Source organism: Camellia sinensis, chromosome 11 (genome assembly GCF_055761805.1).
Source record: "Camellia sinensis isolate YWXY chromosome 11, ASM5576180v1, whole genome shotgun sequence".
Taxonomy (NCBI): domain Eukaryota; kingdom Viridiplantae; phylum Streptophyta; class Magnoliopsida; order Ericales; family Theaceae; genus Camellia; species Camellia sinensis.
Window position 1 is genome coordinate 135,009,314 of NC_138971.1, and position 72,089 is coordinate 135,081,402.

The 72,089-nt window shown below is 36.4% G+C and overlaps 1 protein-coding gene and 3 long non-coding RNA genes across 4 annotated transcripts; 3 read left to right on the forward strand and 1 right to left on the reverse strand.

Annotated features, from left to right (window-relative positions):
• The first annotated feature begins 28,604 nt into the window (after window positions 1-28,604).
• Window positions 28,605-30,802, forward strand: LOC145802377 (uncharacterized). The gene is made up of 2 exons (XR_014344575.1): window positions 28,605-29,229; window positions 29,627-30,802. It is a non-coding gene; the product is annotated as an uncharacterized LOC145802377 (long non-coding RNA).
• Window positions 30,803-32,186: 1,384 nt separating this feature from the next.
• LOC145802378 (uncharacterized) lies at window positions 32,187-42,551 on the forward strand. Its single transcript, XR_014344576.1, has 2 exons — window positions 32,187-32,516; window positions 42,274-42,551. It is a non-coding gene; the product is annotated as an uncharacterized LOC145802378 (long non-coding RNA).
• A 3,428-nt stretch (window positions 42,552-45,979) lies between these two features.
• LOC145802646 (disease resistance RPP13-like protein 4) lies at window positions 45,980-47,788 on the forward strand. Its single transcript, XM_082895404.1, has one exon. It carries the CDS (start codon window positions 45,980-45,982, stop codon window positions 47,786-47,788), a length of 1,809 nt encoding a protein of 602 aa, XP_082751530.1.
• A 17,355-nt stretch (window positions 47,789-65,143) lies between these two features.
• On the reverse strand, window positions 65,144-66,418 carry LOC145803256 (uncharacterized). Its single transcript, XR_014345376.1, has 3 exons — window positions 66,401-66,418; window positions 65,325-65,381; window positions 65,144-65,245 (listed from the first exon to the last, which is right to left on the reverse strand). It is a non-coding gene; the product is annotated as an uncharacterized LOC145803256 (long non-coding RNA).
• Between the last annotated feature and the right edge of the window lie 5,671 nt (window positions 66,419-72,089).

A 72,089-nucleotide genomic window follows, 5' to 3' on the forward strand; every position in this document is an offset into this window, starting at 1 on the left:
CTCTCGGCAAGACTCCGGCACAAACAGACGGTCTCGGTACCTCACACTCAGGTCGAGATACACAGTCAAACCTTTCTCAACCTTCCCACTGGAGATCTTCTCCCGGAGGGATTCTACTTCAAGGTCACTCCTCTGTGCCTCTAACACTCGATTCACAAGCGTAGGTTGTGCTACCACAGAAAACAAGGCTGCAGACTCAACAGATTCACCCAGAAGCAAGTCAAATTCGCCAGGTGCACCCAACATCTCCCACTCTCGGATGGCTATACAAGCTACATCACTAATGGATTTCCTACTAAGGGCATCGGCCATAACATTGGCCTTTCCCGGATGATAATGTAACTTGAAGTCGTAATCCTCAATAAACTCTATCCACCTTCTCTGCCTCAAGTTCAAGTCTTTCTGCGTAAACAGATACTTCAGACTCTTATGATCCGAGAACACCTCGAATCTCTCACCATAAAGGTAGTGCCTCCAAATCTTCAAGGCAAAAATCACAGCTGCTAACTCTAGGTCGTATGTAGGGTAATTCCTCTTATGTATTTTCAACTGCCGTGAGCCATAGGCTACCACTTTCCCTTCTTGCATCAACACACAACCCAAACCCTCTCGTGAAGCATCATAATAAACTGTATAATCCAAACCTCTCTCCAGAACAATCAAAACTGGAGCGGTGGTGAGTCTAACCTTAAGTTCTTGGAACGACTTTTCACAAGTCTCACTCCATACAAATTTGACCCCTTTCCACGTCAATCTAGTCAAAGGCAAAGCTAGCCTGGAGAAATCTTTCACAAACCGATGGTAATAACCGGCCAATCTCAGAAAACTGCGGATCTCAAAAACACTCTTAGAATGTGCCCAATCTTGCACTACCTCTATCTTGGATGTATCAACAGACACCCCTTCCCTGGAGACTACATGGCCTAAGAATTTAACCTCTTTTAGCCAGAATTCACACTTCCCAAGCTTAGCATACAGCTTATGGGCTCTAAGCAACTCAAGCACCACTCTCAAGTGATCCCCGTGCTCCTCCTCAAAAGGTGAGTAAATCAGAATGTTGTCCACGAAGAAGACCACAAAGCGATCTAGGAATTCCCAGAATATCCGGTTCATCAAGTCCATAAATATTGCCGGTGCATTGGTAAGCCTAAAAGGCATCACCAGAAACTCATAATGGCCATACCGCGTACGGAATGCCGTCTTTGGGATATCCTTCTCCCTGACCCTCAACTGATGGTAACCCGATCTCAAGTCTATCTTAGAGAAACAATGGGACCCTTTCAACTGGTCAAACAAGTCATCTATACGAGTCATAGGGTACTTGTTCTTAACCGTAGCCCGATTCAATTTCCAGTAATCAATACAAAGTCTTAAAGTCCCATCTTTCTTTTTAGCAAAGAGGGCTGGTGCTCCCCACGGCGAAGTACTAGGGAGAATAAAGCCCTTATCTAGCAACTCCTGGAGTTAAATCTTCAACTCACTCAACTCGGCTGGGGCAAAACGGTACGGTGCCATGGAAATCGGTGTCGTGCCAGACACTAAGTCAATAGAGAACTCGATCTCTCGATGAGGTGGCAAACTAACAAGGTCCTCGAGAAAAATGTCCGAGTACTTACAAACCACTCTGGGTAACTCAATCTGGATCTCACCATACTCACTACTCATAAAGCTAGCGAGAAGACCACTAAGCTCACCCCGCCCTCGCGGATCATACACTGGTGGCAAAACATTACCAACCCGATGCCCCAAGAAATGAAAACAATCCCCGCTCAAGGTATGTACAGTGACCCTCTGGCGGTAGCAATTAATAACAGTCCGATATGACGATAACCAGTCCATACCCAAAATCACATCAAAACCCGACATAGCCATAACTATAAAAGAAAATGGAAGCCGGCGGTCAGCGACCTCTATATCACAGCCCCGAAACCCTTGTTTAAAAATCAACTCACCCCCAACATGTGATACAACACAAATAGGAGAAGCTAACTGTGCCAACTCTAACCCTAAAACAGATGCAAATGCAACACATATAAAGGAATGGGATGCACCCGTATCAATCAACACATTAGTAATCGAGTTGCAAAATAAAAAGGTACCTCTCACAACAGATGAAGCCGGTACAAGATCCTGCGCAGTAACAGCATACATGCGCCCTGAAAGTCTCTGGTCTACCTGTTCACCCCTCGGAGCATAAGACTGCTGCACAAATTGGGACGATGAGGCCCCCTGATTGGCCCTCGAGGCCTGAACTGACTAAGCTGGCTGATGGCTCCGAGTCTGCCTCAAACCAGATGCACCAGATGTGCCACTCAACTGTGGGCAAAACCTCTTCAGGTGCCCCGCCTAACCACACTGGTAATAAGAGAGCGGCTGGCCTCTACCCTAACTCTGGCTCTGAGGTCAAGCCGAAGATGAAGCTGCTCTCTGCCCTCCTCGCCTCTAAGGGCAAGCTGGATACTTGTGGCCCAGCTGACCACATTTGTAACAAGTAAAGTCTCCCTGACTGCCTCTCCCAGAACCTAAACTCGGCACTGGAAAGGTAGATCTCGCAAAAGCACCCTGGGACTGCTGAGGGTTAGAACCCCTCTGCCTCCTACCATTCCCTTGGCCATCCTGACTCCTCTTGGAGCCCCTCATCCTGTCCTCCTCCTCGTGCATAATAATCTCAAGATGCGCCACAGCATCCACAAGGCGTCCATACTCTCGAGTCATGGACCCAGCAACCTTAAGCTTGAGCCCGTGTCTCAAATTTTTTTCAAACTCAAGACAACGGCGTTCCTCATACGCCACTAGCTCAGGTGCAAACCTAGATAAACTGGTAAATGTGGCCTCAAACTCGGCCACTGGTGTACTCAGCTGCTTGAGCTGGAAAAACTGATCCCTTAACTTCTCCCTGACAGCGGGAGACAAAAACTTCTCCTGAAAGGCACCAACAAACGCCTCCTAAGTCCCTTCAATACGACCTCGCACGAACTTCCACCACTGACCCACGTCTCCCTTCAACTAGAATGACACCAAGGTCATCTTCAATGCCCCGTCTTCGATGCCAAGCATCTCAAACGTCTTCGTCATCTACTCAAGCCACTCATCAGCCTTTAGTGGCTCTTTAGGATCCCCCACAAACTCATCCGGATTCGACCGGAAGAACTCTCTCTTCAAAAAGGATGGCCCTGCCTCAATTACATGGGCCTGGACTTGATTCTCAGCTCTAAGAATGTCTATGGATTCCCTCAATGCTCCTGCCATCTCGCGGGCTAAGGCGCTCATGGCCTGCTGACCTACTGGCTCGGCCACATTGGCCTGACCAACACCCTCCTACTGCGCCGGAATCTCATCCGGTATAAGCATCTCCTGCCTCCTAGACCTACCACGCCTACCACCACGTCCTCGTCTTGACATCCTAATAAAGATAACAAAGACATTAGTACATTCACAAATGTGCCGAAACTATTTCACTCGCGTCCTAATGCATTGGACAACAGTAATTCATTCCACGTAAGCACATAATCACTTAAGCACTTACGAATTTCATTTCCGGATAATGACAGTCCCGTGGCGTTGCTAGAGTTCCAGTTAGAAACTGCATTGATCAGGTGCTTTTCCAACAGGACTCCTAGAAACCCAAGGATCCAATCAACATCCTAGAAACTAAATCTCATACACATATAGTCACATAAACATGTTATCACATAAGTACATAACATTACATCTAAGTCTCTAACAAGTGAGACAAACCCACTGTGGTACTAACCACTTCCCACGTACCCGAAGTATTCAAACCCAGTACGCTCTAATTCCAAGTTGTAACGCCCTCAAAATTATACATATAAACCTAACATTCATGACATTCATAGACAAGAGAATAAAGCATATTTCCATTCATCAGAGCGTTCTTACAAAAAGTAATACATGTTGACAACAAAAGTAAATGCCCTATAAGCTTACAACTTTCCAAGTCAACACTTGGTTACAACAAAAGAAGAGTACTAACTCTCTATACAAATAAGCCCTTGGCTTGAATTTACATATATTACCAAAATAGTAAAACAACCAAAAAAGTCTTCAACTCCCAAAACCTACCAAGCTACGTCCTTGGAGGTGACATATCACCTGAACCTGAAAATGATGTCCTATATAGGGTGAGCCAATTGCCCAGTAGAGATACACTAAACCAATTATGAGAAATAACTAAGACATTAGCATTCGATAAATGGTTAACACTTATAAACCAACTTACGATACTTTTCAATTCAACAACGTATACATCCATTTTTCATTCCACTTTCCCTCACTTATACAGTTTCGATTCATAATCATGGCTCAGAACCTGGCCAAACAATTAAATAAGACTACAACTCATATTTAAAACACTTCCTTCATCCACAATTTAAATGAGATTGCAACTCACATTAAACACTTCCATACTTCAATTATCTACGTTATGCAAACGTAATTAAGATTTTGGGAGTTTCACGCTAGACACTCCGGCCAACTTAGTTATCAATGGAGTCCATCCCTTATCTCCTCCCAAACCATGGAGTTCATCCCCTATCTCCTCCCACACAACATACATATACAATGTATTTAAACACTTATCATATATAATGATCAATCAATACACATATTAGATGTATTATTCCAACCGTCATATTCAATGACATATTCCAGGTGATTAGTTTCAGTTTTCCCTGATCAACATACAGTGTCTACAACAATCAAGACTATCCTCACCGATAGCCCAAAGCAGTTATCTCTAAACTGATAATAAATTCATCAAACAGATAAATTATCAATATTTCCATGGGTGAGTGATTAATTAATCCAACTACACCATTTCATCTCATAATTTCTCTATTTCATTATTTCCGATCCAATTTCACATTTCCATAATTAATTTCATTAATTATACCAAAGACCCAATTTAATCTAACTTAGGCATTTTCCCCCATTTTGTCAATATTGACTCAAAGGTCCAAATATCATCAATAACCAATGATAATTCCATTTTTTTTCATAGTTTCACATACACGTGGATTTTAACATTTGAAAACCCCCTTTTTATAACTTTAAATCAAACCCTAACTTTTCCCAAAATTACCCAACAACACCATCTAATCAAAATGACTAAAATTTATGTCAAAACCCATAAGAAGGAGTAGGTTATCCCTACCTCAAAAGAGAAGACCCAAAGGAGATCATGAGAAACTCGAATGTGCTCTAAATCCAATGATTTTCGGATCCAAATGAAGATCAAGCCAAGCTCCACACTTTATATAAAGGAACTAAGGTAGAAGATCACTAGAAGTAAATGATTTCGTAGAGAGAAGCTGTATTCTAGAGAGAGGAGCTCTCAAATGAGGGTTTTGAAAAGTTAGAGAGAGAGTGTGGGTCGAAAAAGTGATTTAAAATGACACAGTCGCGATCTGATATACGTATAGTCCGCTCGAGCAGAGAATAGAATGCTCGAGCGTAAGACACAAAAAGCTAAACCCGCTCGAGCGCAAATATACCCGCTCCAGCGCCAAGGCACAACAGCAAAGCACCACCCGCTCGAGCGTAAACAGACCTGCTCGAGCATAGAATACACTCCTCCAGTACTTTTATAAACTTCGAACACCCGCTCGAGCACAAGATACCCGCTCAAGCGTAAGGAACGCCGCTCGAGCGTGAAAAACACCTTTGCAGTACTTTTGTAGACGCACAAAATGCTAAAATGATGCAAACTTCGCTCGAGCGGATCATCAAAAATCTGGGCAACAAGATTAGAGACCAAAACTCAACCAACCTGTTCAAAGCACGCCCAAGACATTCCTTAACTCAAATTCAAAGAGTTAAAGGACGAAAATAAAACATATACAGCAACCGACGTCTACGGAACCGAGTCTGGAATACAATAATCAATAGAGGGAAAACCGGGATCGCTAAACCCCCCCCCCCCAAAAAAAATGAGCCTAAATATTTTACCAAAAATTCAATTAAATACTCACTGATTTGATGTGGATTACATACTCACAAGAGTGTTTCATAGATTTTTTTAATAGAATATTTTCATATTGGCAGTAGTTCCTTTCAAAGCAATTGTCCCAATCAAATGCACTTAACAACCACCACCACAAAAGTTTCCACCGCCACATATAACAACGACGACTACCAAGTTGGAGATCCTGCACTCCCTAACATGATTGGCTGAGATCCTATTTTCATGAAAGAAGCCATGGCGAAAATTCATTCAGAAGTATTGGAGAGGCCAAAAACTCATGTACTATCGATGATTTGACAAAATTGTCAAAGCTGAGAAAATTGAGTATATATATGCGTATGAAAGAATTCCCAACAAGAATATGAAACAGTTGAGGTTTCTAGGAAGTGTACATTTGAAGTGGTGTGAACACATCATTGTATCTGGTTTTAATTTTTTGAATTTAATGTTTTGAAAATTAAATTTTTTATTTTTAGTGAATATTTTAAAAATTTTAAGTAATTTTCTTTTTTTTAAATGCACCTTATTTAAATGTATCAAAAATTAAAATATTTATAAAAAAAATATTTTAAAAAATTAATAAATGCATAAGAATACGAAAATGTATTGGTGTTTAGTGAATTTTTTAAATATTTTTTTACAAATATTATACTTTTTATGTGTATTTATGTTTGGTGTATCTAGAAATTTTAAAAATTTTCTTATAATATTAAAAAATTAGTGAAAACGAAAAAATATAGAAATCAAAAAATTTAATTTCCTGAAAAATAAAACCAAACAAGCTGATTAAATATATTTTTTAGTTTTTCTAGAATACCCTTCCCACTTAATAATTGTCACCACTTCCCACGGAAGGGTCCACCATCTGGACTGGAGGGTCCAGTCTGACCCATTAGGCTCACTTTTGGGTCCTTTTTCGATAATCCGAACCGTTCATATTTTAGGGTTTGTTGAGTATATTATTCCCGTAAAAAAATCAAATCGATCGGATAACAGATAATATCTATTCGGATCACTTTTTTATGGATTGTTCATTTTCTGACCGTCCATCTTTTTCAGACAAAAGTTATCCGAATACATAGTATCTGTTATCCAATCGATGTGATTTTTTACAGGAATAATGTATTCAACAAACCTTAAAATCTGAACGGTTCTGATTATCAAAAAGGGACCCAAAAGTGAACCCAATAGGCCGAACTGGACCAAACTATTCCAAATCTAGACTAGAGACAGTCCGGACCCTATCTAATAATTGTTAAAATGATTTGTTCCTCTTTATTAAAGGGTTCAAAACTATTGATCAATTTTCCTCAACCATCATGCTATATAAAAATTTAAATATAAAATTTCAAATTTAGATTGAAAGAAATTAAAAAAAATACGATTTAATTTATATATATATAAGCATTGTACTATCAGTCGTCTCTCTAAACATGACATTTCTTCAACCAACCAGTTCAGGATCATCCATTTCCTTTCCTGAATCTGTCAAGGTGCCAAATTCATATAGAAAAATCAATTTTAAGTTTGAAATCAAATGTTCTTAGGACTAATTTCGTTTAATAAAGATTAGTTTCATTAAATTTAACTTGGGGAGAATTTTTTTTAATCGTTTCATACACTTAAATTTTTAGTTAATGGTCAAATTTTTTGACATAACATATTAATACGACATGAATTAGATACGGATTAAAAATGACACAACATGATAATACAAAATAATAACACATTAAGTTAGTGTCGAAATAATTCTGACACGATAGAAGTACGACTCAACACGATATGATGCCTACATGCATTTAAAGCAAGTATATATATATAGGACTCACCCAAGGTTTTAAATAACGGTGGCGGTCACCATAACGGTAGTGGTACTGCTAATGCGGTTGCAGAATATAACAGTCGTAGCGTAACGATGGCGCAACTGGAGCCATGAATTTTTTAATTCTTTGCACAACTTTAGAAAAACATACCGATATGCATGTTTTTATTTTAGAATAACATTTAGTGAGCTTCGAAATTATTTTTAGTATTTTTGTTTAGTTTTAAAACATGATTGAATATATATGCTAATTTTTATATTAGTTTTAAGTTGTTATGAATTTTTTCTATTGTTGAGTTTATTTAATTTTCTTTGCTTTATTAATTATAAAAAATGGATAATTTTTTTGATTTGTTAAGAAAAAAAAAATGAAGTAAATTTAAAATTAAAAATAATAGTCTGATAAACAGAAGTTTAAAATACAAAATATCAACATAATAATGTAAAAGTACATAACAGAAAATCTAAATTTTGTTAAATAAATTTGACATAAGAGAAAGATATAAGTTCATATTCAAATATAATTAGGTAAAAAAGTAATGAAAACGAAATAAAAATAGAAAATAGCAATATATACAAATTTTAAAAAAAAAGAAAAAAAGAAGAAGAAATGTAACGGTGTTGTAGCAGTAATGTAATGGCCGCTACGGCCTTTACGTAACTGTTGCGGCCATTACGATCGTGAATTTCTATCACACTGCTATAGCGGCCATAACATGTAGCGGTAACCACCACAATCATTGCGTAACGACATTATGTAACGATTGTGACCATATTTAAAACCTTAATCCACCATTTTAATGATGGGACTTACGTGTAGGTCCTAATATGTAGACTTATTGTCCAATAGATCCTATGATAATTAATGGCATTTTTCATCAAACATTATTAAAAAAACATCACTAATTGTTAATTTTTAGCGACAGTTTAAAAATTTTGTGGCAAAAAATGTCACTAATTATAAATTTTAGCAACAATTTAAAAAAATTGTCACAAAAAAAAAAGTTACTAATTTTCAACTTTCAACGACAGTGTAAAAAATTCATCACAGACGAAAATTGTACTTGCTTCCTCTCTTCTTCCTTCTTCCTTCTTCCGGTCCTCTTATATTTGATTTGCCCATCTTCAATGTAGTTTACTCTTTTTGATCTTCCTTGATCTTCTACTTCCCTGCATCTTTATCCCATTATTCTAGGAACTAATTCGCCAAACTCTTTGCTTTTAACTTGATCTCCAATCCCTAATTCTTGGCAACCACCAACCGATCTTTAAATTCAAAAATTCTCCTTGTGATCTCTATCCTTCTTCAAAGAAATCATGCTATGTGCCATCTTACCATGTCACGTCAGCAACTTGTGATCTCTATCATTCTTCAATAAACAATGCCACGTACCACGTCAACAACCTCCCAAACTATTCCCAAAATATCAATTAGACCCCTAAATAAAATGAAGTTTAAGAGTCTAATTAATATTTTATAGACAGTTGACGACGGGGTGAAATTTATCCAAAATTAAATGGTTTATGTGTAAAATTCATATAATCGAAAGAATGGATGTTGAATCGATTTTTGAGTGATAATTTTGGGGCAAAGTGAAACTTCCTCTACATTGTTAAAATGAGGGTTGGTATCGTATGCCCGGGGGGTACTCGAGTGCGCTAAGTAGTTCGGACCCTTGATTTCTATGATCTAGTCTCACGAGTGCAATGTGAAACATAGATAAGAGTCTAGATCTGGTAACTTTTGTAGAAAATCTATTTTATTGCAAAACCTTTGCCAAAAATGGGCTGCATCACCAGATCTCAGAGTCGCTACCTAATCTTTTGAAAAAATTAGGAAACCCGTGACTCGTGCCAAGGCCACTGTATGTCATAACCAAAGATGTCTCGGTTCGGAACCTTAGGTATAAAAGGGGGAATGTCATTAATTGAACACCCCTGCTTACCTAATCAAAGTTTGGTCTCTACTAAACCATGATATGAATTTTATAAACCTTATATGTTCATATTCTAAATATTAATAATCCCAAAAATTACTATGTGAAACAAACAAGTATAGACTATGTCATTCATTTTGGAACAATTTGATTTCATATATTTTGAGAGAATTTTGAGATATGTACAAAACACAGATAATTGAGTTTGCAAACATAAAAATCAATTTTATTCCAATTGAACAACACAACCTTCATCCATTGACATTCAGTTAAACAAGTAGCTACATGGTTGGATGTAAAACATAATAAGAAAATTCTATACAAGCGGGATACTAAAGCTATAAAGAAAGTTAATAAAATATGCATGATATTATATACAAAATATTAATAAAAATAAAATTCAAAAACTATTCAGAATTTCATAATACTGACCTCGCAGTTGCGTTCGGAATAGTCCGTTTAGATAGGATTAACCTTCGCTGTACTTCTGGAGGCCCACTGAAAAATTCTCCCAAAATCTAGGCCACAACACAATTGTCTGAAAATTCTCCAAATTGTAATTTTCAAAACTCGGGGAATATTTTGTTGACACAGGAAATGTTTTGTCTGCTGACGTAACCATTGCATCATGCTGATGTCATCATCCACCACAAAAATAAAACAAAAGAAACCACAATGTTGCTAGAAGTGTTTTAACCTATGATCTAAGCCCCAACACTAAACATCTTAACCGCTAAGCCAAGCAAATCTTTTCGCTATGCTTTCCCTCAAGTAATATCTAAACACTAAAAATCAGACACCTCCAACAAGGGGTGCAACTCGGGCAGGTTGGCTCGGTTGGAGGGTTGCCCAAGCCCAGCCCGAATTGTGTTATAGCAATTCTGATTTTGACCCGACTCTTGTGGTATCCCAGACTTGGGTTTAATGTATTCATATTGTTGTTTATCTCTTTCTTCCCTTCTATCTTTTTGAAATTGGTTTTTGGGTTGTGGTTGCATTTGGGCAGATTGGTCACTTGTTTTTTAAACCTTGTGTTGCCCAGAATTTTGGTCCTTCACTCGAGCGGCACTTCTTGCGCTCAAGTGGACTTTGCAAACATCCAGTACTTTTGCAGGTCTGCAAAATTACTGGGAGAGTGATTTCTACGCTCAAGCGACGTTCCTTGCGCTCGAGCGGATGAGAGCTCAAGTGGCCTTTCTTGCGCTCGAGCGTTGGTCTGTTGTCTGCAAAACTACTGGATGTGTGTTTTCTACGCTTGAGCGTCAGTTCTTGCGCTCCAGCGGTGAGTGTCTTGTCGATTGTGTCTTGGGACTCGAGCGGCCTTTCCTGTACTCAAGCGGAACAACTTATTGTGTCTAACGCTCGAGCGTCAACTCTTCCGCTTGAATGGACTGTGCATATATCAGATCACGAAAATGACTTTTTACATCACTTTTTCAGATCTTTTCTCCCTAAAACCTAAAGTTGAGAGCCTCTCTCTCTAAAACACACTCTCTCTCTCTCTGCATTTTCACCTAGTTTTAGTGATTTCTTCACCCTAATCCATTTGATAAAAAGGTAGACCATCTCAAGATCTCCATTTTGATCCGAATAGAGTTGGATTTCAGCATCTTTGAAGTTTCGCTCTTGCTTAGCTCGTTTCTCTCTTTGAGGTAGGGATTTTCTACACTTTCATATGGTTTTTAGCTTCGTTATTTGTCATTGTGTGACAATGGCGGGATTTGGGAGTAGTTTGAACAACCCTAAGGTTTGGGTGTGAAATAAAAAGAGAGGTTTTTGGTGAATGTGAAATAAGTGTATATGTAGTTTGAATATGAGGTTATATTGTGTCAAAATTATTGATTTTGGTACTTGGGTTGATATTTGAAAAAGGGAGAGTTTTTTCCTAATTGGATTAAATTGTTATTTTGTAGAAATAATTGAAATTGATAATGGTAATGTGAAATTGGATGATTATTGATGAAAATGGTGGAGTTGGACACGTGTTGTCTCTCACCTATGGAAATTTGAATAATTTATCTATTGAGAAGATTGTATATCTATTTAGAAATATCTGTATTGGGTTATCGGTAGAGGATAGCTATGATTGTTGTAGAAATTGCATGAGCATTAGGTAAATTGAAACTAATATGTTGTTGGTTGTCATTGAAAATGACTACGATTTATATAGATTGTATGTGTATGATTGTTTGTGAGGAGAAATGGAATGTACTCCATTGTTTAGAAGGAGATAAGGGATGGACTCTATTGAAATTAATATAGCGATCCCGGTTTTGACCTATCATTTGTTGTATTTCGAACTCGGGTCTAATGTTTTCATATTGTTGTTTACGTCTTTTCTCCCTTGTATCACTTGAAATTAGCCTTTGGGTTGTTGTGATTGAGTTTGGAACAAGTTGATTGCATGTTTTTCGCAAACTTAGTTGCCCAAAATTTTGATCCTCCGCTCGAGCGGGCCTTCTTGCACTAGAGCGGAAGTTGCAAACTCGGGTCTATTTGGTAACGTTTACGTTTTCAGTTTATATTTACAAAAATTTTATAAACTGGTTTTTGTTTATTTTTTGTTTATTTTTAGAAAAACATAAACTACAAACACGTTTGGTAATTGACAAAATGTTTTAAAAATTTTAAAAATATAAAAAAGAGTGAGAAATGGCAAGTGGTGGCAAGTGGCGGCGGAAAACGGTGGTGGAAAGTGGTGACGGTGGGTGGTGGGTAGCGGGTGGTGGCGGGTGGGTGGTAGTGGTGGGTGGACGGTGGCGGGTAGTGGGTGGTAGCGAGTGGGTGGTGGTGGCAGGTGGGTGGCGGATGGCGAGTAGTGGTGGGTGGTGACGGGTGGGTGGTGGTGGCGGGTAAGTGACGGGTGGTGGTGATGGGTGGGTGGGTGGGTGACGGTGGCAGGTGGTGAGTGGTAGCGAGTGGGTGGTGGTGGTGGTGGCGGCGGTGGTGGCGGGTGCTGGGTGGTGGTGGCAGGTGGGTGGCGGATGGCGGGTGGTGGTGGCAGGTGAGTGGCAGATGACGGGTGGTGATGGTGGTGCTGGGTGGGTGGGTGACGGTGGCGGGTGGTGGGTGGTAGCGAGTGGGTGGTGGTGGCGGTGGATGGTGGGTGGTGGGTGATGGTAGTGGTGGGTGGTGAGTGGTGGTGGCGGGTGGGTGGCAGGTGGCTAGTGGCTAATGGTAGTGGGTGGCTGGTGGTGGGTGGTGAGTGGTGGTGGCGGGCGGTGGATGGTAGTGGCGGGTGGTGGGTAGTAGCGGGTGGATGACAAGTGGGTGGTGGATAGTGGTGGTGGTGGTGATGGTGATGGTGATGGCAAGGGGTGGGTGGTGGTGCGGGATAGTGGGTGGTGGTGGCAGGTGGATGGTGAGTGGTGCTGGTGGGGGGTTGGTGGTGGTGGCGGAAGACGGTGGTGGAAAATGGTGGTGGGTGGTGGCTAATATTGGGTGGTAAAAAAAAAACTCAAAACTCAAAACGAAAACACATTTTTTGAGTTTACATTTTTTGGCCAAATTTATAAACTGAGACCATTGATTTATAAATCAAAAATTTATCAAACAAGTTTTTATTTGAGTTTTTATTTTTTATAAATATAAACAGAAAACTAAAAACTTAAGTGTTCTCAAACGGCACATCAGCATTTGACGTGTCTGCAAAAGTACTGAAGGAGTGTTTTTCACGCTCAAGCGGCGTTTCCTACGCTCGACCAGCTTTCTTTGTGCTCGAGCGAGCCCTTTTGGCGCTCGAGCATCAAACTCTCCGTTCGAGCGGACTGTATGTATATCAGATCGTGAAAAACACTTTTACATCACTTATTCAGATCTATTCTTCTTAAAACCCTAAAGTGAGACCCTCTCTCTCTCAAATACCCTCTCTTTCTAGATTTTCACCTAGATCTAGTGATCTATCCAACCTTGTGCCTTCATTAAAAAGGAAGAGCTCCTCAAGATCATCATTTTGAACCGATTGAAGTTGGATTTCAACATCTTTGAGGCTTCTCTCTTGCTTAGCTCGTCTTCTCTCTTTGAAGTAGGGATATTCTACACATTGTTATGATCTTTAACCTAGTTATTCATCGTTATGTGTGAATGGTGAACTTTGAGAGTATTTTGAACACAAACCTAGGGTTTTGGTGAGATGTAAAAGAGGGGTTGCCTATGTAGTGTTATATAATTGACTGTGGGGTTTGATTATGAGAGTTTATTGTGTTAGAAATTGTTGACTTTGGCCTTTGAGCAATATTTGGAAAGATGGGGAAATTGCCCTAAATATGTTGAATTAATTATTTTGTATAAATAATGAAATTGGTATGAAAAATGTAAAATTGAGAGGATGTGTGAATGAATGGTGTAGTGGGATTTGTTAAATCACTCACCCATGGAAATTTTGATGAATTACCTACTACAATGATTGTTTATCTGTTTAGAAATATCTGTCTTGGGCTATCGGTGGAGAATAGCTATGATTGTTGTAGAAATTGCATGAGAAATAGGTGAACTGAAATTAATCATCTAATTATGTCATTGAATATGACGGTATGTTAGATACATTGAATATGTGAAATTGATTGTCATTGAATATTACGGTGTCTTAAATACATTGTATATGTATATTGTTTAGGAGAAGAAATGGGATGTACTCCATGTTTTGGGAGGAGACAGGGGATGGACTCCATTGAAATTAAGCTAACCGGAGTGTCCACGGTGAAAATCCCGAAATCATTTGTATACATGGGTGCCAATCCTGCAGACGAAATTTCCATAAAATGGCAATATTGAAGTGTCTATGTGATTGTTGTGATGATTGGAAGCCCTCAGTTGTAAATCTTAATTGGGTCATTCGGGGAGCTATAGTCTTGGTCGGGAATTTAATGGAAATGAATTAAATTGAAAGGAATAGAAGGAAAAGAATTGAGATACGGATATCAAGATTGTTTACCTAGTGGAGAATGTATGTTGTTACAAATATTGAAAAAAAGTGTAAATATACTAGACATTTATCTCTTAGTTAAATCTCATATATTGTGTTAGAATGTTTCTACTGGGTTTTGACTGACGCTACTTGGGACACCATTTTCAGGTACTGGTGACATGTCTCCTTCAAGGATGTAGCTTGGGAGGACCGAGGAGCTAAGGGCTCTCCTTTTGTGTTTACATGTTTATTTAAGCCAAGGGCTATTAAATGTACAGAGATTATGACTCTCTCTTTGGTTGTAACCAAGCAAGTCTTGGAAAGATGTAAGCCCGTAGGGCATTTATTTTGTAGTCACTATCTAGTATTACATGCTATAGATTCAGGATGAACATTTATGAATGTATAGCGCATAAAATACCTTTTGTAATTCAAACTTTGATGAATGAATATATATTAATTCTATTACATCTACTTTTCGAGTGAATTGGGTTATTGGTATTATTTCTGGGGCGTTACAACTTGGTATCAGAGCGTACCAGGTTTGAATACTTTGGTACGTGGGAAGTGGTTAGTATCACAATGGGTTTGTCTCGCTTGTTAGAGACTTAGATATGGATAATACATGTTTCTATGATAACATGCTTATATGATTATATGGGTATGGGATTTAGTTTCTAAGATATTGATTGGGTCAATGGGTCTCTGGAAGTCCTATTAGAAGAGGAGTTGATCACTGCTATTTCTAATTAGAACTCTAGCAACACTGCGGGACGATCATTATATAGGAAGGAAATTCGTATGTGTCTACGTGATTATGTGCTTATGTGCAGTGAATTACAGTTGTCCATCGTATTAACACGTGAGTGGTTTAGCTTCGATACATTTGTAATGTGCTAATCTTTGTTGTTACCTTTATTAGGATATCAGGACGTGGTCATGGTGGTAGGCGTCGTAGGCCTAAGCAGCAGGAAATGCCGATGCCAGCTGATATTCCGGTACAAGAGGAAGGAGTTGGTCAGGCCAATGTGGCTGAGCCAATAGGTCAGCAGGCCATGGGTGCCTTAGCCCACGAAATGGCTGGAGCATTGAGAGAATCCATGGACATTCTCAGAGCCGAGAATCAAGTCTAGGCCCAGGTAGCTGAAGCAGGGCCGTCTTTTCTGAAAAAGGAGTTCTTCTGGTCAAATCCGGACGAGTTTTTGGGAGATCCCAAGAAACCATTGAAGGCTAACGAGTGATTAGAACAGATGGTGAAGACATTTGAGATGCTCGGCATCGAAGACGGGGCTTTGAGAGTGACCTTGGCGTCCTTCCAGCTGAAGGGAAACGCGGGTCAGTGGTGGAAATACACGCGTGGGCGCATTGAAGGAACTTAGGAGACTTTTGTTGACGCCTTCCAAGGCAAGTATTTACCTGCTACAGTGAGGAAGAAGTTGAGGGATCAATTCTCCAAGTTGGTACAGTTGAACACACCGGTGGCCGAGTTTGAGGCCATATTCACCAGTTTATTGAGGTTTGCACCGGAGTTTGTGGCGACTAAGGAGCGCCGTTGTCTTGAATTTGAGAAGCGGTTAAGGATTGGGCTCATGTTTAGATTGGCCGAATCCATGATTAGAGATTATGGACGCCTTGTGGAGGCTGCAGCCCATCTTAAGATTATCATGCATGCGGAGGAGGAGAGGATGAGAGGCTCCAGGAGGAGTCAGGAGAATCAGGAGGACGGTAAGAGGCAGAGGGGTTCTAATACCCAGCAGTCCCAGGGAGCTCAGTTGAGGTCCATTTTTTCAGTACCAAGTTCTGGTTCTGGAAGAGGTGGCCAGAGTAATGTAACCTGTTTCAAATGTGGCCAGTTGGGTCACAAGTCACCGGCTTGCCCGCAGAGAGGAGGAGGGCAATGAGCAGCATCATCTTGGGCTCGTTCTCAGGGCTAGAGTCAGGGTAGAGGCTAGCTGCTCACTTGTTATCAGTGTGGGCAGGTAGGGCAGTTGAAGAGGTTTTTTCCACAGTTGGGTGGCACATCTGATGCATCTGGTTTGAGGCAGACACAGAGTCACCAGCTTGCACAGTCAGCACAGGCCTTGAGGGCCACACAGGGAGCCTCTTCGGCTCAGTCCTTGCATCAGACTTATGCTCTAAGGAGTGAGCAAGTTGAGCAAAGACCTACGGGGCGTGTGTATGCTGTTACAGCGCTGGATCTTGTATATAGTGACCCTAGTTTTGACCTGTCTCTTATAATGCTCCGGACTCGGGTTTGTATGGTTTGGAGGGTGGTTTATGTCTTGCTTCCCTTGTCTTCCCCTTAATGTTAGTTATTGGGTTGTAGTTGTGTGTTTGGAATAAGTTGGTTGCATGTTTTTCCAAAACTTTATTGCCCAGATTTTGGCCTCTTCACTCGAGCGAGCCTTGTGTAAACTGTTCTTCGCTCGAGCGAGCACTCTTGCACTCGAGTGTGCGTCTACATCTCTGTAAGACCTGAAGGTTGGTGTTCTTCGCTCAAGCGAGCTTTCCTTCGCTCAAGCATGCTTCTACATTGCAGACCTGAAGCTTTGCATTGTTCGCTCGAGCGAGCATTCTTTCACTCAAGCGAGGCGACCTTTTTGTGTCTGGTCACTTGAGCGAGCATTCCTTCGCTCGAGCGAGCCTGGTATACATCAGTTCACAGCAGCACCGTTTTGGCTTCATTTTTGATCTCTTTTTCACCCACAAACCCTAAATCTGCAACTTCTCTCTCTATAGGCCACCTTCTCTCTAAGGTTTCATCTAAATCTATTGTGTTCTTGACCCTAGTGTCTTGGAGAATAAGGTAAAGGGCTTCAAGAGCTTCGTGTTGGTCCAAGAAAGAGTTGGTTTCGTCATCTTTGGAGTTTCGACCTTGCTTGTCCATCTTTCTACACTTGAGGTAGGGATTTTCTACACTCTAATATAGTTTTTATCTTAGTTATTTGCTATGGTGTATAGATGATGAGATTTGATCGTGGTTTGGACAAATCTAAGAATTGGGTGTTATATGAAAATAGGGGTTTTTGATGTATAAGAGATAAATGATGTATGGGTTTGAATATAAGATCTTGGTGTACCAAAATAGTTGATTTTGGGTGGTTGAGTCAATATTGGAAAAAGGGGGATATTTGCCCTAATTTGATAAAATGATTATTTTGTATAAATAATTGGAATTAACATTGAACATGTTAAATTCGATGGTTATTGATATGGATGGTGATATTGGATATGTATTATCTCACCTATAGAAGTTTTGAAGAAGATATTAAATCCGATATTGAATATATCTTGGAAATAATTGTATTGGGCTATTGGTGGAGGATAGCTATGATTGTTGTAGAAATTGTATAAGGATTAGGCGATTTAATACTAATCTATTGTCGGTGTCATTGAATATGACCACGTTGTAAATGCATTGTATATGTATGTTTATTGGGAGAAGAAAGGGGATGTACTCCATATATGACCATGTTATAAATACATTGTATATGTATGTTTATTGGGAGGAGAAAGGGGATGTACTCCATATATGATTATGTTTATAAATACATTGCATATGTATATTTGTTTGAGGAGGAGAAAGGGGATGGACTCCATTTAAAGTAAGTTGGCCGGAGTGTCCTGGATGAAAGACTGGAAATTATACATATAAATGGGTGTCGGTTCCCTCGGACGAAATATCCGTAAAATGGCAAGTTTGAAGTGTTTATGTGTGTGTTTTGCATAATTGGAGAACCATTGAGTTGTAGTCTCATTGTGGTTGATTAAAAGATAATAAATTTAACGCATGAATTGAGTAGCATATATAAATTGGAAATGAACTGGTGGAAAATGGGATAATATTGGCCTTAGTGGCATATACGTATGTAGGCCTTGTGGATGCTTCCATATCGGTATTGTTTATATACGTGGTATTTATACCTTTGCTAAACTTCATAAATTGTGTTAGATTATTTCTACTGGGCTATTGGCTCCCCCTATAAGGGAATACCATTTTTCAGGTGCAGATGAGGTGTTTCCTCCAAGGCAATAGCGTGGATGGATTTTCGAGAAGCAAGAGCTTCTTAATTATGCATTGTTGTGTGTTTGTTGGTATTTGTAAAGCCAAGGGCTTAAGATGTAATGAGCAATATTCAATTTGTGTAACCAAGCAATGACTTGGAAAGATGTAAGCCTTCATAGCATTTAATTGTTTATTAAACAGTAAACTCTAATGTATGAAAGCATGTTGTTCCTCATATTATTCCTCATATGAGTTATCTTTATTGTATTATTTTGGGGGCGTCACATTGTACTTGCTCCTTCTGTAGTAAGAGGTACCTTCTTGTTTTGTAATTTTGTTGCTAATGTGTTGATTGATACGAGCGCATCCTATTCTTTTATTTCGTTTGCATTTGCATCGGTTTTGGGGTTGGAGTTGGCACAATTAGCATCTCCTATTTGTGTAGAGTCACCTATTGGGGGTGAGGTTATCTTGAAACAGGGGTGTCGGGGTTGTGTTATAGAAGTTGTCGGTCGTCGACTTCCATTTGCATTTGTATTGCTTGATATGACTAGCGTTGATGTCATCTTGGGTATGGACGGTACCGGGCTATTATAGACTGCTACCGTCAGAGGGTTACTGTATGTACCTTGAGCGATGAATGCTTTTATTTCTTGGCAAACCGAGTGGATAGAGCCTTATCACCGATATATGATCCGCGTGGATAAAGTGAACTTAGTTGTCTGCTTGCTAGCTTCTTGAGTGGCAAGTGTAAGGAAGTCTGGGTTGAGCTGCCAAGGGTAGTTTGTGAATACCCGGATGTCTATCCTGATGATCTTACTAGCTTACCATCTCACCAGAAGATCGAGTTCTCTATTGATTTAGTGATTGGCATGGCATCGATTTCTATGGCACCGTATCGGTTTGCACCTGCTGAACTGAGTGAGTTGAAGATTCAACTCCAGGAATTACTAGATAAGGGTTTTATTCGTCGTAGTACTTCACCTCGGGGTGCATTGGCTCTCTTTGCTAAAAAAAAAGATGAGGCGTTACGACTTTGTATCGATTACCGGAAGTTGAATTGGGTGGCTGTTAAGAACAAGTACCCAATGCCTCATATAGATGATCTGTTTGATTAGTTAAACGGGTCTTCTTGTTTTTCTAAGATAGACCTGCGATCGGGTTATCACTAGTTAAGGGTAAGGGAGGAGGATATCCCAAAGACGGCATTTTGTACGCGGTATGGCCATTATGAGTTTCTAGTTATGCCTTTTGGGCTAACCAGTGCTCCAGCCGTATTTATGGATTTGATGAACCGGATTTTTTGTGAGTTCCTAGACCATTTTGTGGTTGTCTTTGTGGACGACATTTTGATTTACTCACCCTCTGAGGAGGAGCACGAGGAACACTTGTGAGTAGTGCTTGAGTTGCTTAGGGCCCACAAGTTGTACGCTAAGTTCGGGAAATGTGAGTTTTGGTTGAAAGAAGTTAAATTCCTAGATCATGTAGTATCCAAGGAAGGGGTGACCATAGATTCATCCAAGATAGAGGCAATGCAAGACTGGGCATAGCCTAAGAACGCTTTCGAGATCCGTAGTTTCTTGGGGTTGGTCGGGTATTACTGTCGGTTTGTAAAGGACTTTTCTAGACTAGCGTCACCTTTGATTAGATTGACGAGGAAAGGAATCAAATTTGTGTGGGGTGAGACCTATGAAAAGTCATTTCAAGAGCTTAAGCTTAGACTTGCTACTGCTCTAGTCTTGATTATTCCAGAGAGGGGTTTGGGCTATTTAGTGTACTGTGATGCTTCACGGGAAGGTTTGGGTTGTGTTCTGATATAAGAGGGGAAGGTAGTAACCTATGGCTCACGGCAATTGAAAGCCTACGAGAGGAACTACCTTACTCATAGAGTCGGAGATTTTTGCCTTGAAAATTTGGAGGCACTATCTGTATGGTGAGAAATTTGAGGTGTTTTCCAATCACAAGAGTTTGAAGTATCTGTTTACATAGAAGGATTTGAATTTGAGGCAGAGCAAGTGGATAGAATTCATAGAAGATTACAATTTTGAGTTGCATTACCATCCGAGAAAGGCCAATGTTGTGAGTATGAAGTCTATTGGTAATGTGGCTTGTATCGCCATTCGAGAATGGGAAATGTTGGGTGCTCTCGGGGAGTTTGACTTGCATCTTGGCGAGTCTGTTGAATCTTCGGCCTTGTTTTCTGTAGTTACATAACCTATACTTGTGAACCAAGTGTTAGAAGCGCAAAGGGGTGACCTTGAGGTAGAAACCATTAGGGAGAAGATCTCCAGAAGAAAGGTAGAGAAGGGCTTGACTATGTATCCTGACCAGAGTGTGAGATACCATGACCGTTTGTTCGTGCTGGAGTCTTGCTGAGAGGATGTACTCTGAGAGCTTCACCATTCGCGCCTTGCGGTGCATTCGGGAGGCACAAAGATGTATCACGATCTGAGTCACCAGTTTTGGTGGAGAGGTATGGTGGAGAGGTATGAAAAAGGATGTGGTCGTATTTGTATCAAAGTGCCTTACTTGTCAACAAGTGAAGGCCGAGCATCAGAGGCCTGCGGGTTTGTTGCAACCCTTACCTATAGCTGAGTGGAAGTGGGAGCATGTCACGATGGATTTTGTTGTGGGCCTTCCGAGGAGTCAACGGGATAGTGATGCCATTTGGGTGATAGTTGATCGGTTGACTAAGTTGGTGCATTTTACTTCTATACACGTGAGTGATTCGATAGATTATCTTGCCGACCTGTACATTAGGGACGTGGTGAGCTTGCACGAGGTTCTTGTGACGATTATTTCAGATAGAGATCCACGTTTCACAGCTCGGTTATGGCAGAGTTTGTAGAGTGCCTTGGGCACTAGATTAACCTTTAGCACTACTTACCATCCTTAGACTGATGAGCAGTCTGAATGTACTATTCAGATCCTTGAGGATATGCTTCGAGGTTGTGTGCTTGATTTTAAGGGGTTGTGAGAGAGGCATTTGCCCTTGGTGGAGTTTGCCTATAACAACAATTTCCAATCGAGTATTGGCATGGCACCATTTGAGGCCTTGTATGGACGACCATGTAGATCCCCTGTATGTTAGGCTGAGGTGGGTGATGCACCTTTGTTGGGTCCAGACTTGGTGCGAGAAACAACAGAGAAAGTTGTACTTATCCGTAAAAAGTTGGTTACAGCCCAGAGTCGCCAGAAAAGTTATGCCGACCGTATGAGGAGGCCCTTATCTTTTGAGGTGGGAGATCATGTTTTTTTGAAGATATCACCTAAGCGAGGTTTGATGAGGTTTGGGAAGGGTGGGAAGTTGTCCCCTCGATTTATTGGCCATTTTGAAATTCTTGAGCGAATTGGGGAGGTTGCATACCGTTTGGCGCTACCACCACGACTATCCGGAGTGCATGATGTGTTTCACATTTGTAGGCTTCGGAAGTATGAGACAAATCCATCGCACGTGTTAGATTGGACCGACTTGGAGGTAGATGATGATGCCTCTTACGAAGAGAGACCGATGAGAGTCTTGGATATGAGGGACCAAGTCTTGCGAGGCAAGACAATCCCCTTGGTAAAAGTATCGTGGAAACATCACAGGGTCGAGGAAGCGACTTGGGAGCGTGAATTGGAAGTCCGAGAGAAATATCCAGACTTGTTTGTTAATGTCTAAGAATGTATTGAGATTTTGATTATGATAATGAAAGAAGTAAACATTGTATATGTTATGGATGTCTTATATATTATGTTACTTTTGGAAGCATTGTATATGCTATGTAAGAATTTGAAAACTTGAACTTTAATTTGAACGTTGCATACGTTTGGGAATATGAAATATTATGTATTTTATCACCTTTGGAGGCATTGTATATGCTACGTAAATTTTGGAAATGTGGATTTGATTCTACATTGCAATGTTTTGGGAAATATTGTGAATTTCATTTTAATATGGGACTTGTGTATCGAGTCGATGAGAATGGATGACAGAAGAATGGATCATGGTGATGGACTTGTAAGGATAACATTGTTATGAATGATTTAATGTTAATTTTGAACTTAATTTGTAATTTCGAGGACGAAATTCTTTAAAGAGGGAAGGTTATAGCGATCCTAGTTTTGACCCGTCATTTGTTGTATTTCGGACTCGGGTTTAATGTTTTCATATTGTTGTTTACCTCTTTTCTCCCTTGTATCTCTTGAAATTGGCCTTTGGGTTGTTGTGATTGAGTTTGGAACAAGTTGGTTGCATGTTTTTCCCAAACTTAGTTGCCCAGAATTTTGGTCCTTCACTCGAGCGGGAGTTACAAACTCTCAGTACTTGACGCGTCTGCAAAAGTACGGGAGGAGTGTTTTTCATACTCGAGCGGCGTTCCTACGCTCGAGCAGGTGGACGCTCGAGCAGCTTTCTTTGCACTCGAGCGGGTTGTCTGTGTCTGCATAACTACTGGATGTGTGTATTCTACGCTCGAGCGAAACAAAATGTTGTGTCTGACGCCTGAGCGTCAAACTCTCCACTCGAGCAAACTATGTGCATATCAGATCACATATCACTTTTTCAAATCTATTCTTCTTAAAACCCTAAAGTGAGATCCTCTCTCTCTAAAATACCATCTCTCTCTAGATTTTCACCTAGATTTAGTGATCTATCCACCCTTGTGCCTTCATTAAAAACGTAGAGCTCCTCTAGATCATCATTTTGAACCGATTGAAGTTGGATTTCAGCATCTTTGAGGCTTCTCTCTTGCTTAGCTCGTCTTCTCTCTTTGAGGTAGGGATATTCTACACATTATTATGATCTTTAACCTAATTATTTCTCATTATGTGTGAATGGTGAACTTTGAGAGTATTTTGAACACAAACCCAGGGTTTGAGTGAGATGTAAAAGAGGGATTGCCTATGTAGTGTTATATAATTGATCGTGGGGTTTGATTATGAGAGTTTATTGTGTTACAAATTGTTGATTTTGGCCTTTGGCCAATATTTGAAAAGGGGGAAATTGCCCTAAATATGTTGAATTAATTATTTTGTATAAATAATGAAATTGGTATGAAAAATGTAAAATGGGGAGGATGTGTGAATGAATGGTGTAGTGGGATTTGTTAAATCACTCACCTATGGAAAATTTGATGAATTGTCTATTACAACGATTGTTTATTTGTTTAGAAATATTCGTCTTGGGCTATCGGTGGAGGATAGCTATGATTGTTGTAGAAATTGCAAGAGGAATAAGTGAACTGAAATTAATCATCTAATTATATCATTGAATATGATGGTATGTTAGATACATTGAATATGTAAAATTGATTGTCATTGAATATGACGGAGTCTTAAATACATTGTATATGTATATTGTTTGGGAGAAGAAAGGAGATGTACTCCATGTTTTGAGAGGAGACAGGGGATGGACTCCATTGAAATTAAGTTGGCCAAAGTGTCCAAGGTGAAAGTCCTGAAATCATTTGTATACATGGGTGCCGATCTCACGAACGAAATTTCTGTAAAATGACAAGATTGAAGTGTTTATGTGATTGTTGCGATGATTGGAAGCCCTGAGTTGTAAATCTCAATTGGGTCATTCGGGGAGCTATAGTCTTGGTCGGGAATTTAATGGAAATGAATTAAATTGAAAGGAATAGAAGGAAAAGAATTGAGATACGGATATCAAGATTGTTTACCTATGTGGAGAATGTATGTTGTTACAAATATTGAAAAAAGTGTAAATATACTAGACATTTATATCTTAGTTAAATCTCATATATTGTGTTAGAATGTTTCTACTGGGTTTTGACTCACCCTAATTGGGACACCATTTTCAGGTACTGGTGACATGTCTCCTTCAAGGATGTAGCTTGGGAGGAACGAGGGGCTGAGGGCTCTCCTTTTGTGTTTACATATTTATTTAAGCCAAGGGCTATTAAATGTACAGAGATTATGACTCTCTCTTTGGTTGTAACCAAGCAAGTCTTGGAAAGATGTAAGCCCGTAGGGCATTTATTTTGTAGTCACTATCTAGTATTACATGCTATAGATTCAGGATGAACATTTATGAATGTATAGCGCATGTAATACCTTTTGTAATTCAAACTCTGATGAAGGAATATGTATTAATTCTATTACATTTGCTCCTCGTGTGAATTGGGTTATTGGTATTATTTCGAGGGCGTTACAAATAAGTTGACCGGAGTGTCCAGGGTGAAAGTCTGAAAATCATGTGTATACATTGGTGCCGATCCCACGGACGAAATTACAGTAAAATGGCAAATTTGAAGTGTTTGTGTGGTAGGGTTTTGAATTGGAAAACCACTGAGTTGTAGTTTCTGTTGGGTTATTAAAAAAAATGATGAAATTGACTTATGAATTGAGACTACTGAATGACATTGAAATGAATTGAAATAAAATAAATTGAGATATGAACCTTGGTGCCTTTCTGTTATATAAAATGTGGAGATTTTGTCACCGGCATTGTATATATACATTGTACTTATATCTTTGTTAAATTTCATATACTGTGTTAGATTATTTGTACTGGGTTTTGGCTCACTCTATTTGGGAAAAAACCATTTTTAGGTGCTGGTGACCTGTCTCCGCCAGGGCAATAGCTTGGAGGGGTTTTGGGAGCAAGAGCTTCTTTAATTTTGTTATATTCTTTGTACAGCCAATGGCTTAAATTGTATTGAGCTACGCTCACTTTTGTGTAACCAAGTAATGGATTTGAAAGATGTAAACCTGTAAGGCATATAACTGTTTGTTTAGTTTCAATTCCTTTACCACCGCAACACATGTTGTTCATTTAGGATGAACATTTATACATGTATAATGAATGTGTTAACTTTTGTAAACGAAATTTGATGAATGAAAGTACATTGTATCTATTATCCTTTTGCTTATCAGTTGGATTTATGGTATTATTTTGGGGGCGTTACAATTTGGAAATGCCCAAGCCCAACCATCAACCTGAGCTTGGTTGTCCAAGCCCGGACCGAGCTACATAATCTGAAATTAGATTAGCTGAATTGCTCGAATTTCCCAATTGAATAGATAAATAAATAAATAAAAAAATCAGATCAAGAGTGATTCAATAACAATCATGTACTAAATATAAAAATAATAATTCATCTTCATCACACCCAAATAGAATTAAATAATAAAAGAATGAAATTTTTAAACAATCAATTAAAAAATTAAATCATATCTACATTAAATTTTGCGCAAACTATCTGCATGTAAACCATTACTATTATAAAAATGATCTTTTTTATAGTTCTACCTCAAATCCAACAAAGCAAGCATATTAGCTAACTTTATCAAGAGTTTTAGAGAGAAGCGAAGGGATATCGTATAGGACCAACAATACTCTCTTTTGTAGAAAAAAAAATATATATATTAATTAAATCTACATAAGGATATATTAGATGCCTAGAGAGAGAGAAAGGAAAATGACAACAATGAAAAAGAGGTGGTGGTCTCTTTGCCCAAGAGAAGACAAAGTGAAAGCAAAGGCGGCAGCCCACGTGGTCCCTTGCCCAAGAGAAGACAAATTGAAAGCAAACGAGACATGCCCACACTTGTACATATATTATATATATAATTTTTATAATATATAAAATGCAACTGAAGTTCGGGTTACTTGAGTTACACAAAATTTGTTTGGAAAAAATTTACCCAGACCCATTTAAATTACAAAATATTATTATTCAAGTCCTTAAAAAATTTAAGTTGAGCACGAGTTGTTCAAATTGAGCCCGACCGAATTACACTCCTAACCTTAATACCATTATTTGATATATATATATATATATTATACATAATAAAATAAAAAATAAATAAACAAAAAATCAAACAAATGTGGGTGCCGACACAACCCACTTCACAATTTATATATATAATAATATTATTAAAATAATAATAAAAGGAAAATAAAACGGAAAAAAATAATAAAAGAAAAAGAAAAACAATAACAAGAGAATAACGGAGGAGGAGGGTGAGATACAACTCCCTCAAATAATTATTTACATATTATAAATTATTATATTTTTTTACTTTTATTAAAAAAAAAATTGCCTATAAACAACACAAAATTAGATGAGAAAAATACAAAAATTCACATTTTGAGTAAATGATAAATTTTTTTATTATCAAACTCTCTTCTTAATACCCTCAGGATTATAAAATATGTTTTTGATAAAATCTCAAGTTCAAATTTTAACTTTAATAGAATTAGAAGATAACATATCCTTGAAAAAGGAGGTTAAATGGTTGAAAACTCCTTGTTGCAAAACAAAATCCCTCGATAGACTCTCTCTCAATTTTTTAATTCTTCTCCTTTTTTTTTCTCTTCTCCTCTTTGAATATAATTTCTCTCACCCCTTTCTTTTCCTTTCTGAAACAAAATTTGTCTCTTCCTCCTTTCTTTTCCTTAACTTTTTCCTCTCTTTCGTTTTGAAAAGAATTTTTTTTTTCTCTATCTCTGATTTCTCCTCCTTTTTTTTCTTTTAATAAGCCTTTTTTTTTCTCTCCAAACCGAGTGGAGTGCCCCTTTTATAGTTAGTGAATTACTCAATAAAATCCCATGACAACATGGCCATCCCACGAGATTCAAAAACCATGCGGCCATCCACGAGGTTTTTCAAAACATGTGGCCATCCCACGTGGGAAGGAGCTAATTTTCTTAAAATTGCTCTGATTTTTGGATTTTGGCCAGAATTTTTTTTTTAATGGGTCTAAAATAATTTGATTAGAATGTGTGTAAGGTTAGAATTAAAATTTAAATCTGATTTTTTTATTGAAAAATTCATAAAATAAAATATTTTAATTTTCATCATCCAATATTCGAAATAAAATGCCAAAATTTTAAGACCGGTCAAAATGAGACGTCCACAATTGGGCTTCTCCGTGAAATCGATTACAGTTTTATTTCAATGATCCTAATTATTTATTTTGTAAGATTTTTAATGTATATTATTCATGCAAAAACATTAGATTGAATTGATAATTATAAAATTTTTATTTTATCACTTTTGTTTTTTGAAAAAATAAACAAGTATGTTTTTTTAAATAGGCCATTTTTTTAAACAAACACAATAAAATAAAAATATTATGATTATCAAATCGACTTAAATATTTCTTATAAATAATATATACAAATAACCTACAAAAAAAAAACCCTACAAAATAAATAATTAAAATTATTAAAATAAAACTTATAATAAACTCCATAAATTAAAACAGAACTCATAATAAATTTCATAAATGCATCAAGTTGTCTCAAATTTATATTTATAAAATCAGCGATGCTAGAGGCCTCGAATTTGCCTCAACAACATTTTTTTTATGTTTTTGGGTGGTGGCTGTATTAGTTAGTTTTTTTTTTTTTTTTTTTTTTTAAGGGTGGTTTATGTGTAGGAATGTGTCAAAAAATTAGACATTCCACACCAACTCATTATATAAAATTATATGAAATTAACAAAATTTAACCAACAGCCTAACTGATCAGTCAATTTTATCACTCAATCAGTCCAACCTAATTGACTGATTAATTAAGCTGCTGGTTAAATTTTGTTAATTTCATATAATTTTGTACGATGAGTTGGTGTTGAATGTTTAGTTTTTTGGCACACCCCTACACATAACCACTTTTTTAAAAAAAAAAAAATACCAAACCAACATAACCCAACAAATAAAATAAAATAAAATAAACCAACATAGCCCAACAAATAGAAGAAAAAAAAAACACTCAACCTATGTAGTTTGATAAGGTGAGTGAGTTGGGTTAGATTTTATCAAACCATACAGACTAAGTTAATGCGAGATGTCTAATACACATAACCACCCTTGCAAAAAAAAAAAAAAAGATAGAAATTTTTTTTTTAAAAAAAATATGAATTTCGAGGCCTCAAATTCGAGTCCTCAAGCATTAATCTTATAAAATTTATAAAAACCTACCGAGAGAATGCAATTTCAACAACCCTCTCTCTCTCTCTCTCACACATCGTCTCTCTCTTATGGTGTCACAACGTTTCTTCTCTCTCATTTGCCTCTCTCTCTTGATCCATCTCTCTTTGAAACCCTAACAATCAAAGAAAAAATGTGTTCACTCACTCTCTCTCTCTCTCTCTCTTAAATCTAGGCAAGACTTCAACACGACCTTTTGGTAGTGAAAGCCATGGACAGTAGTATCTCCCAACCAAATCCAACCAGAAACAATGATGACTACCACGTTGGAGATCCTGCGCTCGCTAACATGATTGATCGAGATCTTATTTACATGAAAGAGGCCAAGGTAAAGGTTCAGAAGTATGTAGATCGTATGAATGTCCAAATCAACCGGCCAGTCAGAAATTTGAGCAGCTCAAAACAAGAGGAGGAGAAGAACTTAGCGAACTGAAAGTGGCAGTCAAGAAATTGAAATCCCAAATTCCATCAAAGCTGATTATGAAAAACCATTACGATGATGATTCCAAACCACGTCGGAATCCATGGTTTGATGGATCCATTAACCGTAGCAGTTACAACTACCAAGTCGATGTCAACAAGGTCGGCCATTCGCAAAGCTTGTACAAGGAGCTAAAGTTCGATCAAATCAAGGTATCTTTCGATGCCCTCCCATTTAAACTAAAACATTGTTTGAAATGTTTCTTGATATTTCCAAAAATGGTTCCTATAAAGAAAAGGCTTATGATTTATTGGTGGATTGGAGAGGGACTTGTATCCTCAAGCTCAATGGTCAAAGAAATGAAGGCGGCAGAGGAATTTAACAATGAGTTCTTGGATGAGTTTACTACAAAGGGCTTTATCAAGCCCATTTACAAAAATTGTGGCTTGGGCGTGGATAGCTATAGAATGCACCCTTCAATTCATTCTGCGTTAAACCAGTTTTGCGTTAAGTAGTGTGTACTATGGGTACGAATAATCGAATTTATACTCCATCATTTGCTTTGCATGAATGCTTCCTCAATATTGGTGAGCCTATTATTGATGACAGGTTTGAAGGGTTTTCCAAGTTCATTTATTTCGAAATTGTTTACTTGGGAAGGTGGCAAAATTCGGTCACACATCACATTGAAGTCACAGACACCAAAATTCTCAATGCATTCAAGAATATGAAATAGTTGAGATTTCTTAGCCTTCGAGGAATTTCTTTGATTACGGAGCTTCCTCAGTGTATTTCACGGATGACTAATCTCAACATCCTAGATCTCAAAGTTTGTCACAATCTTGAGGTTGTTCCAGATTGGATTGACTTACTGAAGAATTTGACACACTTGGACATGTCTGAGTGTTACTTTTTAGATCACATGCCCAAGGGCCTTGGTTCACTATCAAAACTCCAAGTTCTTAAGGGATTTATCATTGGAGATTCCAAGGATAAAAACTCATGTACTATCGATGATTTGACAAAATTGTCGAAGTTGAGAAAATTGAGCCTACACACCAATATGAAAGAATTCCCAACAAGTGAGCATCTCTGTCATTTACAGACATTAAAAACTTTGCAAAAGTTAAAAATATCCTGGATAGGATGCATTTTACAAGGCGGAACAGACAACACACCTAAGCAAGCACAACCACAACCACAACCACGTGCCAATCTAACAAGAGCACTGACAGGATCGTTCACCAAGCAACATGATTTGAAACTTCCTATCCAGATGGAACTTCCTTCCTCATTGCAAAAACTAGAGCTTGAGTGTTTCCTTGAAATGGTTACACCTAGTTGGTTGTCGTCTGGCAATCTGAAGAACTTGAAAAAACTCCACATTAGAGGAGGACTATTGTGTCATCTAGACCAAATAACAACTACCACAATTGAGATGTTGCAATTGAAGTACTTGAGTGACTTCCAGATGCATTGGATGGACGTTAGGAGATTATTTCCCAATTTGATCTACTTCGAGAAAGTAGAATGTCCCGCTCTCATTTCTTTCCCATGTGATGAGAATGGTGTTTGGATGAACAGAGCCAACACGCAAAATCAAGAAATGGCATCGTGAATTTGTAGTAAGTTCTACCATTTCACTATATGACAAATTGATGTCTTTGAATATAGTGGTAATTTGCTTCTCTCATGAAAGACTAACTACTAATTCATTTGTTGTATCAAATGTATGCCATGGCTTCAAGGTCATTCATCAAGGTTTCTTTACAAATTTTCAAGAAAGTTTTATTTGGTATTAAAAAAAAAAAATATATATATATATATATAGTGTTTCTTTTACACTACCTGTTGATGGTTATACTACATGAGTTCAAAACTTCAAAATTTAGCATTTCTCTAATCGGTACACTTGGAAACTTGCAGAGAGTTACATGAGAAAAGCATAATTTTTTTACTCTTTTCCGGAAAATGAAAAAGGTGAGGCGTAGGAGTATATCATATAATGATTTATCCTCTTAATTTTGTTTCTCTAATTTTATCTTTAATGATATGAAATTAGGAAGGTCAAAGATGAGAGAGAGAGAGAGAGAGAGAGAGAGAGAGAGAGAGGAGTGTTGGACTGTTTCATATAAGAGTGGACAACATCATTAAAGGTGGAATTAGGAAGACAAAATTAGGAGATGTAGCACGATTCATATCTACATTAATCTTGAAAACTTTTGTCGTAACTTTTTTATTGCATTATTTACACAAAGACATTCTAAACTATTGAAAAGTATCACTTTTACTAAATTATAAAATCGTACAAATGGATCTTCTAAATTATTGACATGTTTCACTTTGATCCCTTCTGTTACTGCACCGTGAGTTAAATCACACTTCTAAATATTTTTAGATGAAAATACCATTCAACACTCTATATATTTACAATTTCATTATTATTATTATTATTATTATTATTATTATTATTATTATTATTATTATTATATAAGCATTAATCCATTATTATTTTTGCAATATTCTTTATAAATATATTTTTACAGAAAAAAAAATATTTAAAAATAATAATAAAACAAAAAAAAATGAAAAAATTTGAAAAGAAGTGCTGTTGGGTGTGTTATATAGTGTTAAAGAGTATTTTCATCTCAAAAATGGCAATGCAGTAACAGATAGGGTCAAAGTGAAGCATCTCCAATGGTTGTTGCTATAATACCATTGCTATTGCTATAATTTGGCAATGAATAGTGCTATTTTGCCAAATTATAGCAATATTATGGTGCTTCAATGGTCACTTATTATTTTGGCAAATCTTAACCAACTTTCCCTCTAAGTTTGTAGGTATTGTTTGGATATAGGTTTTTTAATGATTTTTTTTTTTTGTCTTTTATAGTATTCCTGACTAAACAAAATAAAAAATAACAAAAAAATTAAAAAATTGGAAAAAAAAATTTAAATATAATTCACCCCACCAAAAAACATATCACTGCACAAAAACAAAACAAAACATTTTTTTGTTTTGTTTTGTTTGTTTGTTTTTTTTTTTTTTTTTTTTTTGGAGACAAACAAAGCACAACAGCTCTTTTCACTTCCAAGAATGATCACCACCGTCCACACACAAACCAACAATTGAGATGATTTCCCTAGAATCATACAACCTATTATCTTCACATTCATTCACTGTCTTCACTCTCTCTCTCTCTCTCACTCTGACTCTCACTCTCCTCTTCCATTTTCCTCCTCTATCATTGAAACGCCCCTCTCTCTCTGTGTGTGTCTTTGTCTTCACTCTCCCTCTCACTGTCTCACTCTTCTCTTCCGTTTTCCTCCTCCATTCTGTGTGGGTCTTTGAGCTCAAGAGCAGTATCCTCTTCGATCTGTCATGGTGTTGTCTCCGATCTCTCTCTTTCTCGTCAAACCTCTCCAATCTGCCTCTCTCTCTCTCTCTCTCTGTAGTCAAACCTCTCGGTTGAAGAAGAAGCCCTCGAGGTCGATCCAGGTATTTATCATCTAATTTCGTTTATGAAATTTATATAAATTTGTGAAATTGATTCTAAAATTTGATGTGCGTTTTGTCTGTGTGATTCTGAAATTGAAATTTTTGTGATTTGTTTATGCGATTTTGAAATTTATTCTGAAATTTGTGTGATTCTGAAATTCTCAAAGTTATTCTGAAATTTGTGAAATTTATTCTGAGATAGTGAAATTTATTCTAAAATTTATTTTGAAATTGTGAAATTTATTATGAAATTTGTGAATTTGGCAACTCCTTTGAAATTTGGGTTTGATTATGAAATTTGGGTTTGATTTGGAAATTTGGGAGGTTTTCTACAGTTTGAATTTTGTTTTTTCAACTGAATTTGGAGCTAAAAATCTGTTGATATTTGCTGACGTGGCATGTCTGGCAGCTGCTATTCAACCTACCAAATTTGAGAACATAAATAGCATTTGGTATCTTTGGCAAGTAGAATAGCAAGACATTAGAGACCCTCATTTTGTCACTCTTGCCAAATTATAGCTTTGGCAGGTTGTTTGACAGCTCCATTGGAGATGTTCTAATAATTTAGGAGATCTATCTGTACACGTTTATAGTTTAGGAAATTGAAATAATACTTCACAATAATTTAAGAAATCTCCATATAAGTAACACTTTTTTTATTTCAGAACTACCTTTTATTTTAAGCACACCCTGGATTCTATAATTGCCTATTACAATGCACACTTTCTAGTATATTTATTCTATTATATAAAGTGTATATTTAAATTAGTTTGAGCCACTATCAAGTTTTTTACTTTTTCAAGAATACCTTGCTCACTCAATAATTGTCACCTCTTTCCACCCAATAGCTATCACATGTAACAACTGTTAAAATGACTTTATTTTTTCCTTCATTAACAATTCAAAACTATTGATCGGTTTTCCTCAATTTTCAAGCTATCCAAAAATTTAAATATAAAATTACAAATATAACATATTTGCACTCACCTTTAGTATATATAACTAAAAACGTACATTTTGTTTCAATCCAACTCCCACATTTACCTTAGCTTTAACGCCATCGATTAATAGAGTTAGGTGACCAAATTAAAATATTTTTCACAATTTCAACATTGTTAATCAAAATGATACAAATCACATACATAAGAGACTAAAAATGTTATTAGACATAGCTCATACTGATCAATGTTTGATGTGTGGTAGGTATCCATGTGCAAGGTAAGACTTGTCTTTTTTTTCTTCTTTTTCTCTCTATTTTTATTAGGAACAAGAAGAAACATAATAAACTAAGAATTAAAACATCACAAACATTATTAGCCACTTAATGTCCATAATCAGAAAACACATGTAGCAATTTGTTGCATAATCAACATTAAGTGCCTAAACAAACAACAAACTATCTATCTGGATATCAACCTCCACATAGCCTCTTTATAGGCACCAACTTAAACAATTTGGATGGTATTGTAGAGCATCACTTGGCTTCCCAACCATCCATCACTTGCAAATCTCTAACTTTCACTCAAAGCATAAAATTAAGAATTAAGATCATTAATTAAGGCCAATATATCACTAGGCTTAAGATCAACATTTTTAAAATGAAAATAAAAAATAATCTTGTTTCTCCCAAAGGGTCATCACCAACATATCCAATAAATAAATAAAAAACCATTCCTTGAAAGAACTAGGCTTCCACTATCAAAATCAAAGTCCAAACTAGATCCCGATACATGTTTAGAGAAGTCCAATTTCAACTTCTTGTTTGCACATTAACAACTTTTAATTGGAAAAGCATGATGAATGGCCTTCCAAAGAAAGAATAAAACCTTAGGAAGGATCTTCAATGACTTGATTCTATACCAAACTTTCTTCAAGTAAGGGTTTAACTTATCAAAGTAGTGAAATTTCTCATTAAGATCCATAAACAATAAAAAAGCATATTTGACTGGGTAATTTCTATTCTCAGTCATACCCTAAACAAGTTTGGCCTCTTTTGACAAGTGATTAAAAGTCAATTTTTCGAATTTTAACCTCTTTTAGATCGCATTACCCCTCTACTTTTTTACATGTTTTTTAAAAAAAAAACTAAAAAAAGTAAAAAAATTAACTTTTAACCTACTTTCCAAAACAACCCTTTGTCCTCTATAGGAAGAGTTGGGATGTGGATGGCAAGGATTCTCAACACAACAACTTCAGGGAAAAGAACTCAAATAAGAGGCTCCCTCCACGAATTGAGTATTAATTAATTAATTAAAATGTCCATATGGACAAACAGGGTATCTACATTAACACATTAGGGAGCCATGGTCCCCTTGCTTTGACGGACGACACAAAAAAAGATCCGCTACTACAGTACAACGACTGATATATATAATCTTATATATATAACCGGTGGCCCCTCCTTTCTCAATCCACAATTTATTTCTACTCACCAACCATAAGAGCAATTCATTCACCTGATATGCCCCTATCATCATTTTCGTTTATTTATTAGTATTTATAATATAATATTATAATAGTATCAACTAATTCACTAGAATAAAAAAACACCAGTTCACCTAGTATGTCCCGTCGTCATTAGGTGTACTTATATTCATATTGTTGTAATATTATTAGTTCAATGATATTCACAAATTTTTATGGCGAACTAAAAGATGACAAAATGAAGTGAGTAGTTTGAAGTGGCATGAATATCATTCATATATATTTAATGTTTACAAAGTGTACATATGCTAAATTGGTGCAACACGCATTGATTTTTACCAAGTAAAACCATAGCATATCATAATTTTGTGAACTTCTTGAGATTTTCAGTAGCATCTTTGGCATTCTCTGGCACAGGCATGTTGGATAAAAGAGTAACTCTTGATGATGATATCAAATATCTTCTTTCCGAGTTTGAAGGATCAACCTTATAGAGTCATACTTCCTATACCTGCCAAAAATGCCATACCAAAATATTGTTAGTGATCACTGTTCACTACTAGCATGTTAGTCATCAAATATCGCTAAGTAAGCAAAATTGCAATGTCATTACGACACTGTTTTGTTCAGCAAAGAAAATCTTTATTGATGAAGAAACCATACATTACATATGAGATTACATTAATAAGGATGAGAAAGAAAAAAGGAAAAAAAAAAAGAAAAAAGAAACCAAGCATCTCACCAACACTAGCTCACATGACCACTTACACTTGATGCCACCACCCAAAGACTAGCTTAACAACTGCTAATAACCCACTAAATGTTCCAGCTAAGCCTACTTGTTTCCATCCTACTTCCTTCTTAGACCTAACCCTCCTATTTGGATCTCTCTTTGTCTTTTAGCTCTAGCTCAATAATCTTGTTTAGAACATCATCTTCTTTCCCATTGAAATTGATGCTAAGAGATTTTCCCAATTGTATAGTGGCTTTAGATTCATTGAGGAGAAGATTGTTCGAACTAGTAATACCTTTAGACAGATCAGAACGTGCTAACGCAGCTGTTGCTAGTCTGTAGATGACAGTCTTAGAGGTGTGCTTGCTGACTGTTGCAGCTTTATGCCTATGATGTCTAGTAAAGCTGGTGAACCCCTCTAGCTGAACCTTCTTCTTTCTTTTTTTTCTTCTCATTCCGCAGGAGTTTTGGGACAGAAGCATGTTGCCTAACTAAGCCTGAATGATTTAGGCTCAGAAATCCCTTCCCATTTAAAGTCTTACTAAGTGCTTGGGCCAAATACACTTCAAGATTGATGCCATGCCCAAGTCCATCTCTTAATCCACTAAAGCTTATGATAAAACCATGTGTAAAGACTTGCTCAACATTAATTTTCGGGTTGTGCACTGACTCCTCCATCATGGTCTCCTCGAGAACTATGTTTACCTCCTCTCCCACTAGGTCCTACCCTCTGTTCTACCTCCTTGGTACATGCTTCATCTTCTTTGCTGAAACCTCCTTGATCGTGGTTACAATGCCATAAAGATAATTTTGCATAAACTATATTTTAGAGAAAGGATATCCAAGTGCTTTGAGGAGTGAAAGACACAAGGATAGCTTATAGTTTCCTCCTACCACAATAGATGAAGACCTTTTACAAAGACACATTACAGAGGTAAATAAATTGAAAATTTTAGATCATTTAAGGTGAAGAGAATTTAACCTACTAAGTTGGTATTCAACTAGCGACGAGAAACAATGGATGTTGGGAAACATATCTATCAAGAGGGAAATTGCATGTTACGTAGAATGGATGGGGCAACTGCAACAACTTGTGTTAATATTCAAAAAAAAAATAAAGAAGAAGAAAAAGAAAAAGAAGAAATTTGTATCTCAGAAACAAAAACAATGAGCACCTATCATTTTTATTTTTGTACGAACAAAGCTTTGCTTTTAAGAATTCATAGAATAATTGCTAAAATTGTAAATAGTTTGTCAAACTTTTTCCGTGTTAGTTTTTTATTTTTCTATTTCATAAAACAAAAAACAGAAATCAAAGTAAATATCATATACCCTCTAAATTTTACAAATCTTATAGAATATCTATCACTTGTCAATATCCATCACCTATAGGACATCTAATTAATAAGAATGAAATTTTTTCTTAATATCAACATGATCTTTCCTAAAAAAAAATTTTGTGTGATTATCACAAGTTACTTGGGTAAGAGATGAATATCACACTAAAATTAATTCATTTCAAAAATTTGTACATATTGGTAGAACCTAATTTGAACAAATCAAATCAATTTTCAAAACATTTATATTAATGCTTAAATAATTAATCAACTTATCAAACCCATAAAACAAAAAACAAAAAACAAAACAATGTCATGAGAAAAATTCACTTTATCCCCTCAAACTATCACATTTGTGAACAATTACTCTCTTAAACTATTGACATTAGTTCACATGTGAGCAATATGTAACATTTTCTCATGTCATTATCCCTATACTTCCACTAAAATCTCACTTTAGTCGTTGCACTTTCACCAAAATCTCACTTTAGTCCCTAATAGGCTATAACCAAAAGTTATACCAAACAGTCTGACACAGACTCCCAAAATAAAAAATAAAAAAGCTATAAGCAACTCAGATAAGATGTACCATACAACCCCTATATGTTCCATCTACCAAACGAGAATTAAGACCTGCACTGAGGTTCTCAATATCATATACATCTTCACTATTTTTAAATGGCTAAATTACAATTTTCAGTCTCTATCTTTCATTTAATATTTATTTTGATCTCTCACTATAATAATTGCAATAATAAAGTCTTTAGATTTGAAATCAAGTTTCAATGTAGTCCTCCCCGTCACCCCACCATTAAAAAAGTGAGTGAAAGTTAAAAATTAAAAAGCCAAAGTGGAATTTGCGTATTTGTTAAGAAATAAAAATAAATAAAAAGTGGAATTTGAGTAAAAGTTGGGAGGGTGAATTACGCTTAGTACCCCTAAATTTTCACCAAAATCTCACTTTGGTCCCTTCTTTCAATTGTAACAGTAAACTCCTTAATTTGAAATCAAGTTACAATGTCACCCTTCCATCTATCTAGCGTTAATAGGGCTAAAATCTCACTTTAGTCCTTATACTTTCATCAAAATCTCAATTTGGTCCCTCAACTTTTAATTTTAATCAACCTCGGTAATTATAGATGCACGGAATGATGACATTGCAACTTGACAATGTTAAGGATTGACTTCACAATTGACAGTGAAGGGATCAAAATGGAATTTTGACAAAAGTGCAGGGATGCCAAGTATAATTAATCCTAAATAAAAGTTATATATAGTAAATAAAACAAATAAATTATTAAGTAGGTACTACGATTGACATCACTTGCTTGTGAGTGGTGTCGCTCATGAGAATGGCTGAACCTGAATGAGTTAATGGGAACGACCCTAGTAAAGCTAATCCTAAGATATTGTATCTCCACATTCTAAATGAGTTTTGCAATATCAAAATTAATTAATGGTCGTGGTAGATTCTCTTCATTTCTTAAACATAAAATCAATTTTTCTGATTTTTTTTTTTTTAAAAAAACTACATATTTGAATTGAATGGAGTAAAAAAAATATCTATATATATATATTGGTAGCAAGGATGGAGGTTAATGGGAACGACCCTTTTCCTTTATTGTTGATTGATCTTCTTCTACTTTCAAATTTTCAATTGTTCAAATTTATGTTCTCCACATGTTCACTCATGCATTTTCATTGTTCTAGGCCCAATAGCAACTACCACAGTTAAGATGTTGCAATTGAAGTACTTGAGTGACTTAGAGATGCGGTGGATTGACCTTAAAAGATTATTTCCCAATCTGATTTACTTAGAGAAAGTAGAATGTCCCATCTAATTACTTGCTTTCCGTGTGATGAGAATGGTGTTTGGAGGGGCAGAGGCAAAATTTAGAAATTGCAAATTGATGTCTTGAGATATAGTAGTAATTTTCTTCTCTCATGACAGACTAGCTCTACTTATTCATTTGTTGAATTAAATGTAGTCCATGACTTCAAGGTCATTCATCAAGGTTTCTTTACAATTCCTCAAGAAAAAGTCACTACAACAAAAACATACTTTAGTGGCACTACACTAGTAGCATATTTTTAGAAAATGCCACAAAAAATGATATTTAGTGGCACGTTTTTGAAAAATGCCACAAAACGACAAACATAAAAGGCTCTAGTGACATTTCAATGAACAAGTGTTACAAAACTATAACAAAAACATACTTTAGTGGGACTACACTAGTGGCATATTTTTAGAAAATGCCACAAAAATGATATTTAGTGGCACGTTTTTGAAAAATGTCACAAAACGACAAACATAAAAGGCTCTAGTGACATTTCAATGAACAAGTGTCATAACACTACAACAAAAACATATTCTAGTGACACCATACTAGTGGCATGTTCTTAAAAAATGTCACAAAAAGAATATTTTGTGGCATTTTTTAGAAAAATGTCATAGAGCCACAAACATACAAGGCTCTAGTGGCATTTCAATTAAAAAAGTGTCACTTCACTACAACAAAAATGTCACTACAACAAATTTACACTTTAGTGGCACTACACTAGTAGCATGTTTTTAGAAAATGCCACAAAAATAAAAATTGGCATTAAATGTTTTAGAAAAATGCCACAGAACCACAAAACATATAAGACTCTAGTGGCATTTCAATAAAGAAATGTCACATAATTTTTATGACATTTTATAAAATAATGACACAAAAAATTATGTTCGCGACATTTACCAACAGATGCCACTAAACTTTAGTTGCAATGGCATTTTTTAAAAAATGTCAGGACACTAGGTAGGTGCAAATTACTTTTTATGGCACTTAGGTGAAAAGTGTCATAAACAAATATTTTATAGCATTTTGAGAAATGCCACTAAGCCAAAAACTTTCCAAGCTTATAATGACATTTTTGAAAAAACAAAAAATGCCAATATATTTTCTAAATTTTTAAAATGCAGTAAATGATTAAAAATAAATGAATTAAACTCAATATACACTACAGGAAAAAGCATATTCGGCGATTAAATTTCTTGACCAAAAAAATTTGGTCGCTGAAAGTATAGCTTTCAGCGACCAAAATAGCATTAGTTGCCAAAAGTAAAGCTTTTTGGCGACTACACAATTTTAGTAGTCAAAAGTCTACAATTGGCAACTGAAACTAAGTTTGGTCGTTGATTATATCGGTTTTAGTGACTAAAAAATTTTTAGTAGCCCAAAGTAAAGCTTTTTGGCGACGAAAAAATTTAGTAGCCAAAAGTCTACAATTGGCGACTAAAAATAAGTTTGGTCGCTGATTATATGGGTTTTACCAACTAAAAAAATTTTAGTAGCCAAAAGTAAAGCTTTTTGGTGCCAAAAAAAATTTTAGTAGCCAAAAGTCTACAATTGGCGACTAAAAAATAAGTTTAGTCGCCAAAAGTGGTCATTTTTAGCGCGGGAGAACTAAAATCCTAAGGCGGGAATAAAATTTTTTGGTGACCAAAATTTTGGTAGATGAAAGTGCATCTTCGGCGACCAAATCCGATTTTGGTCGACAAAAGTTAAGTTTTTTAGCAACTAAAAAACAATTAGTAGCCAAAAGTATAGAATTGGCGACTAAAAAATATTTTTAGTCGCTAAAAGTGGTCTTTTTTATTTTGGTAGTAAATAGTTAATTTTACATAAATTATGTTCAATAAAATAATTATGTTTATACATATACTTTTATATTAATATGGATGTATGTACTATATAAATAATATATGTTGCATATATAATCATGTGGTGCTATAGAGGTGTAGTGGGAAGAGTGTGGTGTATAAGGTTTATGGTGCGGAAGGTTGGCGGTTCGAGTCTCCGCAAGAGCGGATCAAATTGTTCTACAACGAATTATCGTCATGAATGGCACTTGATAGCGTCACGAATAGTGCCTACCATGACATTAAAGTGTCACTGAAAGGTTTTAGTCTTGATGGTGTAATGACACTTACAAGTGTCACTAACTCTTTTTTTAATGGCGCTTGATAGTGCCACAAATAATATCTACCATGACATTAAAATGTCATTGAAAGTTTTCAGCCATGATGGTGCAATGGCACTTGCAAGTATCTACCGTAGCACTCATATCTACCGTGGCATCGATAGAAGTGGCACTTGTTCAAAATGCCATAAGACCAAAAAATGTCATTAGAAGAATAGTTTTGTGGCACTTTCAAATGTCACTAAACTAAGAAAATGTTGTAGTGAGTTGCATTTGGTATTTATATATAAAAAAAAAAAGGTAAATTACAAAAGACACTCCCGGAGATTTGATTAAAATACGAATCGCTTCCTGTGGTTTGAAAATTACATTCCATCCTTTGAGGTTTCTAATTTCATAACAAATCATCCCTTTTATTAATAAATTATCAAGTCAATTAACTATTTTTAATGATGTTAAAAATATGTTTCAATTAATAATTTAGGTAATTTTATTATTATATAGGAGAACAATTATGAATTTTATTTTTTTAGTTAATTCTGTCAAATAAATAGTTTTAATAAGGGAGTACTTGTAATTTTTTAAATCACATGAGACAATCTATATTTTAAGCAAACTTCAGGGATTATATTTGTAATTTACCCTTATTATAGTGTCTATTGTATGTTACTGGATGGAGGTTATACCACATGAGTTCAATTTCAAAATTTGGCATTTCTCTAATCAGTACACTTGGGGAAACTTACATGAATTACATGAGAAAAAAATGAAAATTTTACTTTGTTTTGGGAAAGGAAAAGCGGTGGGGCACAGGGTTGTTGGAATGAGTATATCTGTACTATCTTTGAAAAGCACATACACAAGCATGGCTGATGGGGATAATTGTTTGTTAATAAATGTTCAGTCTTTAACCATGAAATTGGTTTCTACACATGACATCTAGATCCACCAATTATGATGCCTGCATATCCACCAGTTAATCTATTAAAAATAAAATAAAAATGACACGCATGCATACTGTTCAGAGAGAGCTAAGAGATTTCCGGTAATACTCTGGCGGTTCTCTGGCGACATTTTAGTAACTCATTTTACACTTCGAAAGTGTAGATTTACACTCCTGGAGTATAGATCTATAGTTTTAGAGTGTAGATTTGGAATTTTTACGTCCGAAATAGGAGTTTTGAGAGTTTTCTTCTCCGATTTCAATATAAATTTTTGGATTTTTAACACTCACAATAGTGTCTTCTCTCTCAACTCTTTTCCTATACCATTGTGGGTGTCCTTCCTTCTCCGGCAACAGTGGTGGCGAAGTTGGATAGTAGTGACGGGGACGACATCAACGGGGACTGCGGGCTTCAAGTAGATCTTGTTTTCCAGACCACATTTTTAATCAGATCGATGGTTTTTCCGGGATCGTAACTGCTTTTTGGCAAATTTGTTTTTTTGTTGTTTGTTGTTTGTTTTGTTGTTTGGTTGGGATGGCCCTTTGGAATCTTGATTATGTACTGTTATTGTGTTTTATTAATATAATGTTTCATATGTCGTAAAAAAATAATAATAATAAAATAAATAAATAAACTATTAAAAAAATAATTATAGAATATAATTTTCGTAAATTAAAAAAATAAATTTGAGTTGAAATCAAATATTCTTATAATTAATTGCATTCAATAGAAATTAGTTTTATTAAATTTAACATATAGGGAAAATTTTTAATTTTTTCATACATTATTTTTAGCAATGAAAAAAATACTGAAATCAATTCATCATCTTGATTAATCAATGACAACCAACTATAACCTGTATTTATACAAAGCCTCGATACTCCAACTAACTACCAAACTCATCTAACAAACTAGTTATAATAGGAATACTATCCTACAATGGCAATGCATACTCAACGATATACCTGCATTGATTGAAGCCTTAGATACATCAAATATGACTTCCTTATCAAGCAAATGGTCAAAATTTGTGACTTAACACGCTAACACGATATAAACCAAACACTTACCGAAAATGACACAACACGATAGTACAAAATGATAAATGAATTGAGTTAGTATTGAGATAATGCTGACACCAAGTTGGAATCCATGGTTTGATGGATCCATTAACCGTAGCAGCAACAACTACCAAGTCGATTTAAACAAGGAGCCAAAGTTTGGTCCCACCACTCATTTCACAATATCTACGTATCTTTCGCTGCCCTCCCCTTGAAACTGCAATTTTGTTTGGGATTTTTCTGGACGTTCCCAGAAATGGCTACTCTAAAGAAAAGGCTTCTGATTTACTGGTGGATTGGAGAGGGATTTCTATCCCCAATGTCAGTGGACCAAAAACTAGAAGAAATTGCAGGCACTACAACATATAAGATTTTTAGTGATTAAATTTTTTGGTCTTTAAAAATATAAATTTTATTAGAAAAAATATTTAGGGACTAATTTTAGTTCTCGAGAGAATAATTGCTACAAAAACATCCCGAAATGTCAAAAAAAAAAGGCTTTTGAAGACAAAATTTTGAAAATGTCGCTAATAAATACATTTTTAAGGACAAAATAACTTATTCTCAAAAATAATTTTTGGTCTCAAAGGTTTGGTAATTCAACACTAAATGTCCAATTTTGTCGCTAAAAATAAAATAATAACACTATTAACAACAAAAATATTTCGTCCTTAAAAAGTGATTTTGTCTCTAAAATCTTAATTTTTTGTAGTGACGGAAGAGAAACAAGTTGTTGGATGGGCTTATTGCAAAGGGGTTCAACGAGCGTATCTACAAAAATTGTGGCTTGGCCGTGGATAGTTATAGGATTCCCCCTTTCCATTCATTCCATATTAAAGAAGTTTATTTTAGACCAGAACCAGTGTGGACTATAGATTTGGATGCTTGATTTGTTGATGAATATGCTCGGTTACGGTATGAGCTTCAATGCTTCCTCAATGTTGGTGAGGCTATTATTGATCGTAGGTTCGAACGGTTTTCCAAGTTCATCCATCTCAAAATTGTTTACTTGGGAATGTGGCATAACTCAATCAGCATCACATTGAAGTCACAGACACCAAAATTCTATGAAACAGTTGAGGTTTCTTAGCATTCAAGGAATTTCTTTGATTACAGAGCTTTCCCAATTCATTTCACAGCTGACTAATCCCAAGATCTTGGATCTCAGAGCATATCACAATCTTGAGGTGGTTCTAGATTGGATTGGCTTGCTTAAGAGTTTGACACAATTGGACATATCTGAGTGTTACTTTTTAGATCACATGCCAAAGGGGCTTGGTTTACTATCAAAACTCCAAGTCCTAAAGGGATTTATCATTCCAGATTCTGAGAACAAAAAGTTGTCATGAATTATCCGTGATTTGACAAAATTGCCAAAGCTAAAAAAATTGAGCATGTACACGAGTGTGAAAGATTTTCCAACAAATAAGCAACTCCATCATTTAAAAAGATTAAAAACCGTGCAAAAGTCAAAGATATCATGGTCACAATGCATTTTATGAGGTGAAACAAAAAGCATACATAAGCAAGTACGACCACAACCACAACTACGCGCCAGGCTGACAGAAGTATTGACAAGATCATTCACCGAGTAGAATGATTTTGAACTTCCTCTCCAATTGGAACTACCTTCCTCATTGCAGAAACTAGAACTTAAGTGTTTTCCCGAGATAGTTACACCCAATTAGTTGTAGTCTAGAAATCTGAAGAATTTGAACAAAAAAATCTACATTAGTGGAGGGCTATTGTGTTATCTAGGCACAATAGTTGCTACCACAGTTGAGATGTTGCAATTGAAATACTCGAGTGACTTAGAGATGAGTTGGATGGAACTCAGGATATCATTTCCCAATTAGATTTACTTGGAGAAAGTAGAATGCCTCGGTCTCACTTACTTCCCATGTGATGAGAATGGTATTTGGATAGATAAAACAAACAGGCAAAATCAAGAAATGACATCCTAAATTTACAATTTTACAATTTCACTATGTGACAAATTGATATCTTGGGAGTTATATAGTAGTAATTTCCTTCTCTCACGAAAGACTAGTGGAACTTCCTCCACATTGTTAAAGGGAGGGTTGGGCTTCTCCGTGTAATCCATTACCGTTCTATTTCAATGATCCTAATTGTTTATTTTGTAAGATTTTTAATATATATTATTCATGTAAAAAAATTAAATTAAATCGATAATCGTAATATTTTTATTTTATCACTTTTAGTTTTGAAAAATTAAATAAATGCGTTTTTTTTTTAAATGAACTATTTATTTTTTTTAAAACAAACACGATAAAATAAAAATATTACGATTATCAGATTGACTTAAATATTTTTTATAAATAATATATATGAAAAACTTACAAAATAAATAATTTAAATCATTAAAATAAAATTCATAATAAATTCCAGAAATTAAAACGAAACCCATCAAGTTATCTCAAATTATTATTTAAACATGATATAAAAACTTATCGAGAGAACTCGGTTTCAACGACCCTTGTCCCGGCCAGTGGACCATATTTCTTCCCCGTGTCTCCTCAATTATTGTCTTGGTAGATTTCCAACATCTGTAGGCCACCCCCTTCATTCTCTTCTGCACCTTTTCTCAGTCTCACTTGGCGTCTCTCTCTCTCTCCCTCTCCCTCACACAAGTCTCTCTCTTGTGGTGTCACAACGTTTCTTCTCTCTCATTTGCCTCTCTCTCATTCATCTCTCTCTTTGAAACCCTGACCATCAAAGAAAAAAACGTGTTCACTCTCTCTCTCTCTAGCCAAGACTGTTTTTGTTTCTTGGATCAGATCTCTAGCCAAGACTTCAACACGACCTTTTGGAAGTGAAAGCCATGGGCTGCAGTATCTCCCTACCAAATCCACTTGACAACCACCACCACAAAGCTACTAGTACTACTACCACCATCACCACCACCACCGCCACCGCCACCGCCACCGCCACCACCGCAAACAATGACGACTACCAAGTTGGAGATTCTGCACTCACTAACATGATTGGTCGAGATCTTACTTTCATGAAAGAGGCCATGGTAGAGGTTCAGAAGTATGTAGATCATATGAATGTGCAAATCAACCAGGCCTGTGAGAAATTTGAGGAGCTCAAAACAAGAGAAGGAGGGAGTGATACACAAGAACTTGGCGAATTGAAAAAGGCCGTAAAGAAGTTGAAATCCCAGATTCCCTTAAAGCTTATTAAAGTCCAATACGATGATTATTCCAAACCACGTCGGAATCCATGGTTTGATGGATCCATTAACAGTAGCACCAGCAACTACCAAGTCGATGAAAACAAGGCCGGTGATTTGTACAGCTTGTACAAGGACCCAAAGTTTGATCACACCTCTGCATTTCAACATGTCGATGTATCTTTCCATCGCCTCCCCGTGAAACTACAATATTGTTTGGAATTTTTCTTGATGTTCCCAGAAATGGTTACTATAAAGAAAAGGCTTATGATTTACTGGTGGATTGGAGAGGGACTTGTACCCACAATCTCAATCGACCGAAAGACAGAAGAACAAATTGCGGTGACGAAGACAGCAGAGGATTGTGGCAACGAGTTGTTGGATGAGCTTACTGCAAAGGGCTTCATCGAGCCTATCTACAAAAATTCTGGCTTGGTTGTGGATAGCTACAGGATGCGCCCTTTCATTCATTCGACTTTAAAGAAGTTTTACTTTAGACCAGTGTGGACTATGGATTCGGATACTCGATTTGTTACTGAATATGCTCGGTATGAGCATCCATGCTTCCTCAATGTTGGTGAGGCTATTATTAATGACAGGTTTGAACGGTTTTCGGAGTTCACCCATTTCAAAATTGTTTACTTGGGAAGGTGGCAGAACTCAGTCACGCATCACATTGAAGTCGCAGACATCAAAATTCTCAATGCATTGAAGAATATGAAACAGTTGCAGTTGCTTAGCCTTCGAGGAATTTCTTTAATTACAGAGCTTCCCCAATTCATTTCAGAAATGACTACTCTCAAGATCCTAGATCTTAGATCCTGTCACAATCTTGAGGTGGTTCCAGATTGGATTGGTTTACTTAAGAGTTTGACACACTTGGACATATCAAAGTGTTACTTTTTAGATCACATGCCTAAGGGACTTGGTTCGCTATTAGAACTCCAAGTACTTAAGGGATTTATAATTGGAGATTCCGATGACAAACACTCATGTACTATCGATGATTTGACAAAATTGTCAAAGTTGAGAAAATTGAGCCTACACACCAATATGAAAGAATTCCCAACAAGTAAGCAGCTCCGTCATTTACAAAGATTAAAAACTTTGCAGAAGTTAAAAATATCCTGGCTAGGATGCATATTACAAGGCAAAAGAGATGACACATCTAAGCAAGCACAACCACAACCACAGCCACAACCACGTGCCAATCTAACAAGAGCACTAACAGGATCGTTCACCGAGCAGCATGATTTGGAACTTCCTATCCAGACGGAACTTCCTTCCTCATTGCAAAAACTAGAGCTTGAGTGTTTCCCTGAAATGGTTACACCCAATTGGTTGTTGTCTGGCAATCTGAAGAACTTGAAGAAACTCCACATTAGAGGAGGACTATTGTGTCATCTAGACCAAATAGCAACTACCACAGTTGAGATGTTGCAATTGAAGTACTTGAGTGACTTCCAAATGCCTTGGATGGACCTTAGGAGATTATTTCCCAATTTGATCTACTTCGAGAAAGTAGAATGTCCCGCTCTCATTTCTTTCCCGTGTGATGAGAATGGTGTTTGGATGAACAGAGCAAACACACAAAATCAAGAAATGGCATCATGAGTTTGTGGTAAGTTCTACCATTTCACTATATGACAAATTGATGTCTTTAGAGGTAGTAGTAATTGCCTTCACTCATGAAAGACTAGCTACTAATTCATTTGTTGAATCAAATGTATGTCATGGCTTCAAGGTCATTCATCAAGGCTTCTTTACGAATTTTCAAGAAAGTTTTATTTGGTATTAAAAATATATATATAGCGTTTCTTGTATGCTACCTGATGGGGGGTTATACTGCATGAGTTCAACTTCAAAAATTTAGCATTTCTCTAATCAGTACACTTGGAAACTTGCAGTGAATTACATGAGAAAAAAAATAAATTTTTTACTTTGTTTTGGAAAAGGGAAAAAGGTGAGGCATAGGAGTATATGGTATAATGATTTATCCCCTTAATTTTGTTCTTCCAATTTTATCTCTAATGCTGTAAAATTAAAAAGGCTAAAAATAAGAGGGAGAGGAGTGTTGGATCGCTTTATAAGAGAGTAGGCCACATCATTGGAGGTGAAATTAGGGGCACAAAATTAGGAACTCATATCTATATTAATCTTGAAAACTTTTGTCATAACTTTTTTTATTGGATTATTTACATAGACATTTTAAACTATTGAGAAATATCACTTTGAGTAAATTATAAAATTGTACAAATGGATCTCCTAAATTTTTGACATGTTCCACTTTAACCCTTTCTGTTATTGCATCATGAGTTTAACCAAACTTTTAAATATTTTTAAACGAAAATACCCTTCAACATTCTATATATTTACAATTTCATTATTATTAATTTTTATTTTTTTTAAATATAAGCATTAATTCATTATTATTGTTTTATTATTTTTTTTTCAATTTTCTTTATAAATATATTTTATAGAAAAAAATATTTAAAAATAATAATAAAACAAAAAAAAATGACTAAAATTAAAAAGAAGTGTTGTTGAGTGTGTTATATAGTGTTATAGAGTATTTTCATCTCAAAAATGTCAATGCAGTAACAGATAGGGCCAACGTGAAATACGCCAATAATTTAAAAAATTCATTTATATATTTTTATAATTCAAAAAGTTAAAATAATATTTCTCAATAATTTAAGAATCTCCATATAAATAACCCTTTTTTATTTCCGAACTACCTTTCATTTTAACCACAAACTGGATTCTATAATTGCTGATTTCAATGCTCACTTTTCTAGTATATTTATTCTATTATATTTAAATTGGTGTTAGCCACTGTCAAGTTCTCTACTTTTTCAAGAATATCATTCTCACCCAATAATTGTCATCCATTTCCACCCAATGGCTATCACATGTAACAACTGTTAAAATGACTCAATTTTTTACTTCATTAAACGGTCCGAAACTACTGATCAATTTTCCTCAGTTTTCAAGTTATCCAAAAATTTAAATAAAATTACAAATGTATAGTATTTGCACTCACCTCTAGTATATATTACAAATGTACTTTTTGTTCCGATTGAATTGCCACATTTACCCCAGCTTTAACACCATCGATTAACAGAGTTAGGTGATCAAATTAAAACATTTTTCACAATTTAAACATTGTTAATAAAAATGACACAAATCACATACTTAAGAGACTAAAAAGGTTAACTACTAAAAAAACGGCATATAGCAATGTTTGTTTTGTGGCGTTTATGGAAACGTCATTATAGATTCATTAAACACAGCGTTCTCAAAACGTTGTCGTTGATTTCCGTTAACGACGTCGTATTGGGTCGATTTATTAACACTGTCTTAAACTCCGTCTCTCATTTTCTCTGTCTCTCACTTTCTCTGCCTCTTCCACAACCCACGAGTTGAAGCTTAAGCACACACACTCTCTCTCTCGCTCGCTCGATTGCAGATTTTGTGTTGTATGTTCTTCATCAATGTTGATCGAAGCTCAAACAACCCTCGATTTGAAGCTCAAACACACAGAACGCAACCGCAGCAATTTGCTCTAGCTGTTCTTCATCAATCGCAACGATCTCTGTTCTTCATCGATCTCGAGGCTAATCGAGTGAGAACGGCGCACCAGATGGTCCAGACTCCGATCTCTTCGTTTATTACTGCAAGCACTGCCGATCTCATGTCCTCATTACTGGTTCACTTATCTCTCTCTTCATCTAATTCATCTCAACTCACCTTCACCTACTTCTCTATTTGAATCTATCTATGCTATCTACTTACCTATATATACACACATTTATATGCACTAGCTTCGTTTCCACACACACACAAAAAATAGAAAATATTGGATTATCATCTTTGATTTTGTTATTTATAGTGTTTGTGTTTGTGTGTTTTTTTTTAAAATTTATTTTGGTTTTTAACTTGTTGAGACTGCTAGTGTTTGTGTATCTGTTCTTCATCAAAATCGATCTGTTGTCATAACATTTGATGTTTTTCTTTTTAATTTTAATTTTTTTTTTTAAATTGTGTTTAGTGTTTTGGAAATAATATATCATGGATCTCAAATTCTAGTACTCAGTGTCTTCAATTGGCTTGGTGGACCAAGAATCCTTTGCTTGTGTCATTTTAGATGTCAGCGAGGTCTCATGAGCTTTATTGTTGGAAGGCTTGTCTGAATCTGTCATTTCATAAAAAGATACAAATATTTTGGTTGAAATACCTATAACCCAATGAATGGTGTAGGAGGAAAGAGGGAAAAACCTTGTGTTGTTTTTGGATCATGGATTTGGATAGGATTTGCAAAAAATTTGCAAAAAGAAAGGGAAATAGAAAAAAGAAAAAGAAAAAAAGAGAGGTTATATTTAATTCACATTGTTCTTTCCTTTTCTTTTTCCCCTTTCAAAGTTTTACCGAAATCCATTGTGAATGATCTTTCCTTAAATTAAGTTCATTATGTAGCAGTAGCTGTCACTAGGTGACATTACTTGTATTTTTTAAAGTTATTCAAAACCCTCATGTAGATATTATGCATCCTAATAAACGTGTTAGCTTATGAGCTACATCATTACATTAGTTAAACAACATTTATACTTTCTTATTTTCAGAGGTAAGGAACAAGAAAAACATACAATCCTACCATCTACCATCATTGTTTCTTTTATTTTTCCTTCCTTAGCATCTACATCCATATATGATTGTATTTTTTAGCTGCTTTTGATGATAACTTTTTTGTTTTTTGCTTCTTTCTCAGTTTTCAACTTTGCACTTTCCTTGGCTTTGTTGAGAGCTTCAATCAGTTCCTTTAAGCAAGTCTCTTTTGAAGCAGTCTTTGGTATCAAGTTATCTGCAACACCACAAGGACTCATATCGGTTTCGTACAATAAGCTGTCTCTGTTTTGTAGATAATTACAGTTGTAGTTTGTCATTCAAGAAAGGCTTTTTAATATCTCTATTATGTGATATACTTTGGAAGATCAATGTGATATATTTTGTGTAGTAAAAATCTCATGAAATGTGCAATTAGTTAAATTCTTTGGTTTATACTCCATTTCCAAAGTTATAGTATGAACCTTGTAGTGCACAATAACATTTATTTTACAGCAACTATATAGTCACAGAGATTGCCAACTTTGGTATTTTATTTCATATTCTTGCAGCAGCAGTAGCACAGAAAAAAAAAAATGGTATTTTATTTCATATTCTTGCAGCAGTAGCAGCACAGGGAAAAAAAAACAAAAAAAACGAAAAATGCCGTTTTTCAAAAAACGCCACTAAATGACGTTCATATTCTTGCAGCAGCAGCACAGGGGAAAAAAAAAAAAAGTGGTTTTTTTTTAAAACGCCACTAAATGACGTCATCGTGACATCACACGTTAGTTTGTGACGGAAGGTTGGAAGGTAGGGCGGGCGTCCACTGCAACATTTTCTTAGTTTAGTGACATTTGAAAGTGTCACAAAACTATTCTTCTAATGACATTTTTTGGTCTTGTGGCATTTTGAACAAGTGCCACTTCTATCGGTGCCACGGTAGATACGAGTGCCACGGTAGATACTTACAAGTACCACTGCACCATCATGGCTGAAAACTTTCAATGACATTTTAATGTCATGGTAAATATTATTTGTGGCATTATCAAGCGCCATTAAAAAAAGAGTTAATGACACTTGTAAGTGTCATTACACCATCAAGACTAAAACCTTTCAGTGACACTTTAATGTCATGGTAGGCACTATTCGTGACACTATCAAGTGCCATTCATGACGATAATTCGTTGTAGAACAATTTGATCCGCTCTTGCGGAGACTCGAACCGCCAACCTTCCGCACCATAAACCTTATACACCACACTCTTCCCACTACACCTCTATACCACCACATGATTATATATGCAACATATATTATTTATATAGTACATACATCCATATTAATATAAAAGTATATGTATAAACATAATTATTTTATTGAACATAATTTATGTAAAATAAACTATTTACTACCAAAATAAAAAAAAAAAGGACCACTTTTGGCGACTAAAATTCTATACTTTTGGCTACTAATTATTTTTTAGTTGCTAAAAAACTTAACTTTTGTCGACTAAAATCGGATTTGGTAGTCGAAGATGCACTTTCAGCTACCAAAATTTTTGGTCACCAAAAAATTTTATTCCCGCCTTAGGATTTTAGTTCTCCCGCGCTAAAAATGACCACTTTTGGCGACTAAACTTATTTTTTAGTCGCCAATTGTAGACTTTTGGTTACTAAAATTTTTTTTGGCACCAAAAAACTTTACTTTTGGCTACTAAAATTTTTTTAGTCGGTAAAACGCATATAATCAGCGACCAAACTTATTTTTAGTCGCCAATTGTAGACTTTTGGCTACTAAATTTTTTTAGTCACCAAAATGCTTTACTTTGGGCTACTAAAAATTTTTTAGTCACTAAAACACATATAATCAGCGACCAAACTTAGTTTTAGTCGCCTATTGTAGACTTTTGGCTACTAAAATTGTTTAGTCGCCAAAAAGCTTTACTTTTGGCAACTAATGCTGTTTTGGTCGCTGAAAACTATACTTTCAGCGACCAAATTTTTTTGGTCAGGAAATTTAGTCGTCGAATATGTTTTTTCCTATAGTGTATATTGAGTTTAATTCATTTATTTTTAATCATTTACTGCATTTTAAAAATTTAGAAAATATATTGGCATTTTTTGTTTTTTCAAAAATGTCATTATAAGTTTGGAAAGTTTTTGGCTTAGTGGCATTTCTCAAAATGCTATAAAATATTTGTTTATGACACTTTTCACCTAAGTGCCATAAAAAGTAATTTGCACCTATCTAGTGTCCTGACATTTTTTAAAAAATGCCATTGCAACTAAAGTTTAGTGGCATCTGTTGGTAAATGTCACGAACATAATTTTTTGTGTCATTATTTTATAAAATGTCATAAAATTGATGTGACATTTCTTTATTGAAATGCCACTAGAGCCTTATATGTTTTGTAGTTCTATGGCATTTTTCTAAAACATTTAATGCCAATTTTTATTTTTGTGGCATTTTCTAAAAGCATGCTAGTAGTGTAGTGTCACTAAAGCGTAAATTTGTTGTAATGACATTTTTGTTGTAGTCCAGTGACACTTTTTTTAATTGAAATACCACTAGAGCCTTGTATGTTTGTGGCTCTATGACATTTTTCTAAAAAATGCCACCAAATATTCTTTTTGGGACATTTTTTAAGAACATGCCACTAGTATGGTGTCACTAAAATATGTTTTTGTTGTAGTGTTGTGACACTTGTTCATTAAAATGTCACTAGAGCCTTTTATGTTTGTCGTTTTGTGGCATTTTTCAAAAACGTGCCACTAAATATCATTTTTGTGGCATTTTCTAAAAATATGCCACTAGTGTAGTGCCACTAAAGTATGTTTTTGTTGTAGTTTTGTGACACTTGTTCATTGAAATGTCACTAGAGTCTTTTATGTTTGTCGTTTTGTGTCATTTTTCAAAAACGTGTCACTAAATATCATTTTTTATTGCCATTTTCTAAAAATATGCCACTAGTGTAGTGCCACTAAAGTATGTTTTTGTTGTAGTGGTCAAAGATTTTGCGGCGTTTTAAAAAATGCCGTCTAATATTTTTAGCGACGTTTTTCAAACGTTGGAAAGCTATATGCGGCGGCCGTATCAGCGATGAAAATATTAAACGTCGCTGTAATATTTTAAGGCATTTTTCAGATTTTTAGCGGCGTTTTTAAACTTGAATTTCCTGCCATTAGACATAGCTTATATTGATCAATGTTTGATGAGTTGTAGGTATCCATGTGCAAGGTACGACTTTTCTTTTTTTCTTCTTTTTCTCTCTATTTTTATTAGGAACAAGAAGAAACATAAAACTAAGGATTAAAACATTACAAACATTATTAGCCACTTAATGTCCATAATCAGAAAACACATGCCAATTTGTTGCATAATTAACATTAAGTGCCTAAACCAACAACAAACTATATCTGTATATCAACCTCCACATAACCTCTTTGCAGGCACCACCTTAAACAATTTGGATGGTATAGTAGAGCATTGGGTCAAGTCTCAATCAGAGTTGTGAAGGTAATTACATCAGCTGTATAACCGCGTTTGAAGAGGGTACCCAAAAGAGACAACCCAAAATTGACTCAATTAAGGTGGCAGTAACAGTTACGTAGAACGGCCAGGGGCAACTACAACAACTTGTGTTAATATTCAAAAAAAAAAAAAAAAAAACAAGAAGAAGAAATTTGTATCTCAGAAACAAAAACAATGAACACCTATCATTTTCATTTTTGTACGAACAAAGCTTTGCTTTTAAGAATTCATAGAATAATTGCTAAAATTATAAATAGTTTGTCAAACTTTTTCCGTGTTAGTTTTTTATTTTTCTATTTCTTAAAACAAAAAACAGAAATCAAAGTCATGCATAACCTATGAATCATGCATCTTACAATTATGAAACTAATTGTATTGGTTGTATGGTCCTCTTTTAGCTATACATCTGAAAAGGTGTCTGAAAAATATTTTTCACCATTGGATTAGTTCCAATTTCTCATTTGTCTCACAAGTTCTTTGCATAATCTTATTACTCTTTAAGAATTTTACTCTGCTTATGAAGTTCATCTTAAGAAATTTGCATGCATATATCTGTATTTGTTTTAGGTTTTTTTGGGGCGTGTTTTGGTTACATAATTGACTTATGTTTTGCAGAATTTTCATACTTCTTTTATGTTCTCCCATTAACTTACAGTGGGTAATTAGGGACTTGCCAAAAAAAGGGAACCCACAGAGAAAGGTGTTGGTTGATAACGAAGTTTTATTATCTTAATTTGTTCATGTACAAAGCCAAATTGTTTGTCTTGATTACTATATGCTTGGTAATTAAAATAGATTTAAATACGTCTCAAGATCTCAAATTTTGATATGTAGTGACTTGCCATATGGATATAAACAACACAAATTGCATCAATATCTTAATTGGCAACTGGAGCATTATGACACATTTAGTTGATTTGGCAATTTGAGATAGAATGAGACAAATTTTCGGTGAATGGTTAAATTAGTCAATTGGTGGTATGGTATGTTACATTCCAATTCTTATTTTGTTACAAACTCAACAATGTAAGTCTCAAATCCCTTGCTCTGTCATTATAGATCAATTGTGGTTTCTAAATTGTAGCATTCTTCAAAAAGGATCTTTCTCATAGTTATTTATGTGATCATTAAAAGCCCTTTCTTTCGCATCTACATGTCAACTTTGATGGATGCTATATGCTAATATTCATTTGTCAGTTACAGACAAGTACCCAGTATAAAGTATTTATGATTATTTTTCAAAATTAATAGTTGGACAATTGCATCAAAGTTTATCAAAAATTTGTCTAGGGCCGTCCAGATTACAAAATATTATTGTCCAAGTCCTAAAAAAACTTCGAGCTAGATATGAGTTGCTCGAAGTGAGCCCGATCAAATTCCACCCCTAACCCTTCTACCATTATTTGATATATATATATATATTACATAATAAAATAATAAATAAATCAAACAAATGTGGGTGCCGACGCAACCCACTTCACAATTTATATATATAATAATATTATTATTAAAATAATAATAAAAACAAAACAATAATAATGATAATAATAATAAAACAAAAAGAAAAGCAATATCATGAGAACGGAGGAGGGTGGGAGACAACTCCCTCAAGTAATTATTTACATATTATAAATTATTATATTATTTTATTTTATTTTTGTTTTAAAAAAATTGCCTATAAACAACACAAAATTAGATGAGAAAAAATTAAAAATTCACCTTTTGAGTAAATGGTAAATTTTCTGATTACTAAATTCTCTTCCTAATACCTTTAAGATTATAAAATATATTTTAATGAAATCTCAAATTCAAATTTTAACTTTAATAAAATTAAAAGATAATATATCCGTGCAGAAAGAGGTTAAAAGGTTTGCAAAACAAAATCCCTTGACAGATACAATTTCTCTCACCTCTCTTTTCCTTTAAACAAATTTGTCTCTTCCTCTTTTTTTTTTTTTTCCTTTCTTTTCCTTAACTTTTTCCTCTTTTTCATTTTGAAAAGAATATATATATATATATATATATTTTGGGTCTATCTCTGATTTCTCCTCTTTTTTTTCCTTTAATAAGCCTTTTTTTTTTTTCCCAAACCGAGTGGAGTGCCCCTTTTATAATTGGTGAATTACTTAATAAAATTCCATGGCCATCCCACAAGATTCAAAAACCATGCGGCCAGCCACGAGGTTTTTCAAAACATGTGGCCATCCCACGTTGTGTAGGAGCTAATTTTTTTAAAATTGCAATGTTTTTTGGACTTTGGCCAAATAAAGATTTTTAACAGGTCTACAATAATTTGATCAAAATAGGTGTAAGTTTATAATTAAAACTTAAATTTGATTTGTTTTGTTAAGAAATTCATAAAATAACATATTTTAATTTTCATCATCGGATGTTCGGAAGAAAACGCTCAAGTCTTAAGACCAGTCAAAATGGGTGTCTACAATTGAGCTTTTCCGTGGAATCCATTACAGTTCTATTTTAATGATCCTAATTGTTTATTTTGTAAAATTCTTAATGTATATTATTCATGCAAAAATATTAGGTTGAATCAATAATTATAACATTTTTATTTTATCACTTTTGTTTTTTGAAAAAATAGCCAAGTGTATTTTTTCTATAAATAGACCATTTACTTTTTTTAAAACAAATATAATAAAATAAAAATGTTGCAATTATCAAATCGACTTAAATATTTTTTTTAAATAATATATACAAATAACTTATAAAATAAATAATTTAAATTATTAAAATAGAACTCATAACAAACTCCATAAATTAAAACAAAATCCATAATAAATTTGATAAATGCATCAAGTTGTCTCATATTTATATTTATAAAATTTATAAAAACCTACCGCTAGAACGCAGTTTCAACAACCTGCTCCCGGCCAGTTCTTCCCCGCGTCTCATCAATTATTGTCTTGGAAATTTGATAAATGCATTGTCTCAAATTTATATTTATAAAATTTATAAAAACCTACCCACCGAGGGAACGCGATTTCAACAACCCGCGTCCCGGCCAGTTCTTCCCCACATCTCATCAATTATTGTCTTGGTAGATTTCCAACATCTGTAGGCCACACCTCCCTTCGAGTAAGGATCCTTTTTTTTGTAGATTCTCTCCTTGGCTTTTTTTGTGGATTCTCTCATTGGATTCTTATTTAGTGAGTCATTGGGCTTAGTTCCATAATTTGAATCGTTCTCGTTTTAATATTTGTTAAATATATTATATTTATAAAAAATTAAATTAATCAAATATAGGAAGAATTAAAAATCGTTTATTAAAAAAAATTTAATAAACAATTTTATTATTTATTAAAATTTTTAATTCGATGATCCGAATACATGATTTTTGATATCCGATCAATTTAATTTAATTTATAAATATAATATATATGAAAATTCTTAAAATATAAATGATTCGAATTATTAAAATTGAGTCTAAAAGTGGATCCAAGCCAAAGAAAGGATCCTTGCTCCTTTATCTCTCATGCACCTTTTCTCAGTCTCACTTGTGTGTCTCTCTCTCTCTCTCTCTCTCACACACACACACACACACTTCGTCTCTCTCTTATGGTGTCGCAACGTTTCTTCTCTCTCATTTGCCTCTCTCTCTCTTGATCCATCTCTCTTTGAAACCCTAACCATCGAAGAAAAAACGTGTTCACTCTCTCTCTCTCTCTCTCTCTCTCTTAAATCTAGGCAAGACTTCAACACAACCTTTTGGTAGTGAAAGCCATGGACAATAGTGGCCCTGTTTGGTAGAGCTGTGGGAAAGTGTTTAGAGCTTATGCCTTAACAGCTTATAACTTATAATTATGAACATAAGCTGATTTCTGACTTATAAATTAAGCTTCTCCTGCCCCACTCAAAGAATAAGCTGATTTCTGGCTTACAAAAAGCTATAAGCTGCATTGTTAAGCTAAACCAAACACATCAAAATAGCTTAAATTAAGCTGAAAGCTGAAATAAACTGAAAAAAAGCTGTACCAAACAGAGCCAGTATCTCCCAACCAAATCCAACTACAAACAACGATGACTACCACGTTGGAGATCCTGCGCTCGCTAACATGATTGGTAGAGATCTTATTTACATGAAAGAGGCCATGGTAAAGGTTCAGAAGTATGTAGATCGTATGAATGTCCAAATCAACCAGGCCAGCAAGAAATTTGAGCAGCTCAAAACAAGAGGAGGAGAAGAACATAGCGAACTGAAAGTGGCAGTCAAGAAATTGAAATCCCAAATTCCATCAAAGCTGATTATGAAAACCCATTACGATGATGATTCCAAACCATGTCGGAATCCATGGTTTGATGGATCCATTAACCGTAGCAGCAACAACTACCAAGTCGATGTCAACAAGGCCGGCCATTCGCAGAGCTTGTACAAGGAGCTAAAGTTCGATCATATCAAGGTATCTTTCGACGCCCTCCCATTTAAACTAAAAAATTGTTTGAAATGTTTCTTGATGTTCCCAAAAATGGTTCCTATAAAGAAAAGCCGATCTTTGATCGGGTGAGCGGGGGTGCTCATTTCATGACTTTCCCCAATCGTACCCCAAGTTCCCGAGCCGAGGCAACTTTGGTGATGACGGACATGTGGCCTTAGGCAATGAGTCAGGGTTTCCTAAATTCTCCCAAAAAAAAATATTTAGGCGGTGACTCTGTATCTGGCAAAGCTGTCCATGTTTGGCACTTCTTTACAAAATTCAGTTTTCCAAAACGATTTGCCAGATTTGGACTCCTTGGTGATTTATCGGTCGTGCATTGCACTTTGCAAGATCAGATTCAGAACCGTGACATTTGACTCCAAACTGTTGTATGCAAGAGAACAAAACGAGATTTTCTCGGGAGTCCTCCGGGCGGTCTACACTGTTGCACAGTTTTGGCCCCCGATGGTCTATCTTCAAGCTTAAGTGTGAAAAAGTGCCTTTTTGGACTTAATTTTCAAACCGGGACTCCCGTGCTAGTTCTGTAAGTTTGCACAACTCATATTGGTCCCTCCCAAGGTGTTTGAGGTGTTCCCCAGGCCGTCTCATGGCTTTTGAATGATTTTGGCCCCCGAAGGTCTATTTTCAAGCTTAAGTGTGAAAAAGTGCCTTTTTGGACATAGTTTTCAAACCGGGAGTCCCGTGCTAGTTCCATAAGTTTCCATAACTCACATTGGTCCCTTCCGAGGTGTTTGAGGTGTTCCATGGGCCGTCTTGTGGCTGTTGCACGATTTTGGCCCCCGAAGATCTATTTTCAAACTTAAGTGTGAAAAAGTACCTTTTTGGACTTAGTGTTCAAACCGGTAGTCCCGTGTTAGTTCCGTAAGTTTCCACAACTCACATTGCTCCCTCCCGAGGTGTTTGAGGTGTTTCCCGGGCCGTCCCATGGCTGTTGCACGATTTTTGCTCCGGGTGGCCTATTTTCAAGCTTAAGTGTGAAAAAGTGCCTTTTTTGACTTAGTTTTCAAACAGGGAGTCTCGTGCTAGTTCCGTAAGTTTCCACAACTCACATTGGTCCCTCCCGACGTGTTTGAGGTGTTCCCCAAGCCGTCCTATGGCTGTTGCATGATTTTGGACCCCGGTGGCCTCTTTTCAAGCTTAAGGGTGAAAAAAATGCATTTTTGGACTTAGTTTTCAAACCGGCAGTCCCGTGCTAGTTCCGTAAGTTTCCACAACTCACATTGGTCCCTCCCGTCGTGTTTGAGGTGTTCCCCGGGCCGTCCCATGATAGTTGCACAATTTTGGCCCCTGATGGTCTATTTTCAAGCTTAAGTGTGAGAAAGTGCTTTTTCGACTTAGTTTTCAAACCGGGAGTCCCATGCTAGTTCCGTAAGTTTGCACAACTCACATTGGTCCCTCCTGAGATGTTTAACGTGTTCCATGGGCCGTCTCGTGGCTGTTGCACGATTTTGGCCGCCGGCGGCCTATTTTCAAGCATAAGTGTGAAAAAGTGCCTTTTTGGACTTAGTTTTCAAACTGAGAGTCCCGTGCTAGTCCCGTAAGTTTCCACAACTCACATTGGTCCCTCCCGATGTGTTTGAGGTGTTCCTTGGGCCGTCCTGTGGCTGTTGCACGATTTTTGGCCCCGGTGGCCTATTTTTAAGCTTAAGTGTGAAAAAGTGCATTTTTGGACTTATTCTTCAAAGCAAGAGTCTCGTGCTAGTTCCGTAAGTTTCAACAATCCACATTGGTCCCTCCCGAGGTGTTTGAGGTGTTTCCCGGGCCGTCTCGTGGATGTCGCACGATTTTGGCCCTCGATGGTCTATTTTCAAGTTTAAGTGTGAAAAAGTACCTTTTTGGACTTAATTTTCAAACTGGGAGTCCCATGCTAGTTCTGCAAGTTTCCACAACTCATATTTCTCCCTCCCGAGGAGTTTGAGGTGTACCCCAGGCCGTCTCATGGATGTTGAACGATTTTGGCTCCCGAAGGTCTATTTTCAAGCTTAACTGTGAAAAAGTGCCTTTTTGGACTTAGTTTTCAAACCGGGAATCTCGTGCTAGTTTCGTAAGTTTCCACAACTCACATTGGTCCCTCCCGAGGTGTTTGAGGTGTTCCATGGGCCGTCTCGTGACTGTTGCATGATTTTGGCCCCCGAAGGTCTATTTTCAAGCTTAAGTGTGAAAAAGTGCCTATTTGAACTTAGTTTTCAAACCGGGAGTCCCGTGCTAGTTCCGTAAGTTTCCACAACTCACATTGCTCCCTCCCGAGGTGTTTGAGGTGTTCGCCGGGCCATCCCATGGCTGTTGCACGATTTTTGCCCCCGGTGGCCAATTTTCAAGCTTAACTGTGAAAAAGTGCCTTTTTGACTTAGTTTTCAAACAGGGAGTCCCGTGCTAGTTCTGTAAGTTTTCACAACTCACATTGGTCCCTCCCGACGTGTTTGAGGTGTTCCCCAGGCCGTCACATGGCTGTTGCATGATTTTCGCCCCCGGTGGCCTATTTTCAAGCTTAAATGTGAAAAAGTACGTTTTTGGACTTAGTTTTAAAACCGGGAGTCCCGTGCTAGTTCCGTAAGTTTCCACAACTCACATTGGTCCCTCCCGAGGTGTTTGAGGTGTTCCCCGGGCCTTGGCGTGGCTGTTGCACGATTTTGGCCCTCGAAGGTCTGTTTTCAAGCATAAGTGCGAAAAAGTACCTTTTGGACTTTGTTTTCGACCCACTTCAATGCCTACATGTTGGAATAGTTTTCGACTTTGTTCTCGACTTAGTTTCATGCCAACATGTTGGAATTATGCAAATTTCCGTAAGTTTCCACAACTCACATTGATCCCTCCCGAGGTGTTTGAGGTGTTTCCCGGGCCGTCCCGTGGCTGTTGCACGATTTTGGCCCCCGGTGGCCTATTTTCAAGCTTCAGTGTGAAAAGTACATTTTTGGACTTAGTTTTCAAACCGGGAGTCCTGTGCAAGTTCTGTAAGTTTCCACAACTCACATTGGTCCCTCTCGCCGTGTTTGAGGTGTTCCCCGGGCCGTTCCGTGGCTGTTGCATGATTTGGCCCTGAAGGTCTATTTTCAAGCTTAAGTGCGAGAAAGTGGCTTTTTGCACGTAGTTTTTAAATCGGGAGTCTCGTGCTAGTTCCGTAAGTTTTCACAACTCACATTGGTCCCTCCCGAGGTGTTTGAGGTGTTCCACAGGCCGTCTCGTGGCTGTTGCACGATTTTGGCCCCCGGTGGCCTATTTTCTAGCTTAAGTGTGAAAAAGTGCCTTTTTGGGCTTAGTTTTCAAACCGGGAGTCCCGTGCTAGTCTTGCAAGTTTCCACAACTCACATTGGTCCCTCTCGACGTGTTTGAGGTGTTCCCTGGGCCATCCCATGGCTGTTGCACAATTTTCGCCCCCGGTGGCCTATTTTCAAGCTTAAGTGTGAAAAAGTGCATTTTTGGACTTAGTTTTCAAAGCCGGAGTCCCGTGCTAGTTTCGTAAGTTTCAACAATTCACATTGATCCCTCCCGAGGTGTTTGAGGTGTTCCCCTGGCCGTCTCGTGGCTGTTGCACGATTTTGGCCCCCGATGGTCTATTTTCAAGCATAAGTGTGAAAAAGTGACTTTTTGGACTTAATTTTCAAACCGGGACTCCCGTGCTAGTTTTGTAACTTTCCACAACTCACATTGGTTCCTCCCGAGGTGTTTTAGGTGTTCCCTGGGCCGTTTCATTACTTTTGAAAGATTTTGGCCCCCGAAGGTCTGTTTTCAAGCTTAAGTGTAAAAAAGTGCCTTTTTGGACTTAGTTTTCAAACTGGGAGTCCCGTGCTAGTTCCGTAAGTTACCACGACTCACATTGGTCCTTCCCGAGGCATTTAAGGTGTTCCATGGGCCGTCTCGTGGCTGTTGCACGATTTTGGCCCCCGAAGGTCTATTTTCAAGCTTAAGTGTGAAAAAGTGCCTTTTTGGACTTAGTTTTCAAACTGGGTGTCTCGTGCTAGTTCTGTAAGTTTCCACAACTCACATTGCTCCCTCCCAAGGTGTTTGAGGTGTTCCCCAGGCTGTCCCATGGCTGTTGCAAGATTTTTGCCCCCGGTGGCCTATTTTCAAGCTTAGGTGTGAAAAAGTGCATTTTTTGACTTAGTTTTCAAGCAGGGAGTCCCGTGCCAGTTCCGTAAGTTTCCGCTACTCACATTGGTCCCTCCCGATGTGTGTGAGTTGTTCCCCGTGCTATCCTGTGGCTGTTGCATGATTTTTGCCATCGGTGGCCTATTTTCCAACTTAAGTGTGAAAAAGTGCATTTTTGGACTTAGTTTTCAAACCGGGAGTCCTGTGCTAGTTCCGTAAGTTTCCACAACTCACATTGGTCCCTCCCGACATGTTTGAGGTGTTTCCCGGGCCGTGTCGTGGCTGTTGCACGATTTTGGCCCCCAAAGGTCTATTTTCAAGCTTAAGTGCGAAAAAGTGCCTTTTTGGACTTAGTTTTCGAGTACTTCCATGCCTACATGTTGGAATAGTTTTCGACATAGTTCTGGACTTAGTTTCATGCCTACATGTTGGAATAGTGAAAATTTCAAAGTAGTTTCCTAATTGTGAGCCATGTGCATATTTCAGTGTTTGTGATGTTTCTCGGGCTTTTACATGCATAGTTAACTATCTTAGTTGAAGAAGAATTTTCTACTAAATTAACATAGAAACATAATACACTAACCAAGAAGCTTGTCCATCAGAATCTGAACTTTCCCCACTCTCAAAATTTCCTATGATACCTTTCTACCTCAAACACTCGATGATACTTTGTATCTTCTTTCTTTGTTTCTTCTCTGATTTTTCAAACCTTGCAATTTGTTCATTTTGTTGTGTTATTTGTAGCTCAAGGTGTTGAACACGGTCACTATTTTCAACAGGTGCAACAGTTGTATTCACAGAAGAAGGCCTCATACCGAGTCGTTTCACATAACCTGTCCTTGGCAGAAGCACCTTGACTGACAACTCCTCTGGGGTCAAGGGGATCACATTAGTCTGCGAGAGGTGTTCTGCTTGCGTCTGGATCATGTTGTCCTATTAATTTGAAATAAATCAAACAAGTATTAGTTATTCTACCGTACACAGCAAAATAAATAATATTGTCAAAATTGAAAGGCATTGCCTTGTACATACATAATTAACTTGGCTCTCCGATGAAATCCATTCATGCGTGTTCGAATTCATGCTGACTAGAACTACTTATCAATTAACAAGCACCCATAGATATAAGTATACATACCCACAAATGCAATTGCATATTTTTTGTCTAGTCATAAATATGTCCAACCTTGTCCTTACGATGATTTGCATATGGACATCAAATGGTACTAGTGAGGTCATGTTCAAGTGACATGACTATGGAGCAAAAAGACCATTATACAGAAGTTTTTACATTGCATGAACTAGCAATAACAAGATCAACTGTTCTTGTATATTCCAACAACTTCCAATCCTTTCCTTTATATTCTCATTCGAATTTTAATTGAATTAAGATCTAACTCAGAATCACTTTTGCAAGAGAGAGTGAGAGAGAATTGACATCGAGAAAACGTTTGTGTAGTGCATTTCTGAAAACTATTTTTGCAAAATTTCATAGAAACAGCCTGTTAAAACTACTTAAAAATTAAAATAGTATTTTGTGTATTGAAGAACTTGCACCAAACAAAATGACCTGAAAAGAAATAGTGTTCAAATACATCATTTTCAAAAAATAAAAATAAAAATGTAAATAGCTCAATTGAAACCACAACGAACAACTTTTTGACAAAAGGGGGGTTAAAGTCACACCAGTAGTGGTATGCAACACAATCATTGCATATCATGATTGACAGTCAAATAGTTATAATATATGCAATTGACCTGTATAAATTTTTTCTTGTGTGTTTTAGTTCAACAATGGAATCATGTAATTAGGCTGTACTATATAGATGCCTACACAATTATTACATGTCATGATTGATGGTTAAATAGTTAGAATATATGCAATTGACTTGTATAAATTTTTTTCTTGTGTGTGGTTATTTTTAGTTCAACAATGGAATCATAACCTAGAGGCCTGCAGTTGAAAACCATACAAATAGAGAAATGCTATCAATTCCATAAGTACTCAGTCACATTTCACATCTATTCACAAAAAAAAACTGTACCGTTTTGTTTTTTTTTTTTTTTTTTGGTGGGTATGAACAGATTTTGTTGATCCATCAGTTTTAAGCATTTCATCTCATAATCACTTCCTCAGCAAAAGTAAATCAATAAGAAAACTTTAAGGTGCCAATGAGTAACTATGAAGTCAACCTAACAAAATTTTACACACTGAGCATGCAAAGGAAAACAAATTATACTATTGATTAATAGTAAAAAAATAATAATAATAAAAATAAGCAGAAAGGTTTACACTCACTTCACTTTCATCATCTAGAACTCTTTCCATGAGATAAAGATCATAGAATTTTGTAATCTCCAGCAGTACTTCCAGCACAGAGGATCTCACAGTCGCTTGTTTCTGCTCAGAGCAAGGTAACCACAATGTTAATCATTTTCTAATTCAAGCACAAAACTTAATTGACAGAGAATGTCACCACCTGAAGCTCCTCTGGACTAGTTTCCTCAAGAACCACACCAAGTAACCGGCATGTTACCTGGAAAGGAAAAACAATGAAAGCATTAGAATCATAAATTGAGTTAAAAGATACAAAGGACATTCTATCTTCCAAGTTCCTAAATGCAACTCAGATAAATGCAACCAAATCCATGCATAGGTTGTACAAGTGTATCTTCAATAATTACATCACCATTAGTATTTTTTGTTGTCATTATCATTGTTGGTGGCGGTGGCAAAGGCTCTATTATTGTTGCCCACAAGGAGGTTGAAAATGCATTAAATTTAGTACTGGGTACACTACTCGTGAAATAAAATAGCCAAACACAAATCAAATAACTTCAAGACGTAAGGATGACAACAAAATTATCCATCAAACTTTAAAAGATCCAAGCCAAGGGGGTAAATTAAATTACAAAAACTACGACAATCTCATAGTGAGGTATTAGTTGACAAGGAAAAGGGTGTACTTAATATTTTCTAGAGAAAAATTAACGTGTCTAGTTAAAGATGCAACATAATGAAAACCAATATCAAGAGAGGGTCAAGTATATCAAAAAGGAAATCATGAGAAAAATCATAGATTAAAAAAGATAGAACCAAAGATTAAAGTAAAATAAAGAATGCCAAAGAACAAATCATGGAAAAGATTAAAATGATTCCCATGTGGTATCAGAAGACCTATTCTTCATTCTGCTGAGCTTCCCAAATTCTACTTGGCAAGAAAGATCATTTCAAAGACCCCATTGGTGAACCAAAAATGTCCATCAAAATTCTAACATCATTGGAAAATAATCAATTTAGAATAATTCAGTTCTATGATTAAAAGTTTGACTTGCAAAATCTATCTGGAGCATGCACCAGCCAAGAAAATTAAAATCATCTAATTTCTTAAAAAAGAAACATGCTCAAATTGATGAGAAAAGGATAAAACTTCCACTCACAACATGAACCGGTTCTATCAAAAAATGACAGGCAATAGAAGTATAAAACAACATCATCTATAAACGAGCAACCTCTATTAAATAAGAAAAATACAAGAAAAACTAAACAAATTACCTTCCTTCCTTCACTTAAAATACAAGAACCAAATAATATTAATTGAAAAAATAATATTTTCTACTTTAAAAAAAGAAAAAATATTTTACAGATTAAAATTTTAAGGGCATCATCATTCTATCATCTGCATCACCACCTAATACAATTAAAGTCATAATGAATGCTCATCTGCATCATATATTTTACAGATTTGTAATTAACTTTCCAAATATATCCTGAATTGTTATTTCCCAATATATATATATATATATTGCAAGAAAACAAACAAAATGGAAGACAAGATCGGTTTCTATCTCATTTTTTTATTTTTAATCCATAAATTGGTGGTTGATAGGCAATCATCAATCAAGTTAACCAACACCCATGATCTGGTTATTGAAGATTTCGCCACTGGCCAATGGGAAATAGTTGCCAATAGAAAAAGAGATCCACACAAATGGGATCCATGAACTTGCCAATACAAAATCTTATGCAGCTGAAGATATCTCATCACATATATCTTTAATCTTTTCCTCAGAACACCTGCATGTGTTTGGGTTCAAGGAAAATATTTGGAGTTTCTCACAAACACTATACTTAGGTTCTTCACAGACGCTATAATTTTCAACTTCTCTATTCATCTACTGTTTTGTCTTTTCTTTTTTCTTTTTTTAAATTCACTTGCACATGTTTGGGTTTAGGAAAAATCTTTGGAATTTGTCACAAGCACTACTTGGGTAGTACTATTTTTGAAAGATTGATCACTACTTCAGTAGTAATTGACACAATAATTTTCCTTCTTTTCATCTACAATTCTTGGCAGCCAAACAACAGCAAAAAGAAGAGGAGAAAGCAAAGTCCTGTGTGTAGTGCACACAAGTCCTGCATCTATATATATACACAAGTAAGATTGGTATCTGCAATAAGCAAAGACCAGTTGGGTTGCCAATCATGAAGCTATTTTTTAATTGTATTTGGTTCTAATGCTCGGTTTTCTCAGCAAACAAACAGAGAAGAGAAAATTTTCAAAAAAAAAAAAAAAAAGAAAAAGAAACAATCTTGCATCAGAAACAAATATACAAACACAAGGGTATAAAAGAAAAATAAGAGAGAAGCACAGAGCGATTACAAATCAATCAGAAAGTCTATGTATGAAAATCAAATGAAAGAGATTAAAAAAAAAATCAGAAAGTATGTATGAAAATCAAATGATAGAGATATAGATATAGACATAGATAGGGATTCTTCACTAGAAATAGAAATGAGGGCAGTGAGTTGACAAATTGCAGAGAGCATTCGATGAAACAAGACTGATTAGAGGGATCCAAAAAAAAAATCGTTGTATATTGAGAGATATATATATAGAGAGAGAGAGAGATAGAGACTGGCCTGGTAAGCACAATGGCAGAGTTGAAAGGGTTTGATGAACCGATCGGAAGTGAGGAGTTGCAACGATGAAAAAGGAAGGTCAATCGATCGATTATATATTTATATACATGAACAGAGAGAGAGATTGAGAGAGAGAGAGAGAGAGAGAGAGAGAGAGAGAGACACTAACCTGGTAAGTTCAAGGTAGAGGCGAAGATGAAGAGCGGCAAACCGAGGGGACGAAGTGAGGAGATGGTGGGTAAGGCTTGATGAACCGATCGGAAGCTCAAGGAAACAGGAAATGTTTTTTTTAACAAGGAAGAGGGCAACAATGAGGGAAGCTCAAGGCTCAGGAAACATATTTTTGATTTAAGAATTTCAAAACGACGTAGTTTTGTATCTTCACGAAAGATAAAAATATTGGCCACAGAAATAGTTTTGTCACTAAATGATATTAAAATATTAAAAATTATTGGTGACAAAAATATATTCGTCATTAATAATTTGATAATTGGTGACCAATTTTTTCGTCACCAAAAGTCTATTAATTTTGGCGCCCTCCGAAAATATTACCGGGAAAATATTTGGTGACAAAAAAAATATAAATAATGACGAAATATAATTTCGTCACCTATGATTTAGATTGGTGACGAAATTTTATTTTTGTCTCCAAAAATGGTACATTTGGAGATGAAATATGATTTTCATCATTAAAAGATACGTATTTTGTGACAAAAAAAAAATTCGTCATTAGTTTTCGTGTCTAAAGACTATTTTTGTTGTAGTATTTCATACTTGAAGTGATGAAACGTGCCTCAATTCTCGGTCAGCGACGCTCTTGATCTAGCATGATAGAGTTTTAGACTTTATGTGTTTATGTGTGTATTCATTTATATTGAATTGTGCAATTTGGCTTCTCGGCCATCATGCATTGAGATACGTGATTGGTGGCCCAAGGGTCGAGAACCGCAATCCCTTGGGCTTATGAAATGATAGGGAGGGTCGTTGTGCATACATAACTTGCAAATACATTGCCATGCCCTTTCTTGCTCTCTGTTGCAGCAAACTAGAGAAGTGCATCAACAACTGGTCGGCCAGCCAGAAAAACTAGCTGGCCGACCACTTTTTCTGGTCTGCAACAAAGATAGGTGGTCGGCCAGTGGCTGGCAATACCCCTAGGTGGTCGGCCATGCTCCTACAAGTTCCCAAGGTGGCTTAGAAGCTTTCTGGAGCTTGGTGCAAGGTTTTGAGGACAAATGAAAATAGAGGCAAATCAGGGCATCGCATTGGATTTTCGAACGAAGCGACCGGGCATGCATACTCTTCTCCGTCTGAGGACATTCCTTTACTGCTTTACTTAGCTAATTTCCTTAGCTAGTTTATGCTTTGGTTCTGTATTTAAGTAGTTAATGCATTTAGCTATTTGATTTGTGCTGTAATAGCTTAATTAGTTAACTTGTTAGTTAATTAATTTTGTGATGTAATAATTAGTTTAATTAGCTTAGATTAGCTAGTTAGCTTTTTTATTCGGACCCTCCATCGAGAGGGCCAACTGTTGTAATAAGCGTGCGTGTGTGTGATGCATGTCTTCCAACCCCCATTTCTTTCTCCCTTTTACTTAACCGCTTACGATGGTTAGTTTTAGGGCATGTTTTCATTAGCATACTTTATGCTTGCATGCGTGCATCCATTCATCTATATTGCATGCACCGGGCTCGCCGCATTATACTAACTGCATTGTATTTTCAATACATTTACTTGAATACGTGTTCAACTGCATGTTATCAAGTTGCATTTCATATGCCATTCTAGAATAGCCGAGTCTATTTTAGTTGCATTTTCGCATGCGTTGCATTAGCCATCTTAACATGAACTAGGATCATGCATGATTTCTAACTAGTTCTCTGTTTTGGCTTGGAGTACACTGTGACTGTTTACGCTTTAGCATACTGCATGTGTGTTATTGATTGCCACGAAAGCATGCTTGCCATGAGGCTAACTACTTATTTGATTAACTACCTGAATGCTTGTGGGTGAAGGTTGGATTGCTTGAATTGGAACAATTCATCAAATCCCTGATTTAGCCTACTTGCGAGTAGCACCTCTCAAATCATTTTCACAAATGAACATGCAATGTTTTGTTCCAATTTAGGCGATCTAGTCTATACTTGTATGCTGTGCACATCACATAGTAATTCTAGGTTAATAACCGGAATAAGAACACGTGTGTTTTTCAAAAACAACATATCATGTTAGTAAAGGCCGATCTTTGATCAGGCGAGCGGGGGTGCTCATTACATGGCCTTCCCCTCTCGTACCCAAGTTTCCGAGCCGAGGCAACTTTGGTGATTACGGACACGTGGCCTTAGGTACGAGTCAGGGTTTCCAAAATTCTCCCAAAATAAAATATTTAGGTGGCGACTCTGTATCTGGCAAAGTAGTCCATGTTTGGCACTTCTTTATAAAAATCAGTTTTCCAAAACGATTTGCCAGATTTGGACTCTTTGGTGATTTATCGGTTTCACATTGCACTTTGTGAGATTAGATTCAGAACAATGACATGAGTCCGAACTTGTAGTAGCTAGAGAACAAAACAATTTCGCGCCCTCGCGCGCGGAGCTCGGGAGTTCTCTGGCGGTCTACACCCACCATCTCTCTACAAGTGCACCCAGAAGGGTCCTGCTCGCCGGATGACGCGACAACCCCGCACAAAATGGGCCAAACCCCGCCTCATCTACAATTTGTCGAACAGCATCTGGGAGCTCCATGTACCTCTCCATCACGATGATCGATCCATAACCCCGTGTGAAACGGGAAGCTTCATGCATTTAGAATGAACAGACGTATTGAGTTTCAAAATGAACAAAATAATTTGTTGTGAGCTGTGTGCCCAATGAAAAGAATTCTGTGTTTTGAGCTGTGTGCCCAATGAAAAGAATGTCGTGTTTTGTGCTGTGCCCAATGAAAAGAATGTTGTGTTGTGAGTTGTGTGCCAAATGAACAGAATACTGCATTTTGAGCTGTGTGCCTAACAAACAAAGTGTTGTGTTGTGAGCTGTGTATCCAATGAACAGAATGCTGTGTTTTGAGTTGTGTGCCCAATGAAAAGAATGCTATGTTTTGAGCTGTGTGCCTAATGAACAGAGTGTTGTGTTGTGAGCTGTGTGCCCAATGAAAAGAATGTTGTGTTTTGAGCTGTGTGCCCAATGAACAGAGTGTTGTGTTGTGAGTTATGTGCCCAATGAAAAGAATGCTGTGTTTTGAGCTGTGTGCCAAATAAACAGAATACTGTGTTGTGAGCTGTGTGCCCAATGAAAAGAATGTTATGTTCTGAGATGTGTGCCCAATGAAGAGATGAACAGAATACTGTGTTGCGAGCTACGTGCCAAATGAACAAAGTATTGTGTTGTGGGCTGTGTACCAAATGAATAGAATGCTGTGCTATGAGCTGTGTACCAAGTGAGCAGAGTGTTATGTATGAGCTGTGTGCCAAATGAATAGAATGCTATGTTGTGAGCTGCGTGCCAAATGAACAGAATATTGTGTTGTGGGCTGTATGCCAAATGGATAGAATGCTGTGTTATGAGCTGTGTGCCAAGTGAGCAGAGTGTCATGTATGACCTGTGTGCCAAATGAATAGAAAACTGTGTTGTGAGTTATGTTCAGAACGAGCAGATATAATACATAGTGAAAGCATGAAGTGCGCAAGAAATGCAAAATACATCGCAGAAAATGTAAAAGTGAAGTACGCACCTTGCACGCGTGATGAGATAAGTGGGACTCAGGCTCCTGTAGTAGCAAGTCTGCAGGTGCTCGCCGCGCAAAATCTGTGAAATGATGAAAGGTGCTCGGGAGTAGGATGTGCTCCTGAGGGTGGTACCTCTCCGGGTCGAAAGGCCAAATCCTCGGAGGCAATGGCATGGCGTCAGGTTCGTCCTCTACTCTCGGAGAACCCCCATCATGTGAAATGTGATCAACCATCTAAAAAAAAGGTGCAAAAATGAGCAAAAATGAGCGAAATGAGCCAAAATTGCAAAAACTCAACAAAAGTCAACTCTCGAGAAGAGAATAAGTCAACAAAAGTCAAAGCCCGGGAAAAGGTGCTAAACTTCGAGAGAAACATACCTCAAGTGGTGAAAATGGAGAAAGAAGCTCCGAAAACAAATTCTGACCGGTTCAAAACGAAAAGAATCGAAAGTTTTCACGAATCAACTTCGCGTGGGGCATTGGAAAATGCATATAAAGTATGGATCTGAGAGGGAAAAAGGTCTAGGAAGGAAGGAGAGTGTTTTTCGGCTTTGTGTTTATGACCAAAAGTGATTTGGAGTTGTATACTTAAAGG

What these genes read in the sequence shown, in the direction of transcription:
- LOC145802646 (XM_082895404.1), top strand. Translation starts at nt 45,980, where the DNA reads ATGATTGGTCGAGATCTTACTTTCATGAAAGAGGCCATGGTAGAGGTT.